Below are 72,089 nucleotides of genomic sequence, written 5' to 3' on the forward strand. Positions count from 1 at the left end.
AATATGGCCGTTAACATATCAAAACTACATACATACGAAAACTGGCCAGTGCAGTGAAATGCTTAATATCTAACATATTGCTTTAAGTAAAAATATATCCGATATTGACTAAACTTTCTGTGCAGTTCGTTGAACAAATCTAAGTTCTGACAGAGCTGTTTCAAAAAACAAAATTAATGCAAATCAGTGCCTACGTTCTGTAACTCTCGCATCGAGAAATTTCTCGCACGAAACACGCAAATCGGAACAAAAATAATGTGAATCGACACAAAAATCATTTTCTCACATTCGTTTGTTTCTATAAACAAATTTTTCTCGCCTTGAAACATTTCTGAATCAAAATGCTTGACAGACTGGAAAAATGTGAACAAAACTGTGTCTGTAAGAAAATTATCGAGATAATTTCTCGATTGAACTGCCAAAATTACTCACAAGCAAAAAGGATGCGAGAAAGTAAGATATTTGAAAAAAATTTGATAATCTTGCATTAAATGTGAGATGTGTTAAAAGTAAAAGTGTTCACGGTAATTTATTTTTGTATCACTTAAATTTTTAAAATAAAAAAAAAGAATATTAGAGAAAAAAAAAGATAAAATTACATGCCCTAACTGTGACTTGAACTTGGTACCCCCACTCGCTGACCGACTGCTCTACCTTCGGACTACCGAGCCTTGAGGTATTTATTGTAAAACTATGTCTATATGACCTTTAATGGCCAAAGGTACAAATATTTTCCCTTTTTTTGACAGTTTCCAATAATTCCAATGGAATAAAAAATTTACAGGGTTGCTTCTCACATCAAGATACAGACACAGGATATTTTCCCAAATAGAGAAACGTATGGAATTTTTGTTTTAAAATTTTTCGATGCGAGAAGTTCTCGACTAAGTTACAGAACGTAGGCACAGCATTAAAAGAATTTGATTGGCAATATAATGAAGAAAAAATTATAATAAATAACAATTTGACTTTAACTACTGGTTTTGTAGCTAATTTTTTTTTTTTTGTTTAACCAAAATATAACAAAAACAAACGACAAACGCTAGCAAAAGTTCAAATATTTGGACTTTTGCTTCGAGCTCGCGTACAGACTATTGAACTCCGAAACGTAACGTGAAGGGCAAAGCGTAAATGCCCGACAGACAATTTTGGTTATATAAGGCTTTACGGATGCAATTGTTGCTTCTGTAAGGCATTATAGAAGCAAAATTGTTAGTAGGGTGGCCGGGTTCAACGTACCATCTGAACTTAAGTTCAGATTTTTTTTTTGACGTTGAACGCAAAAAATCATCTGAATTTCAGGTGACATTAAAAGCAACACACCCTTCAAGCAAACAGGTCCGACCTCGGTCCGAATCAGAAACTGGTCCGAAGGCGGCTCAAATTAGTATGGAAATTATAATCACCGCGAAGTCGATTGCATATGTATTGGTGTGGTGAAAATCTCCATTCCGAGAAAACGGAGCCGAAGGCGGACCTGAGCCGGAGCAGCGAAAACCTACCAGAAAGAGGAATAAGAAAGGGATGACATTTCGCATTTGCGACCAAAAAAAGAACAAGATTTATTTTTTTTTTTCACTGAAACTGTTTTATTTTTTATTTTATTTTGGCAAACGAAATTTTCACAATAAATACAATATAAAATACAATACATTTTTTTTCATTTTATTTCATTTGATGCTGCAGCTGTTGTTGGTGTTTTTTTAGATACCCAATCGCATGTTTCACCTTCTAGATTTTTCTTCATCATTAGAGATTACATCTACAACACAAGAAGAAACAACATTTTAACCCAAACACTTTGAGCGATATATAAAACATACCTTTTTTGTTTTCCATATTGTTTATAATTTAATAAAATTGTTTATAATTAATAAACTAACATTCTTTGTTGAACTCAGTTTTCTTGCTTGAAGGGCAATCACGCTTTGCCAGACGCGTCATCGCGTTACGTTCAGAAATCCTCAAAGCGCGCTTCTGTCACTTTGACTCTGAACAGCTGATTGAAACATAAAATCTGCTGTCAAATAAAAAAAAACACAGTCACTAACAAACTTACTGGGCCAAGTTTTTATCTTGATTTAAATGTGGGAAAATGAATAAAGATATTATTGTTTTGTTTAAAAATACATAGAAATTTGTTTATTCCTTAATCCTAAAGTTATAAAAGCAAAACCAATCAAAATATATCCTTTTTTAAAGAGAACTAATACCTAATAAAATTCAGTCTATCACATCATTAAAATATTGTTGTTTTTAATACGTAAATTGTTTTGATTTAAAATATCTTGATGTCGTTTTTTTGTGCAAAATCTATATAGAGAAACAAAAAAACACACCTAGTTTTGTAATAATTTATTTTTTTTATTCACATTTGGCCCAATAATTATGTGGGTGACTGTAACTATGTCTGATAAATGTCAGAAAGCGAGCAAAAGTTGAGTCTGGTTAAACTTTTGCTCGCTTTCTTACGTTTCCTTACGTTTGTCAAAAAAAGCGTACGTAGAAAAAGCGTCATTGTGAGAGGTTACACAGATTTCGTATGGTTGAACTTTTGGTAGTTGTCAAAATCGACGGCATTTACCAACTAGGCCAAACAAAAACACACCCATCTGAATTTTCAGATAAAAATTTCCACCTGAAAATCGTAACTAAATGTCAAAAAACGTAACTAAATGCCACTTAACTTTTTATGACATCAGTGCCTACACGGAGAAAACATAACGCCAGGGATAACTTTACTTCTAGTATATTTAATCAGAATAAAGTTGAATATACCAGAAATAAAGTTAAATATACCAGAAGCATAGTCATCCCTGCCTTATTTTTTCTCTGTGTACGTTCTGTAACTCTCGCATCGAGAAATTTCTCGCATGAAACACGCAAATCGGAACAAAAATAATGTGAATCGACACAAAAATCATTTTCTCACATTCGTTTGTTTCTATAAACAAAATTTTCTCGCCTTGAAACATTTCTGAATCAAAATGCTTGACAGACTGGAAAAATGTGAATAAAATTGTGTCTGTAAAGGCTTGGCCACACCGGAGGGTATGCGGTAGAGGTACGGGTAGCGGTAACGATATTTGTATGAACAAAATTCCACATCTGAACGTTGATATGTCAGTTTGGAATTTTTTTCATACAAGTACCGTTACCTCTACCCGTACCGCTACCGCATACCCTCCGGTGTGGCCAAGCCTTAAGAAAATTATTGAGATAATTTCTCGATTGAACTGCCAAAATTACTCACAAGCAAAAAGGATGCGAGAAAGTAAGATATTTGAAAAAAAAAATGATAATCATGCATTAAATGTGAGATTTTACTTCTGAAAAAGTGATCACGGTAATTAAATTTTGTATCACTTAAATTTTTAAAATAAAAAAAAAAAAGAATATTAAAGAAAAAAAAAAGAAAAATTTACATGCCACAACTGTGACTTGAACTCGGTATAGGTCGTTTCAAATCAAAAGTCCCATGGAAAATTGAGCAAAAATAAAAAAAACTCATTCGCTTACTGGAAGGAAGCATTTATGAGGCAGCTGAACTTTTTCTAAAATTAAGATAAAATAATGAAGAACAGTTCTTGATATCCCTATTTTAATTAATTGATCCGTCTGTGAGATTCACTGGGTAAGCCTCAGAAAGCTGATGCAAGTCTCCCGGGCTTGCATCACTCCATATCAGCGGGCAATACAAAAAAACATACAATTATTTAATTATTTATCATTTGAAGGGAGTTGGGATAACTTTGCCGAAGATATTATTATAGGACTAGGTGAAGATGGACCAGAAATGTCCAGTTTATATGATAGCAATTCATAACTTAAAATTCTATTCACATCATTTCATTTGTATAATTGGGCAGTAAATATCTTATTTTTATTTTTCAATTATTTTGGAGTCGTCACCATAGAAATCATTAATAAACAAATTCAGATTTTTCGTTTCCTTATTTTTTTCTCTAGCATTTCTTTCATTCAAACAAGCATGATTTGTTGTTATTTTTGAGTTGATTTGTAGCAATGAGCCAATAAAATTGTGTTTTTTGTTTATTTGTTCTCAATTTTATTGGAAGGGAGAAAATAAACTCTGAGTCAGGACTTTTAATTTGAAACGACCTATACCTTCCACTCTCTGACCGACTGCTCTACCTTCGGACTACCGAGCCTTGGGATATTTATTGTAAAACTATATGTCTATATGACCTTTGATGGCCAAAGGTACAAATATTGAATTGAATTGAATTGAATTTTATTGAGTCTTCAAAGTTAGGTTACATTTTATATCTTATTCTAACAATAGCTTTTATTGTACTAAAGTGGCTATAAAGTATTGCCTTCTTTTTCGAGTATTTTTTTTGTAAAGCCTCGTGGCTGTCAGTATTTATATAAAACTAAATATATGGTTGGACTGCTTTTGCTCATAAGCATTTAGTTGAATTTGTTTGTGACGGTAGTCACGAATACATATATACAATAAACTTAACCTATCTTAAAACTACATATATACGAAAACTGGCCAGTGCAGTGATATGCTTAATATCTAACATATTGCTTGAGATTTTTATTTTTTTTTCGTTTCTTTTCTTTTTTGTTTTTTGAGTTTATGAAGCGAGAGCGCCATATATACATTAAACATACAAGTAAAATCACATTGTAGCAAACAATAAAACATTCAATTTAGATGAAATTAAATCAATTAACTGGCGAATATGTTTTAAAGTATTTTAGATGTACTAGGGAATATGCTTTCAGTTTTAGCATCAGGTGTTTCGATGCGCCGTTATGATTCGTACCGCTTACTTGTATGGATATAGCGTGCGATGAAATGCCGCTATTTACTGTTGTGGTGTGTTATGTTGTACTGTTAGCACAGTTTAACTTTTTGTACATACTAGTTTCCCTGTTTTATGGCGATGTAATTATCCATCCTAGTCACTTTTTGTGTTATTATTAGCTGTGGCTAATTGTCTGTTGCTGTTGATGATTTATGTCGACTTCAAAGTCGCACGTTCTTTGCAGGACACACGAACGGGTTGGGGCATCCCGCAGACCCGTAAGTGACTCGTCCGGATCTCCATCACTATTTGAATTAATTAGCTGTGGCTAATTATCTATTGCTGGTGTTGACTTATAAGTCACACGTGTTTGTTGGACATACGAATGGGTTGGGGCAATCCCACAGACCCATTAGTAACTCGTCCAGATAATATAACTTTACGTTAAACTTTTACTAGCTCCAAGAGCTGCCACTGCCTTCGGCCACGACTGCCTTCGGCCACGGTTACTTCCAAACTCAAAGGTACAAATATTTTCCCTTTTTTTTGACAGTTTCCAATAATTCCAATGGAATAAAAAATGTACAGGGTTGCTTCTCACATCGAGATACAGACACAGGTTATTTTTCCAAATAGAGAAACGTATGGAATTTTTGTTTCAAAATTTTTCGATGCGAGAAGTTCTCGACTAAGTTACAGAACATAGGCACTGACCAATCAAAGCCTCTGAAAATTCAGATCTTAAGTTCAGGTGGCCTGCGTTGAACGCGGGGACTGTGATTCATTCTGCACATTTTCCTATGTTTGAACTTTTGCTTTAACAAAGAGGTCTGTCAAAGCAAAGCACGAAGCGACATTGTGAAGCGGCCATAGTTCATTGGCATTTTTTAAATAAAAATTTCAATTATAGCAAAATTGTAAAGTAAAAAAATGGGAAAAAAGCTGTGTTTCTGATTGTTACTATCTGTGAGGATAATTAAAACGCGGCTCTTAGGGATTAGTATTTATGTAACTGTAGGAAATCCGGTTAAAGATTCGTTAATATTAGGTGTGTTTTTTTTTCGACCGGGCTTAACTGGACAAAAAAACGCTGTTGTGGCTAATATGTTAAATGTAACAACACTTTAGCCCCTCGGGCTAAGCCGACAAGCTAAGGTGTTGTTGTATTCAACAATTAAATTGCTTAGCTCCGACTGCGTTTTTTGTAGCGTTTAACCTGGTCTTAATAAAAACGGGAGCGGGTCAAAATTCTGATTTACAAAATTCTGCTTTTTTTTATTCTATCTTTCAAAATTCTACTTTTCAAAATTCTGCCAGCATTTTTTTTTTACAAAAAAAATCCACTAATTCTGCTTTTTTTCATGGCATACGTTTACTATACCAAAATACACCTCATTAATGTTTTTTTAGGTTGGTATTTTCTTAACTTGCTGTTTAACAGCGCGCGCTTTTTAACGTTTTCCAAACCCTTTTTTTAATTTTTGGCAGAATTTTGTAAAACAGAATTATGAAAAGTAGAATTTTGAAAAGCAGAATTTTGAAAAAGCAGAATTTTGAAAGCAGAATTTTGACAAAAGAATTTTGACCCCGGCAGAATTTTGAAAAGAATTTGGGAAAAGTGAAACTGAAATTTTCCGGGTGGAATCATTTTCACGTGAAATTCAAGATAGGGCTGAATGTCAAATCCAACGTTTTTGTTGTTGTTTTTTTTTTACTTTTCCATCGAGTGCTGTTGCAAGTGCTGTTCCCCTCCGTTTCGTTCGGCATTTTTAAAACTGAGAACATTTTGATTTTATAATCGTTTCCGAAATGATACCAACTCGGAATTGGTTGGCAATGTGAATAAATAATTGGTCTAATACTTCAGAATAAGATTATCACTCTGTTTTTTTCGGTTCAGACTTGGTAGAAAATAATGTTCTCTTTCATTGTCATTGGGAAAATTCTAGCTTCCAATATTCAACAGAATTTAGTTTTTTAGAAAAAAGACTTCTGATTTTTCTAACGATCGCTGATTCGGGAAATTGTTTAAAATTCTTTCTCCGCCGATCTTCAATTTGTATTTAACCATTTCCACAGTTTATATTAAGCAAAACTAGGCATGTGACTAATTGTGTGCTACTGTGGCGTATATTTTGTTTTCTTGTGTCGAGATTTTATAACATTTTTTTAATTTATTGTAATAAATGTTTTGTTTAATTCCAAATTAATCATTAAAAGCATTTTTTTTAAACTAGGTTTTTTCGTTTAAATCTCTCCATGTATAAAATTTTGTGAAAATTATTTATCTTCTATAAAATACTTTCAAAACCCGTTCCGATATGAGTAAATAGAATATTTCAAATTTAGATCTAAGGCAAATATGTGAGGAGTTCAGAATACTAAAGGAATAAGTCCATTTGAAATTATTTGTGCATTATATCGACGACAAAACGCCAAAACCGTGATTCTGCATTTTTGGGCATTTTCACTTTTATGCGTCATTTTACTTGTTTTGTTATCGGTCCCTCTATTCACTGCTTCAATCCCAGCCCTCCGTCTGTTGCCTAGAAGCCTAAACTATCAATTCCCATAAGATTGCATGAGTTTCCAAATCTTTGAAGCCGTTTTTGCCTAAACTACAATTTAGCAGATTCGTGGTTTTGGCTTTGTGCCAAAGATATGTTCAAGAAGCACTTTTTAAAACAACTTAAGTATTAAAAAAAAATCCAACTTGTAGAGAAGTGGACTCACTATTATTCTGAACGCCTCATGTATCAGTTTTCCTCAGCTGAAGTTATTTTTTATTTTCCAAATCGAATGTCTACAGTTTTGACAAACCAACTTAAACATTCTGATAATCGTTCGATATTCGATTGATAGTTGTAAATCGCAATAAGGCTGATGGTTACTTAGTCATTTCAATAACTTTAGAAAAGAACAGTTTCCATTGACCGTTTAGATTTTTTAACTAAAAAATATTCCACATACGCCACAGTGACCCTTTAAGAAGGCAGTAAAAGACAAATTTAATCCCTGACTAAACTATGAAAAAAACTAGATTTTGGTTGACAAATCAATACCCAAAATTAAGTTTAAGTTTGGCTTTGTGCCAAAGATATGTTCAAGAAGCACTTTTTTAAACAACTTAAGTATTACAAAAAAATTCCAACTTGTAGAGAAGTGGACTCACTATTATTCTGAACGCCTCATGTATCAGTTTTCCTCAGCTGAAGTTATTTTTTATTTTCCAAATCCAATGTCTACAGTTTTGACAAACCAACTTAAACATTCTGATAATCGTTCGATTGATAGTTGTAAATCGCAATAAGGCTGATGGTTACTTAGTCATTTCAATAACTTTAGAAAAGAACAGTTTCCATTGACCGTTAAGATTTTGTAACTAAAAAATATTCCACATACGCCACAGTGACCCTTTAAGAAGGCAGTAAAAGACAAATTTAATCCCTGACTAAACTATGAAAAAAACTAGATTTTGGTTGAAAAATCAATACCCAAAATTGATGATGCTAAACTTTTGACTTAAACTTAAAGTTACACATTGACATAGCTGAACTATTCTGTGCAATTAATTAATTTTTATTTTTTTTTTTTGTCATCAGGAGTGCATTTCAAAATTACCAATCACTTATTATTTGTGTGTCTACTATTAACGATGTTTACAGCGTATCTCCTTTTAGTTATTGAGAAAATATCCCTTCCATTCACTCAACAACGATAATGTACAACGTACAAGTCGCTTTTTCAAAGACAAAAAATCTATACATACGAGCTAGCTCGTATGATTAAAGAATCCGATCATTTTTAAATAAAAGATTTTTTTTTCTGTTTTGCTTTCCATCTCCAAATATTTTATTTTCACATTTTTTTTTTTTTCTCACTGTGTAGATATTTTTTCAAACATTATTTTACTTCCGTTTTTTTTTTTTTTTTTTTATTTGGTTTCAATCATTTATTTTTACCTTTAAACTTTCCACCTTTATAATATATTTTCTTTAATTTTAATTCATTATATTTAAACTTATAACATAGTTTTCTTAATCCTGTTTTCTTTTTTGCATTTGTAAATTTTAGTTTAGGTTCACAGTTTAAATAATATTTATTTTATTTTTTTTTTTTTGTTTTACATTAATTTTTATGTTTTTTTAGCTACACGTTTTTCCGGGTTTCCAGCGATTTTTCCTTTATCTAACATACTTTTTTTTCAAAAAAAAACTTTTATCTATAGATACAATTATGATTTTCATTTTATGTTTTATTTAATTTATCTTATTCTTCATTTTTTTTTGTTACCTTAACACATTATTTACTTTTTTAACTTAATTCTATATAACCACCATTTGCCATTTAGATGTTTTTGTTTAGTTAAAGAATTTTTTAAAATTAAATTTAAGGATGTATAATAATGTAATAATTCAATTGTTTATGTTAAAAAGAAAAAAGAAATGTACCTACATACAATTGAAATTAAAAAATGAAAAAAATTGAGTTAATTAAAAGAAAAACCACAAACAAGTTACATGACATAAATTACACATTAAATGCTACATAATTAATTTACAATAATCATAATACATAATTTTATTTATTTAGTTTTTTAATTTTATATTTTTTTTTTGTTTCTGTTTAATTTAGTAAACTAATTCTAAATTACTAAACGCTACGAATTCATTTATTTCAGTCTACTGCCCCTAAATTTATTTCTTTTCTATTTCTATTTCTGTTTTTTTTTTTTATTTTCTTTTAATTTATTGTTAAATAATAATAAAATATAAATTTAGCGAATTAATAAGTCGCCCATAATTGTTTTATTTAAATAAACAATTTGTTTGTAATTTTCTTTTATTTTTTTTTTCTTCTTTGTTACTGAACACAATACGTCAAAAGCGCTGGGTACATTATTGTTTAATTAATAAATTTTTGTTGCTGTGAGTAAATATACAAATTTTGTTTATTTACTTCACTATTTATAAAATTATAAAAAAAAAATTGTAAGAGATATTCCAATTCCAATTTATGAGTTTATAGAAATCATAAAAGCTAACATTTTGATAGACTACATAAAAAAAAACTTTTGCCTAATTAATTTAAGTAAAAAGCTTATCGCAATTGGATTTTGTTTCAGTTTCTTTGGGGGAACAATGAGAGATGACATAGGCCTTAAACTCCATCATCGAAATTAAAATACCAATAGACTTTAAAACGTGTTGTACGAAAAATTCCACTCCCAATTTCGATTGCATTCCATATCCATAAACTGCGAACTCCATGTAACTTGATACAATCGCTAGTTTAATTCATTACAATCGATTAATGGGTAACATCTTATTTGGTCGAGTTAAACTATTTTAATGACGGTAGATTGCTTTTAGATCAAATTGAGATAACCCTTTAAACAATAAACCTACTTCACACTTGCCTTCGGTCGCCATAATTTTTAATCCAAAAGCTGACTCAAACAAGGTTTATGGATTTTTTATAAGATCTTATCGGTCAAAATGTTGTGGTGTAAATGGCTAATTTCATTAAATTCAAATAGTTGTGCATTGATACCTTCTCGGATGACGATATTTAATTCAGTTCATGATGCTGATACGAGTAGGTACCTAAAATGCAGTTATTGCAGTAACAAATAATACTTGTGACCCACTTATAACTTTGAACATGATGCCGATTTAATGCGTTTGAAATGTGATAAATGCATCCCTTTTTTGAAATTTAACAACAAGACTGAGGTTCAAATATTTCCCTCGGAGTTAAATCAGTGAATTCAAAATGAATCGTTTCACAATTATGGATTTTCTTTGATTCGCTCATTTAATCCATCATATATATATTTAGCATCAGGAATTGAATTACTACCAGTTTAGTATCACCTCAAGAAATCGGCTCTGATGCCGACAGATGGGGAGTATTTATCAGCGGCTAGATGACATGTTCAACTTTTGATGCCAAGCAGCGACTCTCAACTAACAGAGTTAAAATTTTTTTTACTTTTTTGCAGCAATTAAATTGCCATATCGTGAAACATTCGCAAAGAAATTTTGTTTACGAAAGCCATCTATAACTGGCTTTGATTAAAGCAAGGTAGCTTCAGAATAAAATGAAAATCCAATCTTCCAACTATTTACTGTTCCACTTACTTTCCAAATTACGACAACCCCCAAGAATAAAACTAAAACGAAAAAAAAGTACCAAACAAAATAGAAAAACTGCAACAAAACGAATCCACAAACTAAAATCAAAGAAGAAACTGAAATCAAATCAAAACTAAAAAAAGAGAAGAGAAATTATAAAAAGAAATAAAAAAGTTTTTTTTTTAAGAATCAATAAATTTTGTATTTGTTTTTGTTTTATTTCAATCATTTTTTGTATTTTTTTAATTTTTTTAAATTAATATATTTTGGCAATTGGTTAATTGCTTTTTGCTTTCGATTTTTTTTTCTATTTTTTTTAATGTTTTTAATAAATTTTTCTTTCAACGTATACTTATATTGTAAATCGTATAGTATTTTCTTTTTTTTATAATTTTTTTTTGCATTAATTTAATAATTCAATGACAATATTCATTTTTATTTTAATAATAATATAATAATAATAATAGAAAATAAAAAAAATAAACTAAAATTATAAACAAAAGAGGACAAACTAGAAAACAAAAAAATAATAATAATATTAATTAATATAATTATATAGTAGTTATGTTTAAATATACAATGAATTTTTTTGTTTTTCTTTTTTTTTTGTATTGAAATAATAATAAATTGTAATATAAATAATAATTTTATATGATATAAGGAAAAAAATAAACTATTTTTTTTAAATATTAATTATATTATATTAGTTTTTTTATTTATGTTTTTTTTCTTTTGTTTTGTTGTTTTTCTTTGTATCATTTAGGATATGTATATATGTACAGCATATAAGAACCAAATTAAATAAATTTAGTATTAATTTTAAGAACAACAAAAAACAATTCTCTTATATTCGTAGTTTAGTTTAATATTTTGTTTGTTTTTATTATTTTTGAAGATAATACACTGCAGAGAGCTAATCTTAAACGCAGAATATAAAGACACAGTGTGTTTTTTTTTTTTTTTTGAAAAATTGGCATGAAATTGAACAATAAATTGATTTTTATTTTTAGTTTGCTTTGAGAAAATCATAAAATTTATATATTTTTTGTTTTATTTTTTATTATTTTAATTTAATGAAGAAAAAAAAATAATAAGCGAGGTTTCAATTGGAATATGAAGTAATTCTATGATAATGCATCAAATTTTTTTCTATTTCTCTCTTAAAAGTTCGAATTCTTTTCTGAATATTATAGGCCATTCACACTCTCTTTAATTTATTCCACGTAACAGAGAGACTCTCATAATATGATAAAGATACATTAAATAAAGTCTAAGATTTAAAGGAGAAATTATTAATGAGAAACAAACAGAAAAAAATAATTATTATAAATAATTTAAACAAAAAAGAATTCGTCTAAAACATACACAACTATAAATATTTTTTTCTTTTAGAAAATAATAATAATAACTAAACAAATAAAAAAATACAACAAACATGAACAAAAAAGGAGTTTTTTTTATGTATAGGAAAACGAATTATATTTATAAATAACATTTTTTTTTTTTGAGAAATGCCTCTGTTTTTCATGTAGGTTCAATTCTTCGAGTTTGGTATTAATTTATTAATTATTTTATTTTTTTGTAAGAACTAAATTCTTTTTCTTTTTTCTATTTTTTTTTTTTTGCTATGCATTTTATTTATCTCTTTTCAGTGCTAAATCACTAATTTTCTCCTCAAATTTTAATTTATTTAATTTACTTTTTATTTAGAAATGTTTTTTTATTTTTTATTTTCATTTTTTGCTAATTTAGCTATAACCAATTTTAATCACTTAGAAACATTTATGCGCTCTCTTAATTAATTTTGTTTAAATACATTCACTCTCGTTTTCTTTACACTAGCCAAACAAAATTTTCACACCACCTAACAGTTGAACACATTTTATGATTTGTTTTTTTTTTTGTTTTAATTTTTATGTATTTTTTATTTTTTTGCTAAAATCTTACTCTCTCTCTATTTTAATTTAAATTTTTTGTTTAATCTTCAATCAAAAAGAGATTGAGACTTAAATCATTTTTGTTTTTAACTATTTTATCTATTTAAATTAAGTGTTATCTTTTTTGATCAGTGTTTTTTTTTTATTTAATTTAATTTAATGAGATATAAACAAAGAAAAAGAGAATGAGATGCTTGTTGTTTAAATTATTTTTTAAGGACAAAAAAAAAAAACAAGTGAAATTTAACTAAAAAATTGATTTTAAGTTTTCTTTTTTTTTAATTAAAATTACTTAAGAACTATTTTTTTGTTTTCATTTAAATTTACTTTAACTTTTCTTTACTTTTTTTAATTAAAATTAAATATTTTGTTTAAAGTCTTATTTGTTTCTATGTAGGGCAAACTTGTTTTTTTGTTTATAATTAAATTACTATTTTATCTGGTTTATTTTTTTGCTTTAAATTAATATTATGTACATGTAGATGCATTTTTTTTAATTTTTTTTTTTATAGTGATTTAGTGTATTTTTTCATTTCTAGATTTAATTTATGTTTAATTTTATTTACAAATTGAGGATAAAATGTAAGATTTTATTTGTTTTTTGTTTTCAGGGGATAAAGGGGAGTAGGAAAAAATATGGTTTATGAACAAGAATTTGGGGGTATGGAAAATGTAGGAGTTTGTTTTTTTTTTTTAAGGAGAAAAGGTAAATATAATTTATTAAATTGTGACTACCTACAAATATAATAATAATATATAACCTAAATAATTTATTTAGTATATTTTGTTTAAACTTCAAATAGCAGATGTTTAGATTTTATTTTGTTGTTTGTTGTTGTTGATGCTTTTTTTTATTTTTTTGTTTTTAAATTTTCTTTTTCTCTCTCATATTGTTGGTTGATGTGGATTGGCAATGATCAGAAATTTCACATATAAGCAAGCACAATAGTGTTCGATGTATGTGTGTCTGTGTGTAATTCAACAATGCCAAAGGTTTTCTTTCTTTTTTTTCTTAATTCAATTGTTGTTGTTTTAATTGATGTTGTTGTTGTTTAAAGAAGAACGTCTTTGATGTAACTATTTTATTTTATTTATTTTGATGTTGTTTTTTATTTTTATTTGTTGTTGATGATTTTTATATAAGTTACGACGATGATTTTTTATTTGAATCTTGCTGCTGAACGTTATAAGTTAAATTACTAACATTTTCAATGGCATTCACCCATTGAAGTGAAAAACCTTCGGGGTCGTCAAGATAGTATGTTCGATCAGGCTAAAATGAGAAAGAAAAAAAAAACAAATTTATTAGTTTAATTTATTTAAAGAAAATAGAAGTCATTATGCGTTATGGAATTTTTAGATTCGATACATGTCCCAAGAATAAAGAAGGGAGAGCTCAGAAAAAGTAGAATACATACAAGTAAATGCCTCAGGGAGGATATTAATTCTGTACAAATCGACCTCAATCGAAAGTGAGAAAAAAGTTCATACATAAAATAAACAACTTTCTAAGCTGACAACATACAAAACTGTATTTCTATTTTCATAACTAGTCTAAACTGAATTGTACAAGATGTAACACCTTATCTTATTCGCAGTATATTATTTCACAATCACAGACAGTCGGAGAGAGAGAGAAAGAAGAGTTATAAACTAATAAAACATAATTTTTTTATGTTAAGCTGAGGAACTAAGTAAACAGATAGAACTTTTCTTCAAGGAAATTAAGTAAAATTGTGAAATCCAAGTAAGCAACTGCAAAAAGGTAATAAACCCAAAGTAAAGTTGATTCCATGACCTGACTGCCTTATGACCTAAAAAAGGTAAAACACAAACAAAACTATGTTTTTTTTTACAAAACAAATAAACTATCAAAATATTATATACACGTGAGTGGTTTATTAGTTCATTCAACCTTCGCAATAACATTGTTGATTATTATTATTATTTTTTTCCCACACATGCTTATAGTTTTTGTGGCATAATTTCCATTTTACCCTCTCGCAACTCGTCGTATCCGTAACCACTTGGAATAGTTTTTTTTTTTGCTTTGTTTTCTTTTTATTATTATTTTGTTTTACGACACTAGCGCGTGTACTGGCTTTGCATTTTTCTTTCCAAGTTTTTTTTTAATAGTTTTTCCTTGTTTTATTTTTGATTTTTGCATTCAATTTGATGGCAATGAAGGAAAAGAGAGGGTTTGTAGTGCAATATAATAAACAATTGTGGTTGTCACTTCTATATCTCATTAAAATCAGAACATGCTGATTTTCTTTAATCACCATCATCATCATGATGATCATCATCAAAAAGACTCATCATTGTCGACGACGACGAGACAAGGTGAAACTTAATACAACCACGAGGCTAAAAATTGTTCTTGCAGATTTTGTAATTTTTGTTTTGTTTTATTTATAGAAAATACTTGTTCTTAAGCAGATGGTTAGTTGATTTGTTTTAAAGTATTTGTTGGTGACAATGTTTGATTTTTGTTTAAATTCAATCAACAAGGTTGTTATTGGAAAGTGTAAGCTTTTGCTCATTGACAATCGTTTCTTTAAAACCAGTTTCCTCAGAAACTACTGATATTTTGCAACATAAAGAAAGATACATCTCATTGGTCAGTCAGTAGGTATAGTTGTCAAAAGACAAGTTAGATGAAAATTTATTCCATTTATAGAGATTTTATTGACAGCTGACTGAATCAGCAGATAGCCAAGTAAATTAATTAAAATTTTTCTACTGTATTATACAAAAAAAAGAGTAACAAATGACATTTCTCAAAGTTTTTTTTTTGTTGCATATCATTTTGGCTTACAACCAACAGACGAGAGGGAGAGTAAAATAATGCATTCCTCAACACTTTTATCTTTCTATTTTCTGCCGCCGCCAACCATATGATCTTGCAATTATCAGGTTGAATTCTATTCTAGTAGTCACAACGTCAAGTCAAGTCGAGTTGAGTTGAGTCGACAACAACGACCAATATTTTATGCACTCCCAGTGTCTACAACTTTGTGTTGTCGTCGTCAACGTTGTTGGTTGTCGGGTCGGTTATAGAGAAAAAGAGATGTAGATTTAAATATAAAATCACAACAAATCAACTAACTAAAAAAAAATCGAACAATACACCTTTTAGTCGCGACAAATAGTTACTGCATTGCTGCCATGTAATAATATATGTAGTGTCGCCGCAATAGTTGTAGTCTCTCTTACGTTGTCGTCGTCGTGCCGTCAGGTTATTTTTAAATACAATTTTTTTCTATTCGTTTTATTTTATTTATTATTATTTCTATTTTTTGTTTTATTATAGATTTTTTTTGCTTCTACTCATGAGATATAGATATGTTTCTATGTCTGATTGCAGCGCGTGCAATTTGTTTCGTTTGCATGCATTCACACACAGACTCGAGACGGGAGAGTGCAAAAAAGCAGAGATTATTATTAGGTAATAGTTCTTGAGTCTTTCTCTAGCCGCTACACACTCTTTCTCTCATGACATAAACATATATCCCACTGACTTGCTAGCTATTGCTGCCACCCATCATCTCCCACAAACCCACTGCTGGTTCGTTTCAGTTTGGTGTTATATAGCCTAGTTCAATGTCAACATGGCTACACGTGCCACACTCACTGTCGCCATTGTTGAGCTGGTTAAGTGCTTTTTCTGTCTATGTACACGCCATGCCACACTGAGGATAGATACGACAGATAGATATGAGTGGTATGGTGATGGATATAGATAAATTGTATGTTAGTGCGCGCCCCCCAAGAGAGGGGGTTGTTGAAGGTGGATGGATATATGTACATATGGATAAATAAGGCAAACTGAATGTCGTCATATACAAACATAAAGCACACACGAAAAGTTTGTTCCGGTATTAAAACAAAGATATATATTCTATTTTCTGTAGGTTTTTTTTTTTTGTTTTGCAGATTTTATGAAACAAAAACCACAAAAAAAAAAAAAAGAAAAAAACTAAAACATGAGAAAATTTGACACCATTTTTCGTGTGGTAAATATCCTGAGCAGCAGTATAGTAATTTTTGTTGGAAATGATGACTATGGAAATAGTTTTTATCTACAAATGTCAGGAGATCAAGATTTCAGTTCATTGAACTTATAAACGGAAGTGAAAGCATGTAATGTGCTTTTTCTATTCTTTAATTAAATTTCACACCTTAAAGTCTTTAGGTCTCTCAAGAATTAACTAAAATTGATCATCAATGAATAAGAATATTATTTTGCCTCAGAAGTAGCTTGAATTTGAATATGATCTCGAATTCTAAAAAAACAATGACGGGGCTTGTTAAATTGAGGAATTTCAAAGAAAAAAAGCCATTTAAACCACTCAAAACACATTTTTTTTTATTGCATCTGTCACCTAGCTTTGTAGTGCAAATTCGCATTCCAAAAGCTAGTTGAAACTCGACTACGTAGCACCTAGGTTTGTGAATGCGCCCAAATTATTTTGTTATAAAAATACTGTTGTTTAAATGGCTATCCAATGGCTTGCGAAACATACATGCACATTGCGTGGGTCAGCTAAAAAAAAAGTGAAATGTGGATTTGCTGGTTTTGTTTAAACCAATTCTGAATGGAATTTTCTAAAGATACAAATATTTTAATTGAACTAAACAAACCAATTTAAAATTCCAAAAAAAAATAAAGCAAAAAAAAAATGCAATAAAATTCGGCCTTTAAACTTGATTTTCTAGGTGGGCTATAATAATAATTGTTATTATGAGGCGAGAAATTTCTATTTTTTTAAGAAATTTTTTCGTATTTTAGTTAATTTTTTTATTAACCTTCAAGGACGTCTGATTTAAACCTTCAACTTTTTTTTTGTATCGAATCTAAACATATTCAGACAATTTAAGAAATTAATAGAAACTTACCGTATGCACAAAGAAGATTTTAAAATTCTTAGGTTCAACTCTCAATTCTGAACTCCATGGAATTTCACCCTTTTCAATCATTTGCACTGGATCAATATAAATTAATCGAGGTCCAGTTGTAAGCAATAACATACGACGTCTAGCAAAGAGTCCTTTTCGCTTATTAACGAAACCTTTCTTTAGGATAACTTCACCTTTGGCAAATGGATGCCATTTGTCAGACTTTTGTTGTTCGAGGCGTTTTTGTTTTTCCGCATCGGACAGATCAAATATATCTAGAAATTAAAAAAAAAAATACATAAATATGTGCTCTTTAGAGATAAAAATGTATAAAACCTACTTTTTCTAACAGTCTTTCGCTCTATAGCTTCATAACCATCCAATGATGTACCCAATTCCATACCCAACAATCGTGTTAATTGCCTATCACCTAAACCTGGTTCCAAATCATCTGGTACACGATATTGACTACGAAATAATTCTTCATCCTTTGATACACCTGGCAAATATGGGCATATCGTGGGTGGTGTTTGTTCACGAATTGTATCAAAATTAACACCATCAAAGAATGGATGTGATCGAATGCTCTCATAAAATCCACATTTATCATGAGCGCCAAGTCTTTCATTTGGATTAAGCTTTAGCAATTTTCTGACTAGATCTTCGGCATTTTTATCAAAACCCTCTGGGAATTCCAAATTACAATTGAGAATTTCTTTGAATATCATAAATTCATTGCTGCCACGGAATGGTGGCAAACCAGATATCATTTGATAAATAATACAACCCAATGCCCATAAATCGGCTGTTCGATGAATGGGTTGACTATGGAGCACTTCAGGTGATACATATTGGGCGGTACCGACAAAACTATTTTTTCTTCGACGAAAATTACCAGGTTGTTGGTTATTGTCGATCGATGATGATCGTGATGCAGGTGATGAAGGTGTTGATGATGTTTGTTGTTGTGTAGATGTTGTTGTTGATGATGTAACTCCTCCTGTTGTATTGGTTGATGATGATGTCATTGATTCATTATCTAATATCTTCGCTGAACCAAAATCTGCAATCAATGTATGCATATTCTCATCGAGTAGAATATTTTCAGGTTTTAAATCACGATGCACAATATTACGTTTGTGCATATTCTCACAGGCTAATACTAATTCGGCAGCATAATGACGTGTACAGTCCAAATCGAAGGAACCAACTTTATTTATATACGGCAGGAGATCACCATTTTTGGCAATGGTCATTACAAAGTAAAGTGAACGATTATCTTGGAACGTACATGAGAGATTCACAAAACCGGGCACATTGGTCATAACATTCATGACTTCACGTTCGCGTCTAATGTATTCTTGTTTGCGTTCACGAATTATGTGTTGTTTTTCACAGACTTTAACTAGAAAGAAAAGAAGAAAGAAATATTTGTTAGTTAGGAATTTTTATTGTAAATTAATCATTAAAAAAAAAACAATTTTGAAAGCTTTTTAAAGAAAATTTGGAGTTTTTGAAAAAGGGTCATAGTGTTAGATATGATGGTAGAAATGGCTCTGGTTAGCACCGTTTTTAAGCCATAAACTATTGAGTTCCTAATATATTGTGGAATGTTTAAGTTTGACTCTGGCGGGAAAGTCAGTGGCATGTCCCAGTTATCGCTTGTTTGTGCCTTAATATGTATGAAAAAAAAAACTGTCACAAGCGAATTCTAATTATCTGGGTATTTCCCAACTAAAAATAAATGTATTTCAACATTGATTAGTTTGTTTTGATTACAAAATTTTCCCAAACTTGTTTTAATCAGAGTTATGTCATCTAAAAGAGTTCTACATATTCTATGCCCTCAAAAGCTATGTAAGATTTTCAATTGTTGATACTAACACAAGTACCCAACTTGTTGTTATTTCTCAAATTGAATTATCTTTTTTTTTTTTTTTAATTGAAGTTGTTTTTTGTTATTAATAAAACTGACAAACATAAATCTTTTTTGGAAACGTCAGAGCTCTCACTGCCGAGGAGTGGTTGTGGTGATAAGAAAAATGCGGGGCTCTATAATGTACGTATATATTTCTATATCAGTCTGTTGTTGTGATTATTTGGCGCCATTCAAAATGCATAATACCTATACAAAATTTAACCTTGCAATTCACATTTTGAGATAAAGTTTTTTTTTCTTTTTTGAAAAAATATATAAAATAAATATAATTCTGTGTTTTTTTAATTAATCGGATAATTTAAAATACACGCCGTATTTATTTTTGTGTTTCTATCTCTTGTTGCCACAATCTATACCTTTTTTTTTACTTATTACAGGCGATAGAAAACACAAAACAAAACCTGCAACAGAGGCCGGTCGAAACATTGTATTCGAAAAAAAATGCTACTTTAAACAACAAAATGAGAACGAAAATCGAAAAAAAATAATTGTTTTTATTTTCTTTCGCTCTCTATCTCACCTACATTACGACATACCACGACTTTGCTGTTGCTGTGGACACTTTTGGCAATCAAATTATAATAAAATAAAAAAAAATAAAGAAAAAAGGAATAGGGCCCAAAAACCCCAACCCAAACCAACAGCCAGTCACTGTGGTGTATACGTAATCATTTCGGTCTTTTCTGCTCATTATTTTAAGACTCTTAGAAAACTCTCATAGTTTGGTTGAAATACGAGGTTGAAAAATATGCCATGAATTACAATTGATATGGCTGATTACCTTTAAGAAATGTGACAAATATTTGGAGCAACATTGTTCTATCATTCAACAAAATAATATTTGAAAAAACAAAAACTTTTGAGTAGGTAGGAAATTTTTCGTTAGTTATAGTGTCAAAGAGAATTTCATAATAATTAATTTCGTTTTTTATTACCTTCTTGATAAAAACAAGAAAATGTTTATTTTTTATTTTATTTATTGCAAAATAAAATGTTTTTTTTTTTTTTGTTTAGTTTGAGGGTTTTGGTTTGAAAATAATAAACAAAATAAAATATAACAACAATTCTACCTTGTTAATGACTTTATTTTTTTTTGTTTAATTTTTATTTAAAATTTATTTTTAAATCATTTTTTTTTTTTATATATTATGGCCAAAATGAGGAGGTTAATAGTGGTAAAGACAGTCAACTTGTTTATACAATTGTGTTGTTTTAAATGCTTAACGGTATAGCAAACAAACAAATAATAACAACAACAAAAAAGATAGAAAGATATTTTCATGTTGCAATAAAAATTTCAATTTAATACGGTTAATCTGAAGGTGGAAGCCAAGCCTTTCATAGAAAAGAATAAGAAACAAAAAAAGAGAGTGTATAGAGAGAAAGAAATAATGAAAACAAAAAAAAAATATTATTAAAAAACACAAAAACAGGCCTCACAAAGTAAACAACTTCAGTGAGTGGTGTTTTTGTCTCAAAGTCAGAGAGCCAGTCTCGCAGCTAGTATCAAATCAAGAACCATAACAAGCCAATTTTAAATTCTTTAAACCACTTGGCGCACAGCAACAACCTTCCTATACTCTCAACTCTTCGATATGATGATGATGATGTTAATGGGTGGAGAGTGGAGAGTATTATTGAGAATTAAAAACAACACACACCTAATGAGAACAACTATTCAAAACAACAACAACAAACAAGTAGTAGCACTATAAAATAGCTAAAAAATGTTATGTAGAGGAATGTTTTGATGCGAGTCTTCGGTTCGTAAGGATTGGTGGTGTAGACTTGTAGAATATATAGAGAGAAAAAAAAATAAAATGTAGAATTCCAGCTAAATGCTGTTATATGAGTGTAAACTGATTAGGTTGATAGGTATATATAATAATATTATTGGTTTGTACTAGCCTTGAACTTAATGCTGTCAGTGAACGAAACGATCAGAGTATTCAATTTCAATTTATACTTTATTTTTTTTATTTTGATTTTTGAAAGTAATTTATTGTAAACAACTTGTAGGCAGGTAAGATAGGTATTATACTGATAAATGAACTTTAAATGTTTGCATACTGCCAGACAAGTTATTAACATTCTTTATTTTTGGACAAAAAGAAGCTTAGTACCTATTCGTTGATGTAGATTCATTCATAAATTTTTATTTATTAGAATAAATATGTTAATTTTGATATTTAACGATTCGATTGAAAAGGAGAAGAAGTATCCATTATTTAGTGTGATATTTGCTTACTTTGTTTTGGAAAGTTGTATAAATTTTAATGACACAATTAATTCATTGAAGCTATTTCTTAGAAATGTCAATCAACTAGTGTTTTCGAAATGAAGGGAAAAATTTAATAAAATATGAAATCAATTTTCTAAAATAAAGCTTTTTATGAGCTTTAAGATTTATTAAATCTGCAGTAATTTGTGTGATCGAAAGAGCTTTTTATTAGTTATTTTTTTTTTTTTTTTTGAGAAATATGAAAGCTTTATCTACCTTACATGACAATGGTCAATTTTAACTGATTGACTTTTTAAGAGAAACATGTAAAGAAAAAGCTTTTACTGAGCTTAACATCAAAAGCTCATCAAAAGCTTTATTTGCAGAGTTAAAATCTCCTTTTTTCTATATTTAAGACGGTTTTGAGAGAAAAGGCTTCTTTTTAAAATTTGTAATCTTATCAAAAGCTTTTTGCATTATTTCACCATAGGTCATTGATCGTATATCCCTACATCTCATATATTTTATTTTTTTCTTCCGCAAACCATTTAATTTAAAATAAAAATTAAAGTGGAATCACTGTGTGTTATCCAGTTAACGAACGAATACGGTGGGAAGAATATACAACAAAAATATACCTACAACAGCTACCAATATGATGGAAAAAAACACAAAGTGCTTTCTACTTTACCATTCCTACTTGTGTGTCTCTTCTTTTTTGCTACCGCAAGGAAAGATACTGCTGCCGTTGCTATATACCCGTCACAAAAACAATAACAAAAAAATATAAAAACAACAATTCAACGAACGAAACCAACCACATTATTATAAAACGAAGAAATAACAACAACAACAAATTTTTCTACTTCAGAGCTTAAAAAGAACGGCCTTGGGTGTGTGTTTTGTGCGAAATCTTACGCAAACCAGCCGCAGTTTTATAGAATGGAAATAAATATTATAACGTTGAGATGTTTATTTGTATGTATGGGTTTGCGTTAGTGTGTGTATTCCGTATATGTACATACAATTGAATAGAGAAATGTGTGGCTTTTTTGCGTTCACAGCTGATTAAAATAAAATAAACCCCCTCAATTCCCCGGCTCTTAGACAAAAAAAAAATCTTATTGTGGACTTAATATTTTCGACATACTGACGCCTCACGCAGGCTACATTGTAGATTGCTGCTAAATAGATTTTCTAATTCGGTACTATTTTTTGTTTTTGGTGTGATGATTTGGTTAAATGTAAATGAACAAAATTTAACGACCTATTTTTTGGTGTCGTGTCTCTCTTTTAATTTTTGACGACGACAACAACGTTGTGTATATTTTTACTTTTTTCAGTTATTGTTGTAATTATAATTTTAAAACACTATACACACGAATAAATAACGACGAGGTATTGAAAGAAGGATGATTAAAGTCCAATTTTTTTTGTTAAAAAAAAACATTCGCTAAAACTTATATTATGGAGATGAAGTAACAGTAAAATCTGAGAAGGTGAAAGCAAAACAAAAACAATTTTTTTTTGCTTGGGCTTGGGAAGAAGAAATAACATTCAAAAATATATGTATTATGTCTTTCTTTTTTGAATGAATTAGTCTGAATTTTTGCTGCCAGAGCAATTCCATGTTAGCATGTTGCGTTGCATTTGAATTAAAATGCGGTTAAGCACAACAAAAATTCCAGAAAAAATTCCAAACAAGTTGTTGTTCTCTGTTTTTCTATACTCTTGTGTGTGTCAGAGAGTTTGTGGAATGTGGACATACAAAATTGCATTTTGCGCGAAGAGCCTGTTTCTTTTTTTTTTGTATAAAAGATAACCTCATCTTCCCCCCTTTGGACCCCCTTTTTTTTGCAGGTTTGACAAAACAAAAAAAACTTATTTTGAAGGAAAGAAGATGGCAAAAAAAAAACAAAAAAGACAACAAGCAGACAGACAGACACATACACAACAGAAAAATAGGGGATAAGCAGCAACAACCAGCAGAGTGCATAAGAAGACGAAGAAGAAAAATGTCTTATTAGGCACAAGGCCTCTTGTGTGACTGTTGCGCTGTTGCTGTTACTTCTGCTGCTGCTGCTTCTGGCCTCTTATGGAGCTGCTTCATAAGCTCCAAGTTGTGTTGTGGAATGTTATAGTGCTGTGTGCGACGACGAGTACCTACATTTGATATGCGTTGTCGTCGTCCAAGTAATCGTAGTCGTCGTTATTGTCGTCTCGCAACAAATATAATAGACTTTGGTCTGTGACCTTAGTTAGCTCTGTGCATTTTTTTCTGTTTTTGTATTTTATTTTGATTCTGAGACTCTCTGTTTGTTGCGCTAGCTGCTGCTTTGTTTGTTGTTTAGAGCTCTCCTCTATGTTGTTCGAAGGTATCTCTACTCTAGTATCTGTTTTAGTTGATTCTCTGACCCTCTTCTTTGGATTGTTGTTGGATTGTTTTTTTTTTATTTTTATTTTTATTCATTTTCATTGAAAAGGTTTATGTGAATTCCACTACACAACAACACCACTCTATAAGAGTGGGAAAAACAGGAAAAGTCTATTTTTAGCAATAAGCAAGCCAGTCTGGTATAATTGCATTCCAAAGAAGTGAATCTAACCGATGAGTTTAGGTGTGTATTTGACCTGTGTGAGATTTTGTTTTGATTTTGGAATGGAATGCGATTGATTTTGCAATATAAGTTTCTTGAAGCTAGTTAAATTGAATTTTTTTCTCTATGAAAGGAAATACCAATAAAATGTTAAATTTTGTACGTGGGTAATACCTATTTTGGATTTAGATCAATTAAAGATATCGTTAATTTTTAAGTTGTAGTGAAAAACAATTAATGTGGAACCTATTTTGGATTTAAATCATTGAAAAATAGTCAACTATGTATTATTTCTCAAAAGCGACTGATGTGGAACCTATTTGGGGTCTGAATCAATAAAAGAAATCTTTAAAATTGATGTCTTTCTTAAAAGGGATTGACGTGGAACCTATTTAGGACTTGGATCAGCAATTGAAATCATTGTTTTCAAAGCTGAACTCAAAATAATGTGATGTGGAACCTATTTTGAATATAGATCACTAAAAAAGTCGTTAATTTCAAAATTTTCTACAAAAAATACTGTGTGTGGAACGTATTTAAAATACATTCTTGATTTTGAAACTCACAATCCACATAATTCTTCATCTTCTAACTGTAATTCTTCTTTTTCTCGTGTGTTGGTACATACCTCAAAAAATCTATTGGCGAATCTTGTTAAGTCACATTCCAAACCAAATAACCTTAGACTTCTTCCCCCTTTTTTTTCAAAGACAAACAATAATTCTTGCATTAGAGAGAAAAAAGTTGGTCTTACAGATTCGCTTGCTTGCTATGCTAGCTAGAACTAAATTCTTGTTCATAAATCCCGAATGATTACATTCCTTACCATGATCAAAAACCAAGAAGAAGATGAACCTTAGAGAAGACTAAAAATACAACAAAAACGTAGAACGGAAGAGACACGAGAAATAAACGCGCGCGTTACAACCGAACCGATACAACAACAAACAACAACGACGATGCATAAAATCAGGTTCCATATTGTGTATAGAAGAAGAGTATGTAGTTTGTCTTTTATGAAGAAAAAGGTTCTTGAACTATTCTTTCTTCTCTGATACAGACACACAAGTTGTTTAGATTTATTTAAACACAAGAAACTACAACAACAGGAACAAAAATACAACAACAACAAAAAAAATATTAAGTCAGAAAGAAATATTTTTCCCGCCAAATGCTTGAGTAAATCAAGAAATAAAAAAAAAAAATATAAAACATAACAAAAAGGAGAGAAACCATAGAAAAATGCTGGGAATAAAAAAATGAAAGAAGAAGAATGTTGCATTTAATGAGTTTGGAAAAGAGAGATCACAACAAACACAACAACCAAGCAGCAAGTTGGAGAGTGTATAGATATCTTTGAGAAGTGTTTTTTCTTAGTTTAAAAGGATGAAGAAGTTAACAAGATAGATCAATGGAAGTAAAAAATGCTTGTAAACTTTCGATGATGTTATAAATTTCTCCGGATATAATCTTTATGTTGTCAATTACACGAAGTTTTAATCATTATTTATCAGTCAAAGTATGAGAAATCGTTTGTGGATCGTATTGTTCTTCATTTGTGGAACAAACTTCTAAGGATTTGAATAAATATCTGACTTTTATAGATTGTGGATCGTATTTCAAATAAATAAACACCCTTGACAATTTTATTGAAATAAATTGTCACAAAATCGATATAAGCAAAAATAAATACATACCACAACGACACATGAGCAAAAATAAAAAAAAGAAAAAAAATAATATAAGAGTAATAATAACGAACGCCATTGCAAACTTTTTTAATAAATCTTACAAGTATAGGCGTAGGAAGTAAAATAATGCAAATAAATATCCCACTTGTTTCTGTGGCCTGTGTAATGAAACCAACAACGATGCCAAAACAGCCTCTGTATGAGAAAAAAAAATATATAAAATAAACAGAATGTACATTATACTGTGTGTGGGTTATATTGATAAATGTCCAGACACCCTTATAGTTCTTCCTTTATTTTTTTTTTCTGACACCAAAAAATTAAATTTATTCCCCACACACTCTGTTTAGCCAAAAACATAAATTTTATATGAGAAAGAATGAAAAACCTACACACGCGACGAAAGGAAGGTCAATGTTCTTCGACGGCGTCCAATATACGTCCCTTGAAAAAAAAATAATCTTTGAATAATGTTCCTTTCTCTACACACAACAATCGAACGAAAAAATTAAATTAAATAATGAAAAAGGATGTATACAACAGCACTTTGAAGAGTTATTAAGAAGTTTATCCATGACTCATCGATGAGTGGAGTTTATTGCCCTTTCCAAAATAATACACAAAAACGAAGCCAAGACTAAACAATAAAAAAAAAAAAAAAATGTCCAACCATGACCATATGCCGCGCTTGAATTTTATTTGAAGATGAAGAGGACCCGATGAAGATTCAACAACGAAAATAAGGACGAACTTTTTGATTAGAAAAATTAAAAACATCTGCTTAACATTATGGGCAGGTGGATTGTTCTTCTTCTCAAGACAGACGACGACGATGACTTTCAGTTTATTGTGTACAAGTCCAGGTGGTTAAAGTTAAGCGTGCCTCCGTTTATTGTCCTTATTTCGCGCCAATTTTTTTTTTCTTTTATTTTCATCGTCTTCAAGCCCTCCTCCTTTGTTTTGTTGTGTCTGGCCAAATTTATAGAGGTTATTGACACATTGCAATTTTTTTTTAATATATTATGCAGTCCTTTGTCCTTCAGGATAAAATTTTTCTTTTTGACGAATTTCGTCTCCTCGAATCGAATTACATACACATTCGGCAAACCCTCTAAAAGGAAGGTGATTGGTTCGATTTAGGTTTGTTTGGTAAATAACAAGTTTTTTTTTTTTTCAAAGAAATACGCATAAGGACGACGACAGATGTCTTTAATTCTTATAATTGTGGGTAAAAAGTAGTGTACATACTCCACAATATTTATGTAAGAAGACATTGGCCTGACTTTTGAGTTTTGAAGTTAAAAACAAAACATTGCATCTGCCTTCTTCTTAAATGCATTTTTAAGGACTATAACCATCACCTGGCAATTTTTGTGTGTGTGTAGTATATATTTGGGGTATCCTTAAAGTAGGTAGCCATTGACATCATTACGATGACGATTCAAGAAAACGAAAAAAAAACTGTCTGCCAGGAGATGTGCTCTGGTTTATATGATGGGAAGAAAAGAGGATCAGTGATTGTAAAAATCAAGAAAACGACAAAATTTGTAAAGATCATTGATCCCTTATTGTCTTTGTGATCCTTGGGTGTCGTGGGATTTTTCCTGTTCAATAATTTTTTCTTCTTCCGTGAGAGAAAAATTTTCAAATCGATGGGATTTTTGATAAATTAACAGCTATGGCTTCTATGAGATTTTAAGGTACAGTCAGACAGTCCAAAAAAAACTGTGGATCGTTTTTGTGAAAAGCTTTAACTTTACTATTTTTAAGTGTTGTCACCCATTAAAAAAGCTGATTCATCAAAATGTGATCATATCGAATCTAAATATTTATTCTAAAAGCTTTTTCTGAAGCTCAGAATCAAATCCCCCAAAAAAAAACTAACAAACTGATCTTAATTTTTTTTTTCTTTGCTTATTTCATTTCAATCAAAATAAAAAAAAAAAAAACTATTCAATAAGATGGACAGCAACATGTTCAATCTTGTCTAATTTTATATCTAATGATCTGTTAATTTATTTTTATGTTGTGTGTGGTGGTTTACTCAACAGTTTATGAAGTGAATAAAAAAAAAACAAGATCATTGATCGTCCGACCATGAACTCTTATTATTTTTTTTTAAATACCCTTCAGCTGTTTTGCTTTCCTTTATAGAATTTAATGATTTTTTTTATTTATAACCTTACACAATGGTCGAAAATCTAACATGATGGCTCTTACAATAAAAATAGTTTAATGCCCATTCTACTTCTATTTATTGCTTTCCTATTCTCATCATAATACACAAGGTAATATAGCGCAGATGTCTTATGCTTAAGGTAGGAAAAGGATAAGGGATATTTCATAAAGATTCCATTAAAAAAGGAGCACGTGCTCTTTTTTTTTGATATTGTCTAGACGAATAGGGAACTGGCATCAGGTAAAGCAAGATCTTCAGGTTAAAGTACAAAAGACATCTGCCAAAAAGGAAACAATTTAAAGATATACCTCGTGTGTGGTATGGGACTACATAAAAACGACATTTTATGGAAAAAGGATACAAATATGACAGTTTAAGAAGGTTTACAAGATAGTTTAAGGATAAAATGTCATAAAATCATTTAAAAATTCGTTGGAATATAACGGTATAGAATTCTCGCATTCAAAAAACAAATTCAGGCTCTGAATGGTTTTACTCTCATAAAAACAAAGATGGTTTCTATCATTTATGACATCTGCTGTCATAAATCAAAAATGGCTTCTATCATTTTATGACAGCTGACCAATCAGAGCCATTCTAAACATCAGTTCAGGTGCTTTGTGTTGAACATTTTGAATTGACACATGTCAAAATGAACGCATTCAGCCAAGTGATTTACATAATTTTAGAATTTTATTAAAAAAATAAAACACCTTTATCTAAGGAATTTTATCTTTTTTTTATCACGACTTCTAAAAATGTTAAAGACTCACTCCAAAAATACAAGCGACCCTGCTAAAAAATGTATTCCAACTTTTGTTTAACACACCATCAATGTGTATCAACAATAACAGGCGGGAAAATCTGCTCTGTCATTGTGATAATTACATAAATATTTACTCTTATTTCGTTATTATTATTGTTGTTGTTGTTCTAAAAAAAACCTCCAACTTGCCATGTTCGTTCATTCGACTTTAACACTATAGTATAAGTATACGCTTCAATTAGCAAATGCTTACGCGTGTGTTTGAATAACCAACTAAACGATTTTTCTTGAGAATCATCACGTATAGAAACCATAAAACAATAATTATTCAACAACACAAGTTTCATCATATTTAAACCCTTGGCTGGGCTGTCTCTGTTGTTGTTGTTGTCTACTACCTTATCAGTCCAGTAGTAGAGTAATTATTATTTCAGTTCCGTAACATACATACATAACTCTACAGAGTGCGGCGAGGTGGTGAAATTTCTTTGACTTGACGAAAAAAACCCATAAGTTATAAAGAAAGAGAACCAACAACAAAAAAGAATTGATGAATGAATGAAAGATTTATGTTTTTTGTATTTTTTGTTTGTCTATTTTAACAGAAAATTTTATAATTTCCCACATTCTTAAGCGTGTTGAGTGATTTTGTTGTTGTATTTTTTTTTTCTTATTTATTATTATTATCTTTTTCTAAATGTCTGAAGGCGTTCATTTAATTTGAAAAGCAAGTTAAATTCTTTGCGCAATGTTTTATCATGCCCACGCGCGCGTGTAGACAACTTAAATTCATATTTTTTGTTGTTAGAGAAAAGAGAACCATAAGTCGTCTCTGATATGAGGAATTGGTATAAACTCCACTCAATGGAAGAGAAAAAAATGTAAAGAATAAAGTTTCTAGTAATATTATAACTTTATGATCCCTCACACGTGTCGATGATTAAGAAATGAAACTTTATAAGTAGTGGATCAAGTGACATTTGGTTAAACAAAATAAAAAAACAAATACAATCCACATTCAAGAAAGCGCTAAGCAAGGTACAGTTTGTCTTGAATGCCTCGATTTAATAGACAAACAAGAATGAGAATAGAAGAATTTGTATTTCTATTCTACTTTTAACCATCATCGTTTAGTAATTTACATTCCAATGATGGTAATAATCTGTTTGTGGAGAGTTCCCATTTCTCTTCTCTCTATGTGGACTATATGACTATTTGAGCAATCATAGCAGCATATTATTATTGATCACTAGAAATTCCAGCAGAAACAAAAAAAAACCCACACAGACAAACAAAGAGAGATTTCTAACTTTAAGCGTGTGACAGATAAATAAGCTTGAGTTTTTATTAATAGCTCGATCATTAAGTATTTTTTGTATTTTTTATTCTCAATAGAATCCACACTCTCCACTCGACACTAAACTGACTGACCATCAAAAATTATTTGTTTTTGTTTTTTTGTTTTTCTATAAATAATTGATAAACAATGAAATAAAGAAGAAAAAAAGGTATATTCTGCTTCGCAAAACTAACCACAGAAATAAATAAACAAGATTTTAAAAATAATAAAATAAAATATATACGCATTTGGGGTGGTTGTTGTTGATTTTATTACTTGCAGCTAGCAGAGAAGCGGTAGCTCTAGCTAGACTATCATGAGGTGTGATCGTGTTTTTTTAATTTTTTATTCTACGCATAAAATTCTTATTATGATCAGCTGGTCTGTGCTATCTCAGAAATACATGTCTGTCTGTCTGTCCGTCTACTAGATTATGTTATTTTTTTTTCTGTTGTTGTCGTCTTTGTTGTTTTTAAAATAACCTTGTTTTGTTATTTAAAACAAAAACGAAGAAAAAGACAAACAAACAAAAAATCTACTTTGCATTGAATATATAGATCGAATGTCATGGATTCATCCTTCCATTTGATCGATCCCCAACACAAACAATCAATTTCAAAATAGAGAAGAGAAGTGTTGTTATAAATGAATTAAAAAGCTACATTTGTTTAACCGGATTTTGTCTACTTTCAAAATTGTTTTATAACAAATTTTTTATGTTTATTTATTATTTTTTTAATGAAAGATACTTACTTGCATATTCACGTTTTGTGTGAACATCCATTGCCAAAAAGACTGTGCTAAAACTTCCCTCGCCAATAACTTTGCCAAATACAAAGTCATTGGGGGATTTCTTTGGTGGTGTTGTTCCTGCTGTTGGTGGAGTTGTTGATGATGATGATGCTGGCGACGTAGATGTATTTGTTGTTTTTATTGGTGATGATGATGATGATGAACATGATGATAATTTATTGGAGTCTGTTGTTGTGAGATTTGTTTTTCCATTTAGCTGCTGTTGTTGTTGCTGATGATTATTATGTTGATGATGGTAATGATGTTGATGATGTTGAAGTTGTTTGCTTCTCGAACAAGTCATTGTAGCTGTTGTTGTGTTGAGTGTTGTTGAACATGGCGTTGTTCCTGGAAGAAGAAAAAAAAAAAGAAATTTATTTTTTTCATCTTACAAGTTGAGTTGTTTACTTGATCGAAATCATATGAGACAGAAAGTTAAGGCGAAGTGCAATATTTTTCCTTATCAACTTATTAAGTTGAAAAGAAATAAACAAACAAATAAATAAGAAAGTAAAATTTTTGCACTAATAAATCAAAACAGGAATTTTCCTATACAAAAACACATTGGAATTGCATTTTAAATAACAAATTATTGTTTTCAACTAGCATCTTAGTAATTTGTTAATAGCGAGATTAATTTATATTTGAACTTATCTTTAATAAATTTCCATAAAGTAAAAACTTTGTTTAAATATTATTAAGAGAAAAAATCGTTGAATACAGCCATTTTGTTATTCAATCATCAAAATGGTTGCATTCAGACATAATACTTTTATAATATTCTATTCAATTAAAATCTTATTAACACAAACCAAGACAAAAAGTCGCTGAAAGCAGCCATTTTTGTTTGTATTAAATAGTAATTGTCATTCATTCATCAAAATGGTTGCATTCAGAGATATGACTGTAGCCTTCAGGTATAAATTGACAGTTGTTAATACAAAAATGACTGCGTTCAGCGTGATTTTATTGAAATACAACATTTCTTATTGAAAATTAATGCGTTCAGTAAAATTTTTATTATTTTTTTTTAACAAAAGAAATTTAAAATCATTGATAATATATTTTTTTTTTTTATTTTAACTTACCATTTGTAGCTGTCACTGTTGAATTAGCTGTCAACACTGTTGGTATCCGACTTATTGTATCAATTGGTGCCGATATAGCACCACATCCACAAACACTATTTCTGTGATGTGATTGTTGCTGCTGTTGTTGTTGATGATGATGGTCACCACCATTGCCGTATCTATTACTATTTGTTGAATTTGATGTTGGTACATTTGATTGAGTTGATGTAGCCATCATCAATTGTTCTTTCATTTTTTCTAATTCTGAGAAATTACTCTCACTCAACGATACGGGTGTAGATTTTTCTTTTGGCATAGCTGGCATTGTGTTACTTAGAACTTGTTGTTGACCGTTTATCTGTAAAAAAAAAAAAAAAACAAATAAAGAAAAATGTTATAAAAAAAATTGACAACAAAAATTAAGAAAATTCCCCAAAAATGTATACAAAAAAAAAACTCTCATGAACTCTGAATGTAGAGTTCAAGGATGTTATTGAAACCCCTCATTCCTCTTAATTCTTTTTTAAAAAAACAAAACACAAAAAACTATTAGCTTGATACACAGAGCACCAGTTTAAGTAACTCGGCCTCCAACTGAGAGTGCGAGAAATATAATAGGTAGTGGGTCATTAACTCCTTAACAAACACAGTTTATTGCTTACATATGTGTCTCAGCAGTGAGATGCTGTGAGCTCTCTGTTGTGTTGAATCGAATACACCACAGAGTGGTAATAATAGTGTAATAGGTAAGTAGAGAGGTATGTACGTTGTATTTCAATTTTCTGCTGATGGGATTGTTTTATTTTTGTTTTTTTTTTTTTTTCATTTTGTTTAAACAAAAAACACTTCACAGCATAATAGGTACATGTAAAATCAAACCATTCCTAATGATTTAATGGATATAAAATGTATTTTTATTGATCAAATGGAGCCTATCTAATTTGAAATCAAACTCAAAACTAGCAAAGATGAATGGGAGAGTGGGGTATCCCCCTTTTGTGTGTGATTAAACTCATTAGAGAGATCGATAAAGAATAATCACACACATCACAAAGAGTAGAGTGATCGATTTTCAATAATTGTTTTGTGTGTGGTTTTACGTTTTCAAAAAAAAAAAAGATTGTTTTATTTTTTGTTATTTTTTGTTTGGATAAGGTTCAATAAACGTTTTCTCTTCTACGCCACACGGCTTTAATTGTTAATAATTAACAACTTTTTCAAGTATATCAAGTTTTTTTTTTTTATTTTGTTTATTTTATTGTTTTTGAAAAATATACCTACTTTAGGTATTTATCTAGGTGTGAAATTTTGTGTTTTTTCTAGTTTTAATCAGTTAAAGAGGAAGACAAAACAAAAAATTAGATAGATTAATTTGTTGATAAATAGATAAATTAATATCACGAGGAATATCAGAAAGTTTATAGCCGAGGTGACAAAAAACAATCATTTGATTTGATTTGGTGTGAGAAATAACGAGACGAAAGTGGTTTGTTTTAGATATAATAAAAAATTAGAAAGAAAAACAAATAATCGTTTGATTTAGTTATTTAAATAATTGATAAATAAATTTACTAGTTTTTTTGTTTAATTTTTAAATAAAAAAAAATCTTTGAACACATCCCATTCAAAACATAGTGTAATCAAAGTTCAAAAAGACAGTTCAATCTGTTTGCACCTTAACTCTAAAATGACAAAGTATGGGAATTGAAATGAAAGGATTCAGCTTAAAAGCATATGAACTTTAAATTTAATGAATGAATTCAGCTTAAAATGAGTGAAATGAACGGATTTCACTGAAAAGTTAGTGAATTAAAAGTAAAATGAACATATTCAGCTTAAAAGTACCTGTAAATCTAAAATAAAATGAATGGATTCAGCTAAAAAATATGAAAATCTGAAATCAAATGAATGAATTCAGCTTAAAAGGTTAACTATTTGAAATAAACTTAATTGAGAATTAATAAATGAACGAATTCAACCAAATTCTTTTTAAAAAACAAACGAGTTCAGTTTAAAAATTTGATAGTTTTAAATAAAATGATGACATTCGTTACAGGATGTTTTTATCGGTAATAATTCTATACATAAATCATCAAAAGAAATTCCACTTTGTGTAGAAATTAAATCTAAAGCAAATAAAGATAAAAATCTTTTTCATTTTTAACTGCATCACATAAATTTAATAAAAAATTACCCAAAAGTTCAAGTCATGGAAAAATACCCAAAAAACATACATACCTACCTACAAAAAATCAAAAAAGATTGCTAATTCAAAACAGAAATTAAACATTAAAAAAAAAGCTAATAAATTAACAATGTAATGATAACGATTTTAACCTGTGGTAGGTAGAAGCTCTATCTTTTGTGAGTGAAGTATTGTATTGTATTTATGAACGTTCTAATTTTTTATTATACACTTTTGCTGACAAAATCATTAAATAATCTAATAAATAATTTCTACATTTTTCCTTTTGATTTGATTGTCTGTAGTAATATTATAAAAAAATAAGAGGGGTGATAGACTTTGAACATAACACAATTCACTCAACAAAATTCAAATAAATATATAATTAAAAATAGACGAAAAAAGAATAAAGAACAAGCAATGTCTAGACGACAATTTTTTTTTTTTTTTTGTGTTTTATTATGTCGGTATATTTTGAAATATAAATAAACAAAAAAAAAAAAATAATATACATTTTCTTTCTATTGGCCAACGCCCCCCTTTTTGGTTGGAGGTCGCCGTCAAAACCAATAATTTACTGTCACTTTTATGTAAGAAATTTAAGATTTTTTATAGCCCCCACACACCAAGAATGTGTCAAAAGATGAGTAGGTTGGTATACCTACTTCCTTCAAGTCCAGACAGACAAAAATTTTTTTTTTAGTTTTGTTTATTTACTTTTTTTTTAAGTGTACCTATTCTTATCTGAACGCTGCCTATATCTGTTACACATGTCATGTATTAAATGTCATTTAAAACAAAAAATATAACGGTATAAATTATTTTAAGGTATTACCACAATTTTTACGTACATTTTTATTAATGACAACAATTTAATTTGACGTTTCGATGATTTTGATTCATAATTTTTCTAACTCAACTTGAACACAAAATTGTGATTAAATTAGCTATTTTTATTATATTCTTTTTTTTTATTAAACCACTTTTATTACAAAGTTGCGCGGTAAAATCCACAAGTGTAGGAGTAGTACACAAGCTACCTTCTTTAATTTTTTTTTTTCTCTTGAACACAATTATACTCTACATGAGTATACTATATGTATGTAGGTACACAATATGAGATAGTTGTATTGTAAAAGAACGATTTAAATCCCGGCAGTATGAACGAGACAGATAACGAAACGAGAATAGGGATATATTTTTTATTTTAATTTTTTTCTTCTCTTCACTTTGACTCTTATAAAATATGTAATTTAACTAAGAAAGAAAAAAAAAATTTGGTTTAAAATAAAAAGAATTGAACTAAATTTTCTTTCGAATTTGCTTTTTTTTGGCTATACAATAATCATGTCCTTGCGAAAGGACTTGAATTAAAAATTTTTCGCACTTTTCTCCCCCTTTTTTTTTGGATAAGCTTTTTTTTTTTAATTTACACTTTTCACTTTGCATAAATATTATTTAATTTTTTCTCAAACAAGGGTTTTTATTTTGTATTCAATAAGAGACTACATGTGTTTCAAAAGGGGGGAACTCGACTAAATTCATTTTGTATTTTTATTTTCCAACCATCCACTATACTAGCCCGAAAAAAAGATTTTTATTATATTATAACTTTATCTCTATTTTTCTCATCCATGTGGATCGTGTGAATACCTACATAATATGAGAAAAAAAAATGAACTTAGCGAAAAAAGCCCCCCCAAAAACAACAAAATATAAACTAAATATCAAAAAAAATATACAAAAAGAGGGGACATTTTTGAGCTTTTTCATTCATTCATTTTGTGTTGTGGTGGAGTTAAGTGGACTTTCCAGTGTTGTGAGAGATTTGTGAGAGAATGAATTTATTGTAGATAGTATTGATTACATACATTCCAATTCACATTCCACACGATTAAAATAGAGCGCGAGACATAATTTTTCTGGTGTTCTGTGTTGTTTGTCACAATTGGAATTGAAACACAAGAAAAAGCAAAAAAAAAAAAAAAACAAGTAAAGTAGAAAAAAAATCAACATAAACATAACAGAATATAGTAATCGAAAGAGATTTCGAGAGGAGGAAATAAAAAATTTGAAAGAAAATATAGAAGAAAAACAAAACAGATAGATGGAATTTTTCTTTTCTTTCTCGATACAAAAATATACAAAAAAAAAAAAAATGGTAAAATAAAAATTTCCGAAGAATGAAGAGACAACAAGAAAAAAAAAAAACAATAATAATTCAAAACATTGCAAGTGAAAGGTATTTGACTGGAGTTTTTTTTTTACTGTTGTATTATTTTGCCTTTATTAGAGTTTGAGTAAATAAATAACATTTAAGGCAAATTGGAGACTTGAAGATTATCAATACACAAACTATTGATTGCTTTAGGCGGTTGAGACAAATAATGTTAAATTTATTGCAAAAATCTGAGATAAATGAATCAAATGCACTTAAATTTTTCTTAAAAAATACATAGAATAATCTTACACTGTTAAATTTATTGCAAGAAAATTAACCAGCGAAACACACCCATTTCTTTTAACAAATCTGTTTAAGTTATGCCATATTTTCCACCCACCTTTGATCGAAGATTATTTTCAATCGATGGCTATTATTTTTTAAATATGAACATTTTATAATTTTAGTTTAGCGCTGGACGCACTCATTTAATTAAATTAAACAAAAATGATTAGTTAGTTGTATGACTAGACGAACTCGTTTAATTAAATTAAACAACTAGGATTAGTTAGTATTAGTGCTGGACGCACTCATTTAATTTTTATGTTTTATATGTCTTAAGTCTAAGATATCTAATAATAAGAATTTTATTAAGTTGAATGATGCCATTTTTTTAAGCTCCAAACAGAATAATTTTTTGTTTTCTATTTTCAAAAAATCTAAATACCTTTTTTTAAATGCTAACGGGCAACTTCGCTCATTTTTATTTTGAAACTTAATATGTACCTACTTGTTTCAAAAATCCGAACATTTTTAAGCTCTAAGAAAATGATTTCTTTTTAGTTTAAGAAATGCATGAAATTGATTTTTTGCCATTTTTCGTTTCAGGAATTCAATAATTTTAATTAATGGAAACACTCTCATTTTGTAAATTTTAAATAGATTCATTTGTTCTAAGCCTCTAAAATCCAATTAATTGATTTTTTTAAGACAGGTGAATGATACCATTTTTAAGCTCCATACAGAATAAATTTGTTTTAAATTTCAAAAATGCAATCTTTTTTTTTCGCGGAACTCTGCCATTTTTTAAAGTTTCAAACTGAATATTTTTTTAAAGTGCGAAAATGTTTAAGCCTTAAACAAAATGATTTTTTTTAGTTTCGAAAATGAATTAAATTCAATTTTTTTAAGTTTTAAGAATCCCAAAAAATTAAAACTATACATTAAAAACCCTTCCATTTTTTAAGCTTTAAACAGAATACATAATTTGTTAAAAGTCTTAATAAACAGTAAATTGATTATTTTACAACGATGAATGATGCAATTTTTAGGCTCCACACAGAATATTTTATTTAAATAGTGCAAACAACAATTTTTAACGGGGAACTCTGCCATTATTTAATCTTCAAACAGAATTTGATTTTTTTTGCAATGGGAAATCTACCAATTCTTAAGTTGCATACACAATAATTTTTTAAGTAGTTTTAAAAATTATGCAACGTGGAACTAAACCATTTTTTTAAAGGTTCATACAGAATATTTAAGTTTAAGCTTTAAAAATCGAATAAATTGATTTTTTTAAGGTGCACACACAATTTTAAAAAAAAAAAATATTTAATATAATTTTTATCCATATTATTAGTAATGAAATTAGAAAAAAGGGTTAAGTACAGTTTTGCGTTCAAAAAGGGTTGAAGCAAAATATTTGTACGATGAGTTTTATATTTTTTTTTTTACAAATTATTTGCTTAACTGCAAATAGATATGAAAGATAAAAAGCATTGATTTGATTAAGCAAATCCTAACAAATAAATATTTTTCAGCAATTTTTTTTTAAATAAGCGATTTTTCAGTTTTTGCGCCATAATAATTTTTTGTATCCCCCAAGTCCCTATTAATTTTTTATTTCATCGGTAATTCAGTGGAAGAATACTCATTTTTTATTAAAATTAATTATTCCTGACCTTGTTAAAAATTTAAACTAATCTCCACACCCAAAAAAAAATATTATTTTCCTTACCTTTATCGATTTCACTTTACGGACAACAAAATTGTTGAATTCATTCAACCAACTTTTACATTTCATTAGGAGGCTTTAAATTAACTCCAATTTTCACAAGAAAAAATAAATAATAAATTAAATAAATAAATAATAACAGTTTTGTATTATTTTTCTTTTTGAATTTTTCGCGCACTCTTCGAGTGGTCTCTGGAATAATCCACAAAACGCTCTCCAAACTTTTTTTTTTTTTTCTCAGATTTTAAAAAATCACTTTGTTGTTTTTTCTTCTATTTCTTTTATTTTGATGAATTTATCATAACTGCACTTGTTTTTTTTTTTATAAATTTTTCAAAACACTTTTTTCCAATTATTTATTTTTTTGTGTTTTGTTTTGAAATAAATGGGGGGCACTTGAGTGTATAACTGTTGTTTTTATCTTCTTTTGCTTTTTTCAATCATTTAGGATGCATAAACTCAATTATACAATTTTTTGCACACAAAAACAAACAGAACTTATTTATATTTCCACAGAAAAAATATAAAAAACAGAAATAAAAAATATATTTTTGTTTTTTTTTTGATGTGGGAAAAAAACTTGTAATATTTTTGTATTTATTTTTCAAAAAACTAAAGAAAAGTGCATCCGCTGATTATGACCGCGACGATCAAAGCCTACGAACAAACTGTAAGGAATTGAAATTTGAATTCGCGTATATTTTACTATTTTGAAAAACTCCCCAACATTTTGCCATCAGTTTTTGTCTGTTTGTTCGTTCCTCTTTTCATTCGCTGTGTATATTTTGTATGTCCCGTTTTCGATGGATTTTTTGTTTTGTGTATGTATTTAGTGGAACGAAGAATTCATCCAATTTTGCTTCTCTCTTTTTCTTTAACATTCTCTCAAACTCTTTCCCGTTTTTATGTTCATTTTCAATTTATGTGGAACGCTTTGGAATATGATAATTCTCCATCTCCCTCTCTTCAATATAATCTTTGGTATGTTTTTGTTTTTAAATACAAATCTTCTTCACTTCTTTTTTTTTTTTTGAATTTTGAACACACACTCATTCCCGCCTCACCAAGAGAGTAGTTCATTGTTTTTTATCAATGAATTTTGTGTGTAACTTTTTTATCAGCAACTACAGAAAAAAAAAAAACGAAAACAAACAAGCCTATCTGTGATGATTAAAATAATACAAAAAATGCTTAATCATTTTGTGGAACGTATGACGAATTACAGTTAAAATGAATGCATTTAGGTCTTTAAAAGAGGGGCTTCCTGCCTGCTGACATTGTTGTTGGCTTTGAATGGAATATACAAGCGCGTAACTTTTTTTTTTTAATACAAAAATTATGTATATCATAAAATCTGTGTCACTGGATGAAAACACGCTTATTGGAAATAAATGCGTACAGTATTCTAGGCTAGGTTAATATACAATCCAATCCATACTTCATTTTTGTGGGAATTTGTTTTGTTGTGTATTGTGTTGTTGTAAAAGAGCGAAAAAAATTGTTGGAATTTGAAGGATTTCTCCTTTTTTTTTGTAAAAGGCCATTGATTGAAATGTTGTTAAATTAATTAAGATCCATAATTCATTCAAAAGTTGAAGCATAAAATATCCCCACCTAACAAATAAATCCACTATCCACATTGGCCTCGTCGTCATCGTCTTTGCCATCATCAAAATATTCAACACAGATAACACACAAGAGGGACAGGGTGAAAAACAATGACCACGAAAATGAAATGAAAACAAAAAACAATTACAAAACCCAAACAACAACAAAAAAAAAATGAAAGAAACGAAAACCCAAGAAAAAGAGAAAGACAGAAAGTGAGAGGGAAGAGAAGAAGAAGCTGATGATGATGAGAACGAGAAGTCGATGCTGAAGCAGAGAATAAATATGTAGCAAGCAAATGAACGAAGAAAAACCCGAACAAAACAAAATAAATAATCTTTGGACTTTGCATTTTGCTTTATGCTGTTGTATAGTCGTTCTCGTTGTTGTTGTTGTTTTTAGTTGAATTGTTGGCTGCTGCATGGTTGGCTTCATTTTTGTAGTTGTTTTAATTTTTTTTCCATGTTGGATTGGATGAGGGACGTTGGTTGTTGTTATTATTGTTTTTGTTGTTAGTATGTTTCTTCCACTTTTTCTTTTGTTTTAAAATTTTTTCCTATCTATTTTTTGTTTGAAAATGCAAACAGTCTAACGGGGCAGAGGAGAAGAAAGGGAAGTAAAGAATTTGAGTGAAATACCGTTGGTTACTTGCGCGCGCTTTGCGCTTGGTGATGTTGATGATGATGATGGTAGGGTAAATGGTAAAATTGGTGTGGCGGATGGTTCGTTGTGTTGCCTTGTTGGTGATAAAGATAATCCAATCCACCAGTGTTCTCTCCTCTTTTTAACCAAGTCCAGTTCGACAGTGTGTTTTGTTTGTTTGTTCCTTAAAAATATAGTTTGCCATTTTGTATTGTTTACTTCTGTTTTGTTGTTGTTTATGTTATGTTGTTATTTCTTTTGCAGATTGAGGTCGGTTAGGTGCTGTTGGTTTTGGTTGTTGGTGCCTGGCTCTCACTGTTGAATCTCTTGAATGGTGCTTAAATTGGGTGGGGGATATAGGTGGCGCTGGTGGCGGAGATTGGGGGCTCTTTGGGAGTTGCACTGTTGAGTGTAGTGGAAGTGGATTGTTTGTTTGGAATTTTTGAAATTATATAATTTTGTTGTTTCTCTGTTGCTTTTATCTATTTATGTTTTGGTTGAGTGATGGGAGAGAGAGAGTAGGTAAGGTATGTAAGTATACCTACCATTCAAATCTAGGTAGAGGAAGGTAGGTAAACCTAGTTGGTTCCATATTCCATAAAAACTTACTAACAACAATGTTATGGGAAGTGAAAGGAGAAACCAGGTAGGTCTGTAGATATGTCGGTTTTACTGTTATCTACAGTGAGTGGTATTTGCAGACAACAGTACACAGTATTGTGAGACCACCTCCTTCGACAAATGTTGTTTTATAACCTAAGTAGGTACCTACCTAAAACCTTACTGATTTTGGTTTCCGACTTCCGTGACGTTCGAGACGTTTACGGGTTTTTATTGCAGGAATCATTCAATTGGTTTTAAAAGAAGATAAAACTGGGGAGTGCTATTATAAAAGAGGGGGGAAATTGAAGATAGGGGTGCAAAAGCCCCCTTTTTGGTTTTTTTTCAATAAAGCTGAAATGGGAAAATTTAACCGTGAAATTTTTTTGATGGTACTGTAGAGGGAGTCATTAGGAGCTTAAAAACATTTTTTTCGGGAAAATCGAGCTTGAGCCAAAGCCGCCATCTTGGATTAAAGGAAAAACAGTTTTAAATGAATAACTCGGCCATTTTTGATTTTTGATATAAATTATATAGATAAAACTTGTAGTAAATTTTATTTTCTATAACTTTTAACTTAATAAATTTTTCTATATGACCCATATTTTTCGAGTTAATTTAAAAAAAAACTATTACCTTACTCAGCTTAAACGTTATACCGGTTACCGGGTTTGAGTATAGATTTTAAGATCAACGCAATATGAGAGTGTTTTTATATGATTTTGTGGATGATAAATCTAGCTGCAATGTTAGTTTTTGCAAATTCCTGAAATTTTCTAAACAGAAGGAACTATCTCAAAATCGTTAAGTGTCATTTTAAACGAAATGAGTTAATATTATAATAATTGATGTCTACCAAGAGTCTTTGAATTTTTTTAAATCGGTTCATTAATGCCTGAGATATGACCAATAAATTGTTTACGGAGTCAAAAACCGGGTTCAGGTGAAAAATGTATGGAAAGAAAACTAGGCACTGATAAAAAACAGAAAGATATGAATTTGATTTGAATGTATATACCTAAGATATAAAATTCTTGGAGACCCTGGACGTCATTATCTAAAAGCTTTTTAAAATGCGTCCCCAGTCCAGGACTGCCTCTTAAATTAATAAGAAATACCTACTTCATACTTTAAAAAATTCTTCTTTTTCCAAAATTCAATGTTTTTATACCTACCTACAGTGAAAATGTGAAAATTTTAGAAAAAGTTTTAATGGCTCTAATTTTTGAGAAGACTACTCGACAAACAATAACTATTCTATAAAGCTTTACAGGTGCAATTGTTGCTTCTGTAAAGCATTATAGAAGCAAAATTGCTAGTAGGGTAGAGCCAGTTTGACTTGTAAAATTTCAAATAATGACTTGAAGTTGCTAACATTTCGTAGGGTAGAGTTGCCTAATTTCGGCCGTCTCCAGTTTCTGGCTACAGGAAAATCGTAAAAGAAGTGAATTCGTAGGGCTTATTCAAAATTTTCGCTCTTATGGTGTTTTAACATATAAGAGAAGAACAAAAATTTGGAACAAACCCTACGAAATCAGTACTTATAACGATTTTCCGAAAAATGACCGGAAACGGGAGACGGTCGCAATTAGGCAACTCTAGAAGAAGATATTCAACAAAAACAGTCATCAAAAAATGATCCGATATGTCTGCAATCTACATGATAAGAGCTGGGACAAAAATCTCATGTAACTCATCACAATAAGATTTAACAGATTTTACATAACACTTGTAAAACACTACAGTGTTTGAATTCGAAACCTCAAAGTACCTGCCCACCTGTTGCTACCTCTATTTTTTTTTTTTATAATTTCCTTATTATCATTCCTCATCGCCTAGGTAGGTACGATGATACCCATCAAAAAAATGATTAGCGTATTAATTGTAAATTAAAAATTGTTTGTCAAATAACAAAAATAAAAAGGTGAAATGTTGTTGTGGATATTTAACACAATAATTTATTGGTGATAAAAATGTAATAAATTTTTGAACCCACAACATTGTTTGAAGTTTGTTTACAGAAGTATAAATCCTGTAAACACACATCAACCTTTCAAAATAACAATTAACCAATTTATAAGCAGGTGTGGTTTTGTTATAGGTACGCTGGGAGGTTTACGATCGCTTTGAAGAGGTATAGACGTTGCCGAAAAGGGACAAAACACGACTTCAACTACATTATTTATCATTCGTAAAGTTTATTTTTCGGTTTAAAGTAGTAAGTTGTAGGTGGGCTTAAAATTTATTATCGAATAGGTGGAATAACTAATAAAAATGTTAGTTTTTTTCCTGTTGGGAGTTATTTATTAAAAAGAAAATTGAACATTTAAGAAGGAGAAGATACAACATTACAATTGGTACCCAGTGGCGTACGTTGAATCGTCGGGGCCCCGGGGCAAGACTAAATTTTGGGGCCCCTTTGATACAAAAAAAGTACGTATACGCCATACATTTTTTTTGTATGGCTTATACATTTTTAGGTTTATTTTAATGTTTTAATATGTTCGTAATGCACTTTGCCTAAAATGATATATTTAGAGACCCCTATAATAATTTTTTTTAGCTTAGAATTGATAGTTCTTGGGGCCTCTGTTCTGAAGTAATATGTACATTAGGGCGTTCGTTATTTAGGTTTTTTTTTGGGAATCAAGTTCCTAAGTGGAAAAACTGTTTCTAAATAATAAAAAAAAATCCTCTAATTTTTTCAGATTTTTATTTTGACACTAGATGGCGCCCCAAGAGGGTTAAAGTTTTTTAACATTTGAAATAGGTATGGTATAGGTATTTTTTTAGATATAGACTTCAATCAAAATTTTTTGATGAGGTCCTTGTCTACGTTAAACAACGTTTTCAAAAAGGTATAGATCATTTTTCTAGGACCAGGGGTTTAGTCAGGGCATGCATGGCTTTTTTGTATGTTTTATGTTTTATTTAAACAAGCAAATGAGTAGCATGAAAAATAAAATAAAATCCAACAAAGCCATGCATGCCCTGACTAAACCCCTGGTCCTAGAAAAATGATCTATACCTTTTTGTTTAACGTAGACAATCAAAAAATTTTGATTGAAGTCTATATCTAAAAAAATAGCTATACAATACCTATTTCAAATGTTAAAAAACTTTAACCCTCTTGGGGCGCCATCTAGTGTCAAAATAAAAATCTGAAAAAATTAGAGGATTTTTTTTTATTATTTAGAAACAGTTTTTCCACTTAGGAACATGATTCAAAAATAACGAACGCCCTAATGTACATGTACATATTTGATTTTCCATCATCAAACATAATTTTTTTTTATTGTTGGACCCCTGAAAAATTCATTTTGGGGCCCTCAAAATTAAATATTTAGCGGCCCCTAAAATAAAAATTTTTGAAGCTTAGAATTGATAGTTCTTGGGGCCTCTGTTCTGAAGTAATAAATACATATTTGAGTTTCCATCATCAGACATATTTTTTTTTATTTTGGGGCCCCTGAAAAACTAAAATTAAATATTAAGAGACCCCTAAAATAAATTTTTTTTAGCTTAGAATTGATAGTTCTTGGGATCTCTGTTCTAAAGTAATGTGTACACATTTGATTTTCCATCATCAAACATAGTTTATTTCTTTTGGGGCCCCTGAAAAATAATTTTTGGGGCCTCAAAATTATCAAAATTAAGTGCTTAGAAGCCCCTAAAATATAATATAATTTTTTTGGAGCCATGAATTAATAGGTATTGAAGCCTCTAATTTGATGTAATATTCGGTGGCATTCCGTTTGTGCATTTAGTTTTGTGCCCTGATGTATTTATGTTGGGGCAAAAAAGAACAATTTTTTTTAACTTAAAGGCATTTGGGGTCCCTGCAGGGCCCTGGCTTGAAGTTGTTTTTTGTTTTTTTGGGGCCCCTAATGTATTATTTGGGTTGCAAAGATTTTTCAAGTAATATTTTGTGGAGCCCTAAGATAAAATTATAATTTTTCTTTTAAAAAAGCAGTTTATTTCCTTTTGGAGCCCATGGGGTAACCTTTTTATCAAATCAATATGTATTATGTGGCTACATTATACATTACACTGAATGACATAATTTGTCTCCCTTGTATCCGAAGTGATTCAAACTCATTTTAATTTACTTCGTAACTCAATTTATGCTAACAGTTTCCTTCTCTGCATTGTCTTCAGTGGGGGCCCTGAGGTCGGTCGGGGCCCCGGGGCGTCGCCCCGCTTGCCCCAAGGGAGTGTACGCCCCTGGGTACCTATAACTTGATTAGGCGTGTTCATTTTTAAACTCGATCTTAAAGAAAATATTTCAAATAAAATATCTAGAAAAATGTTGAGTGCTTTTGTGAAAAAAAAAGAAACATTATTTTTTCTAAAATTACATCACCATAACGATGCTTGATAGTCAGAATTGTAAACTAATAAACGTAAAGAACGTCTTACATTTAAAATAATCTTTCCCAGGGTATTATTACGAAAAATAGAAACAAAAATAATTCTTGGAAAGTTTGCAAATACTCATAACTTCAACTCTGACGTAAAATGTTCAAAATTTCAAGCTTAAAATTCCAATTCACAGGAATTGGAAATGCATCAATTTTAAAATAATCAAAGCAAACTGAATTATGCTGTTGAAAAGAAAATACGTAAATTTTTGATGTTTTATGATTTCGTAAATTAATTTTTCTATAGTAGGTAGTACAGGTAAAATAGGCATTTAAAAAAAAAAATGTTACACTCATGAAACTTGGCAAAAAGTTTGCTTTTGGCATAAGAACCAAGGACAAAAGAGTCTATAAAAAAAGTTGGGTGGAAGGGTGTTTTTTCGCAGACAAGAGGGAGGGGGTGAAGGTCAAAAATATACTGAAAAAAATTGTTTGTCAAATATTATCATAAGACACATGTTTTCAAGGTATTTTTTGATGCTGAATCTAATGACATAAAAATAAAAACAAGCACCCTTGTTTTTAATCGGCAATAACTTTTCTTAGAGCAATCGTATTGACTTTATTTGTATGTCATTAGATTCAGCATCAAAAAATACCTTGAAAACATGTGTCATATGATGATATTCGACAAACAATTTTTTTCAGTATATTTTTGACCTTCACCCCCTCCCTCTTGTCCGCGAAAAAACACCCTTCCTCCCAACTTTTTTTGCAAAGACTTTTTTTGTCCTTATCCCAAAAGCAAACTTTTTGCCAAGTTTCATGAGTGTAACATTTTTTTTTTATTTCTTGATTTCATGTACTATTTTACCTGTACTATAGCAACTTATTTAATAACTTTAAAACTTTAATAAGGAAACTCATTTGCATTTACCTACCTAAATAATTTTACCCAAAATATTTAAAACAAATTCAATATTTTTGAAGTGAAAACTTCTTTAGTATCGTAGTGATTTGAAACAAGATGAAACGAAAACGCGACACGACTTCAACTTGTTATAACTTTTTTGTTTTAATAGATAGATGAATGAAATTTATACAGTAGATAGGTAATTAAATAAATTATAATTGTACAAAATTTCAATTAATTTCATATTCAAAATTCGGAGATAACGGTAAAAAGATGTTCTTTTCCAACACACGTTATATCTTTTGATCTAGTGCACATACCAATTTGATTTAACTTTAATATGCATGCTGATAACATAACCTGTTATTTGATATATCACACATAACTATACGTGCTCTACAAGTTACACAATCTTAAATTGAAAAATTTAAAAATACCTCAAAACACCTGTGGAGATCTGTTGGCGATGACCAGCTACCAATGTAGGAAGTACCGTAATCTCAGTGTGGAAATTCGACATGGTTGACTTTAAAAAATTCTAACTTCTCTTGTAGACATCTTTGAAATAAGATTTATGCATCATTATACAAGGTGAAACAATAAGCTTTCACATAGTATAAAATTTTGTATAGGTTGTCAAACAAAAAAATTGATTTAATAGCATGAGAACATAAAAATATTTTTTTTTTTTGCTTTTTTTATGAAATTTCATCGAGTTTAAAAAATTCTAGCTCTTTTTGTAGATGTCTCATAGGTCTGATCGATATATATATTTTGAGCTTAGACAATAAGCTTTTAGATGGTATTAAATTTTGTATAGGTTGTTAGGGAAAAAATGCATTTAATAGCGTGAGAAGATAAAAATACGTGTTTTCTCGTTTTTTTTTTATGGAAACTGATCGAATTCAAAAAATTCTAGCTCTTTCTGTAGATATCTCATAGACCTGATCGATATATATATTTTAAGCTAAGACAAAAAGCTTTCAGATAATATAGGTTTATATAGGTTGTCATATAAAAAACATGGATTTGAAGGTGATAGAATAAAAATAGGTAGATTTTTTCTATTTTTTCAAGAAAAATGATTTTTTAAGGTTTCACTTCTACCACGTGTGAATTGCACACATGATTTTTTTTTTTTTTTTTATTTCTGATTTTTTATATCCAGTTGGTTGCATCAACAAATATTTAGTAGAAAATAATAAGTAGTTTTTGTTTATTGCAAACACACGTGTATAATTTATTTGAAAATATGTAAATGCATACCATTTAATGAACACTTAAAACATGTTCATGTTCATTAGCAAAAAATAGGTAACATCATTATTATAGCGATTTTCTAACTACCTCTACCTAATTTAATGACACTGTTTCTCTCTTTTATTGTTTTCAATATTATTAGGTGCAAACTTAAAATTTAACGATCGAAAATATCTTTTATGGAACAACAAAAAAAGATGTTATATAAAATTTGATCATGCCAAAGTATTAATATGTTTTTGTTTTGTTTTACTCAAAGGTTAGGGTTAAATATATATAAAAATTAAAAAGTAATTAAATTTTTTTTTACTTTAAGTGGCACGTGGCTGAGTATTTTTATTTTTTAATTTTGTTTTGCGTAAATCATTTTGCATATATTTAGTTAAAATTCTTCCTCATCTTCAAACTCAAAATTTATTGTTTTAAATAAGGTAATCTATACCACATGTCAAAATTAAATTTCTAATATTAAACTTTTTGATGATCATTAATTCATATTAAGCTTGAAATTATTTTAAACTATACTTTAGGCAATTCAATAAAAGGTTAATAGAAGTTTCTTGTGGTTTTTCTTTTAATTCCGCTTAACTATTATAATGAAAACCACAAAATTTTAAAGGGGTTATTTGGTTTCTTTTAATGACGTCAAAATATGTTCAAAAGATGAAATGTTGTGTGGTCGTAAACCAAAAAAAAAATGATATTGACATACATACATTTTGACACTTCGCACTTTGATGGTGGTTTTGGTGACGTCAAAGAGTCAACCAAATTTTTACAGTCTAATCGTAGCTTTAAGCTTAAAAGAAATCTATTTAAAAGAGCGTTATAGTTATTCACCACTTTCAAATAAATTAATCGTGGTTTTTCTTTGTGGTCACTTTAGGTATAATAGGTTGAAACCTGGTTCAAAACAGGTTTTTATTGTTTTCAGTGCTCAATGGTTATGCGTTCTCATCCTGCCTGGAAATGTTGTTGAACTTCTTGGTATTTCGCTTCGAGGTCTCAATAAAATTCAGCATAGGTGAAAGGTTTTTGTACACTTTTTCTGAAAAATACCTACCATATGAAGAGTGATCCACATAGGTTTCAAAACTGTAGTTGCATGTGCTTAATTTTTCTCCAGTTGGTAAAGTTTTTGACAACTGGGGTCGAACTACGGCATACGTTCGTTAACGTATGGTTGCTATGTGTCAATATCTCTTTCTACTGATTAAATAGAGAGAGCAATGGTCAAAACGTTAACGTATGATCGTAATCGTGTGCCGTGATACGACCCCTGGATTTAAATTCCTAAGATTATTCAATCCTTTTCTTTAATGTCAGGTGTCATCGAAGCTTGATAAGTAGCCCAATAAACAATATCCCTTCTATAAAGCTTTACAGGAGCTACATTCCCACCTGTAAAGCAAATTTGTTAGTCGGGAGGTACCATTTTTTTTGTGAATAATAATTTTTAAGCGCCATTTCAGGAAGTATCTAGTTTAACAGCAAGTAGTTTTAAGACAGAAACATCATAAATGTAAAGTTTTTCTTGCATTTTATATTTTCCGTGAGAATTCTTGTGGCGCTTAGAAACGTCAGTAGTCTGAAATCAGCAGTTAGTAGTGGGGCTCATACTACTTGAGATCAGAAAACACTAGTGAGCCCTCTGGTGGCACTTAAGTTCAACAGATACAAATGAGACCCATTTGTATCATTTGAGGACGCTAAGCAATTTATGATTCGAACAATGAAGTCAGTACCCTACTAACAATTTTGCTTCTATAATGCTTTATAGAAGCAACAATTGCATCTGTAAGGCTTTATAGAACCAAAATTGTTTGTCAGGTAGTCTGACAGAGTTACCGCACACTTGTAGGGTTGCCTACTGCATAGAAAACTTTCATGGTAACTCTACCTCCAAAACATCGCTGATGATGTTCCTCAAATTTTTGAAAGTTTTGACAGTTCAATACATATCTGTCAAAAAAAACATCAAGAATGCAATAGCAAAACCAATACATTACATTATGTCACCAAAAACTGCATATCTTAATCTGAAATTGTAGGTATAGATATTATTTTTATGTTTGGCATTTTGCATTCACAAAAAGAAAAATGAAAAAGAGAAATGTCAAATTGAAATTTGTTGTTTAAAAAAAAATTATTTCTGACAACTAGCGCCCACCCATGAAAGAAAATGCCAAACAAGAGAGTACATACATATGACATTATAAACATGCGAAAATTTAAAAACACCGGCAAACAGGTTTTCCCGGATAAGCAATTATAAAAATTTACGGATGGAATTTTGAAAGTGATACATTTCAACAGAGCGAACGAAAAATGAACGACAATATAACTAGTTACACCAACAACAATAACAACACAAAGACGACGACGACGTTACCGACATGTTCGGCGGCATTTTCTCAGTTTAGTACACAGTACACACACAATACATTATAACCCGAGTAGGTCGTCAAACTTGCCACGATTCTGTGTGTCGCTTACGTCAATGAAAAACATTCAAAAACCAACAATAACCGGTCCATTAGCATTTTTAAATTTTTAATTTAAGTTAAGTTTTTTTGTTGTTGTTGTATTTGTTGTAAGTAGTGTTGTTCGTAATGACCTCGAATTCCAGTGGCCAAGCTTGAAAAAGAGTATTTTCCATCTATGCTCGTGGTGGACTGTTGGTCTAGCATAGTCAAACCATATCGGTGGGTCACATTTGAAAGCAAAGTGCCTAGATAACCCGCAGGGAATGCTGGTAGACATGTTGTGTGATAAGCTTGACCACCATACCATCAGCAGGCTTGAAATTCCATAAAAGTCCACTTAATGGATATCGTCTTCTATATTCCCAAACTATAAACAACAACAAAAAAAAAAAAACCACAATGGATAAGACTTCTTTATACAAGCTTTAACTAAACTTAATTTAATATATGTATTTTATACCCAACACACAAAAAAGGGGGGCATTGTAGTCAGTCTGTCTGCGGATACCGCACCACAACTTGCTTTGGATTTTATAATTTTTTCGTTCGTTCGTTCAATGAAAGCTTAACCTGGCATCGAGCATCAGGTAGATGGAAATGGGATATCGAGGAATGGGCCAATAAAGATGATAATGAGCCAATCCATATCCAACAGAAGAAAAGAGAGAAGCCGCATTTACACTTTAAACCAGTTAAGTGGGACTAAACGACTTGGATGTCGATGTTGTGTGTGATATTTGATTTCGTGCCGCACAGATCTTTTGCGTCAATATTAGTTTTCTTTTCAATATAATTTCATGCATAAATTAATAAAATGCGAGTTCTGAGAATTCTAGAGGCGTTGGCTATGTCGCTGCTGCCGCGGGAACGGAAACTAGTAAAAAAAAAAAAATAAAGAACATACCAAACCATAACCATTGTGCCATAAGCTACAGATAGATAGAGGTTTTATAAAAAAAGTGAGCTTGAATGAATTGAGAGAATTCGCACGTGTGGCCGGGTTCTGTTTTGTGTGCTGCTTTCAAACAACCTTGTTTAATATTTGAATATGTCTGTCTGTCTGTCTGACTTTGGTTTGAATGTTTTCGTTTTTTTTTTTTTTTTTTTCTAAAGCAAAGTTTGAATCTGAATGCTACTATAGACAAGACACGAGTAAAATATAACGAATTCATAAAACTAGCAGCTGGTTATATATTTTTTTTAATGCAATTTTTAAAACACAAGCAGAGATTTTGGATTATGATTATGTGATCATTTTTCGATAAAAATTAACAACAACAACAACATAATTCAGTTCAACAATATGAATAGTCGGCGCGTGTTAATATTGATCCATAAAATTTTTTATAATAAAGGTTAAATTATTAAGTTTCATGACATGGATAGAGCGTATGGGGGTTATTTTTAAACTAATATGGTTGGCTTGTGGTTGGAATTGGTTCGTAAATTATAATTTTTTGTTTAGACTTGATGGCAACATTGTCTAAAGAAGTCATTTGTTTCTTAGAGACTTAAAGCTTGTAGCTGAATCCACTTTCTCATGGCTTTAATGTTAAATGGATAGAAGTATTGAAGACGAAGTTGGACACTGGCGCCCAACGCGGAGCTGTGTTCAATCATTAATGCTATTAAAACGAGTTTTTTTATGAATAAAATATTGAAAAGAGTCTACCGCAGATTAAGATTTGGCTTTTTTAACCCCGATATTGACCAAAAGGTTAACGGTTCAAAAGTTCAGTTCAAATAAAAGTTTTCGGTTCAATCTTCAAATACCTTCTAAAACTTTTTAAATAGTTTTATAAAAATGGAAACTTATTGAATTTTGATTCTTAACTGGGGCCCAACGAGATGTTGGGCTGGCTAGAGATAGAGCTGGCTGGAGAAGCAAGTTGGTTGAGAGCTTTAATTTGTTTGTAAAATTGTCAACTTTGCTGTCAATATAATTTAATGCATTGCTATCAGAAATTTACGACATATAACCAAAGCCAAGGCTAAACCAAAGCTATGTTGTCACAAAAGAACTGTCAAAATAATTCTATAATATTAAACAACAAAAAATTCAGTACAACTATATGAGTAGTCGACGCGTGTTAATATTGATCCATAAAATTTTTATAATAAAGGTTAAATTATTAAGTTTCATGACGTGATAGAGCGTATGGGATTAATTTTAAACTAATATGGTTGGCTTGTGGTTGAATTAGTTCATAAATTATTTTTGTTTAGACGTCACGGCAACATTGTCTAAAGAAGTCATTTATTTCTTATAGATTTGAAGCTTATAACTGAATCACATTCACGTGGCTTTATTGTTAAATTAATACAAATATTGTGGACTTTAAACTGGCGCCCAATGCGGGTTTTTTTTTTCTTTTAAAATATGATTGAAACAAATGGAATTTTGGTTATAAATAAAATATGAAAATACATATTTAAAAGAGTTAACCTCAAATTAAGATACACAAAAATAGTTAAAGCTTTTTCCCTACAATATTGACCCAAATTTAACGGCTTATAGCAAAAGTTCAGTTAAAATGAAAGTTTTCGGATCAATTTTCATAACGATGGATCAACTAATATTAAGCAAACTTTCGAACTAAGTTTCTTTAATTAATTATGTTTAGTTTTATGTTAAATGCAAACTTATTAAATTTTGTATGTTTTTTTTTTAATGGCGCCCAACGATTGGTTTTTTTTTTATGAGAATTGAGATGAAGGAGTTAAAAGGTTGTTGTTTAACAACTTCTGTCCTTTTGTTCTGGCGTTGAAAAATTAAGCGTATAAATTTGATATTGTGTTGTTTTTTTTGCGTATATAAATATAAATGCACAAAAAATTTTAACATAACCGGATTTTTTTTCTCCGGCTGATCCATTGTTATCAATTATGTAGCTAATTAACTATTTTTGATGTTTTTTTTTCAAACTCAAAGCTCTTTTAGTTTGTTTGTAAGACTGTCAAATTTCACCTAACCCAAGCTTTACATATATGGCAGTTGACCTTCTGTTGTCACAAAATAACTGTCAAAATAAAAAAGAAAATAATTCGCTTATGGAATCAAATTTATAAGAATTTTGACAAGTTTCAATAATTGTACAACTTTTTCCGATCTTCTTTCATCTGGATCAAAAAATGTCTTCTTTAACCTAAACTAACTGTTCTTTACTATAAAACTTTAAATTTATTTCATTATAATTATATCTATTAGTGTCTCTAATAAACAAAACAAACAATTCAAGTTCAATAACCGAAATCAAAAGTTCAAGTGCAAAAATTCGAAACAAATGAAAAAAAAATGTCATTATTTTTTATCACCTATACCACTTTAAGTCATAACTTAACCCGAACATTATCATTTAAGGCTAAATTTTTAAGATATATGACTACGATAATGTTTTCTTTTTCAAGCTGGTTAAACAAGTCAGATCAATTAATGTCATATTAAAGTTTGTTTGGTTTTAATTTTTTGTTGTATTTTTTGTGTATTTGACTAACTAAGTTAAAAGTGTCAATTTAATTTCGGTTAATTGAGAAAAAAATTAATGAAACTAACATGGATAATATGCTAATGGTATGTGATTTAGTTAAGATTATAAGAATTTATTGACTGTCTGTCTGCGCAGCTCGATGGTGGTCAATTTGAATATAATAATCTTCTCTGTTGACAAATAGATGTAGTTATGAGTATATGGAAAGTTAATATTAATGGAAACCTGAAATATTACTCCACTAATCACTTAATCGTGATTGCAATACTTTTTTAATCCCATATTTAGACTAATCACATGTTAATCCTCTTACAAAACATAATTTTTCAAGTCAAATTCCTAATTTGTGCTGGATGCATTCATTTGAAATGTCATTTTTATGTTGATATTTTTGACAGTTGACAGGAAGGAATTTGAGTCAAATCATATAAGACTTTTGTCACACAATCCGGTAAGTGACACTATGAGTGTTCAATATTGAAAATTTCTGTTAAAATAAAATGCACGACTGGGTCGAACATAGGTACTTGCTCGTGGAATTTAAAATGCTAAAATTTTTGAGAATTATTTATTCAAATTTGGTAAATTTATATGAAAATAAAAAAAAAACATAAAATTCGTTCTTCAAATAAAAAAAAAACTTTTTACCTAAATAAAATCGAGCTCCAAAAAAAGTATGCAGTTTAATATAAGGATGCATTTTAAGAATTCAAATTCAAAATCGTTCGAGCCGTGTTTTTAAATAAACTAATTTTTTATAAATAATTTCTTGAAAAAAATGTTTTAAAATAAAGTTGGTATCCCATTTAGTATTAATTAACACCTTAAACCAAAATTTCAAAAAAAAATCAATGTCTCGTTTTCGAAAATTCGATTTTTCAAAAAAAATTAAATTTTTTTTTTTAAATCCAGAAATTATTTTTTTTCTAAATTTAATTTTTGATTTCTCCTTCTCCATTATCGACGACAGTCATGATCTCGAATGGGATCACAGCTATAATTTTTGATTTATATAAAAATTATAAAACTGCTTTCGTTAAAAATAACGATTTTTGAAAAAAAAATTTTTTTTTTACCTTTTTGAATTTTTTTTATCAGAATCGTAGGAGTCTTTTTTGAGAAAATTAAACTTTTCCAAAATTTGTATATGACAGGCACCGTTATTTTTGGTAAAAAAAAATCCAAAAACCCCTCTGTACAGGATTCAAAAACTGCTACATACCAAGTTTGAAGTAGATCGACACAGACCGACGACAAACATCTTGAATAACTGACAGACCCACTTTATTCGCATTCCCTATCATCGTAATATCATGGAAAATTGTTATCTCATTTTTTTTTACCAATGCATAAATTGATATGTAGTAACTATATCGCAATTCGCAAGTAAAATGTATACAATGTTGCACCAAGAGTCTAAGATTGTTTGTTTTTTTTTTTGCTTTGAAAAAACATGTTTTGTTGAAAAAAATACAAAAAAGTAGAAATTTTTCGAAATTTCACAGGAATTCAATTGAAAATTTTAAGGATTCGGGATGAACAAGTTCGCCAAATTCTGAGAGCTCTTAAGCTGGTCAGCATATTCCTTTTTTTTTTTCATTACTTTTGGGACACCCTGTAAAAAATTCAATGTCAATTAAAATATTTCAGAACATAAGTCTAACTATTTTTGATATAAAAAATCATCAACATTTTTTAGCTTAATTGGTTTTCGAATAATACGAATTTTCCATTTATGTACTCCAGACCATAAAATTTTAAGCCCCTCTCTGCTAACAAGTTTATAAAGTTAAATATATGCAACAATGCACAATCTAAGATTATTAAAAATCTCCTTGAATCTCTATAAAACACACAAAAAAAAATGAGACTCTTTTAAATTTCTCAAAACAATAGCGCAACAAAACAAAATATCCTTTCTTTCTTTTCCCAAAATCAACGAAGCACAGTTTACCATAGACTTAATAATAATAAAAAATAATCTCTAGACTGAAATGATTAAAAATTTTCCATCTCCCCATTTTTAATATTAATAACACAATAGAGCTTGTAATATCTTAAAGAAGCAGCTTTAATTTTTCTTTTTTTTTCAAATAATTACTTACAAGTGGCATTGACCCACAGTAAGTAATAAACCACATCTATACATCTCTCTTTCTTTTCATGATTTTTTTGATATTATCACGACGCAATATCTTTAAGACAAGAAACAACCAAATAAAAAATAAAATAAAACAAATTTTAGGTCATCATTCATTTTTAAGATAAAAAAAAAACAAAGTAAAGGCGTCATCTTCACACAACACCATAATGACATAAAAAAAAATAAAAACAAATATATTAAATCAATAAATCAACTCTCTTCTTGCATACAAAAATAAATGCGCATTTTTATTTTTATAGTATTCTCCTCTAAAAAAATCTTTTTTATATTCTTCTTTTTGGAATCTTATAACATTTAATAACAGACCTAACCTTGCTTAACAATAATAGAAACAAAACAAAAAGTCGCAATAGTGAGATAACTTCCACCAGAGTTAATTTATAAATTAACCTTGTTGTCAGATACAACAACAAAAATACAAAAAAAAAAAAAAAAAAACACCGGATAATGATTTGTATACATCTGAGTAAATTTTCATAGCACAACCATCACTTTAGTACAAATTTAGAGAGAGATACAAAGTAAAAAAAAAAAACAACTTGTTAGTTTGTTATAGGCTAGCGACAGCTTTTTTATAGGCTTACATGAGACGCATATGTAATGCTCTACTTATTATTACAAGAGTCAATCTCAATATCAATTGATTTTGTATTTGTCTTCCTTTTCAATGAAACCAATGTCAAAATTAAAAAAAAAAAAAACAAAAAAAATATAATGCCAATTGTTCCACATTTTCCAATCGCAAAAACTAGGCCTAAAGAGAAAACTACTACGTAATTACAAAAAAAAAGAAGGTTACTACACACTACACTAGCGCCACCAACACCACCATTTACATAGTAAAGCATACTCAAATAATAATAACAAACCGAACAGCTGTCCTTGCTCGTATTGATTTTTGCTGCTTATTTTTTTTATTTCATCGCCTTCTTCTTTTTCTTATATTTATATCTATCTGTCTATCTGTTCAAATGAAACATGAATAAATACAAAAAAAAAAAACAATAACAAAAAACTTAAAAAAACTATTTTTAGATTGTAATCCAAATGCACCTCGATTGTCATTGTTAGGGCGACAGGTGTGAGTTTACAATTGCAAATAAAATGCAACAAAACAAACAAAACCTTTCTCAATCGATTTCGATTTCGAAAATGAAAGGTCACCAACAACGTTGAGATAATAGAAAATGACCTCCCCCCACACACGTTAAGTAAACATACCACACACAAAACACACATGAGAAATCAATCATCAACCTGCTTACCATTCTGATAAAACGGCTAAGCTTTTTCTTCATAAAGGACTCCACTGTTATCCTGTTAAGATTTCACTTCTTGTAATAATGTAGGTTGTATTAGTAGGTATTCTTTTTTCTTATATATTTTACACCAATTGGGAACGCAGCAGTGTGTTATAATAAACACACATCACAGAATGGACCCGACCGTGTAGAATCCGTGCCTTTTTACTACGCGTTTTGCCGTGTAAATACACTCAGATTATAAACAATAACAATATGCACACGTAACATGGCGGAAAAATCAGTTAATGTGAAGCGCACACACACGATTCATGAATAATTAATTATTTAACAACAAAAAGAATGAAAAAAAAAATTCATAAAAAAAAATAACACGCATACGCCCGAGTGTACGATTTTTTTTAAAATTTTTTTTTTTAATTTTTACAAAAAAAAAAATTGTCCCACGATATGTTGTTTTTATTTGATTTGTTTATTATTGTAAAAAAAACTACAATTTATAAATTCAAGTTCAAGAGCACCAAAAGAGGACCGTTCCCTCGACGTATACTATTATTTAGAGAGCTAAATATTGCTGTGCAACACAGAGAGTAGATTGAGTGTAGTGTGTCTCGATGTCGTAGCAAGCTAGCTGTAGGTTGTAGTGTGAAGCTTTTTCCCATAGAACAACAATTTAAATATGAAATTGCACATTTTCCGTTCCACAAACTAGTAGCACACAAACCAACCCTTCTTCGGTGTAGTATAACAGAAGAGGGACGAGTTGGGGAATATTGTATGGTGCGAACTATATTTTGCTGCTAGTCACACGAAACTATAGGTTTTTTTTTTACTCATACCAATGCAGTTTTTGTGCATTTTGTCGAATAGAATAAAACTAAAACCAAACAGAGCTAGCGGAAGGGTAGTAGTAGAGAAGATATAATGATGAACGGGAATATGGATAGTTTGAAGAATATAGTACGGTGGAAATAGTGGAAAATTTTTTGAGTAAGAGTATGGGTGGGTAAATATGGAACGTAGTAGAGTATACGGTTGTGATGACGTAGGAAATTGCATGATGATGGAGACGACTGCTGGCTGGAGAAGGGTGCAATTTTTTGTGTATTGCGCGCTTGTGTATGATGGTTGTTGCATTTTAGAATTGGGGTAGGTAGGGGAGGATGGCTCAGATGGTTGGTTGTTGGGAGTAGAAATTGAGAACAATCGGAAATTAAAAGAAGAGGAGAAGACAGAGGAAAGTTCATCGGTATAATAGAGGCAAAAGATGGTATTGTTTGTGCAGTATTGCCAAGTAGTAGTTATACTGACGTGAATAATTTGTAATAGTGTATTAAATACGTCATATTTTTCAAGATGAATAATATAGTAGGAAATATTCAAATTAGGAAGCATTTGTTAAATTAAAAAATGTTTTAAATATACATTAGTTACGTTATTGTGTTCAAATAACCTATGTAATGACTATAAGCTATGCATAGAAATTAAGAAGATTGTTTTTTGAGATATACTGATGAGTCTTGGAAGGCGATTTTTAAATGAAATTTGTATATAAGGAAATGAAGTTTTAGTGACAATTTTAAGAAGCAAATAAATTTTTATATTCGTGTAAAAAGACTTATTTATCTGATTTGATTAAATGGATAAGACTAGGGTGGTGCAAATTTGTTTGTTTTTTTTTTTTTTTCAATTTTGTTCGGGCCACCTGCTATTTTGTTCCTATTATAAAGTCACAAGGCAAGAGGGTGCTTGATTTGTTTTCAGATTTCTTTGGAGACTCTTTTGTCCTGCGAAAAAGTATGTAATTATTTATGAGGGAAAAAACAACCTAAAATCAACGAAAACCACGTTGATTCAACTACTTTTCGGAATGATTTTGCGTTGAAGACGAAAATTTTAAAATCGAAGTAGAACATCGTTAGTTTTAAGTGGTTTACCGTTATAAAACATCTTTAAATCAAAGTTGTTTCAACTTTAAAAAAAGCATCAATTTATTAAAAAAAAAAGAAAAAATGGACAGCCGCTGGTGATCGAACCTACAACTCTTGGGTTACTAGGCGAATGCTTTACCAACGTTCTATCTCACTGTTGAAAATAAGAGTGATAAAATGCAATAAAAGCTGAAGTCCGACAAAAATAAACAAAATTTCTTACGTTGTTTCAATTTTATTTTGAAGAAGTTTCATGTTAATTTTTTCAACATTAAATCAACGTTGAACATTTTACATTTTACGTTGCGTTTTTTCCCTCAGTGTGGGTAGGTACTTCGACTGTCTTTTTTTTTTTTCGAAACGAGTACAAAAACAACAACTTTCAAGAAGTTTTGCTAATATTACTTACAAAATCAACAAACTTTACATTAAATATCATAATTTCAAGACCGTACTTCCATAGGCTAAACCTATATCATAAAGCAAGTTTTCGTAAATGCCAGGATGCATTGTAAAATATCGTTTCAACTTACGTTACGTTACGTACGTTATAAAGATAAGTTTTTTATTGATGTTTGGAAATATGATTAAGGGCCAATTTTTCAATACTCAGATAAACCTCAGTTAGAGCTTATTCATAGGAATAAAAGTTTTTTTATATTGACATTTGGCAGTTTTTATTCTTCTGATAGTCTAACTGACGATTGAAAAATCAGGGCTAAATATAATTACTCTTTAAAGTTTTTGCTCCTTCACTAGTCTTTTCGAGACTTATCTATGATATTGTTTGAGAATTTTGTTAATTTTTTAAATTGAAGTATTTGATAGTGTGTTTCATTTTCAAAGATACCCACAACTGTTTTCCATTATATTATGGTTTTGAAATTTGGTGTACCTCAAGATTTTGTGTTGGGTCCTCTTTTGTTGACGAATTTTGTAGTGATTTTGGCATAGCGTATAAGTCAATGTGGTCTTTGAATCTGATAACCAAACTAAGCAAAGAGATCCATTAAATAAGGTTATGTTTTGTTGCTAATTTAAATTATTCTTGTTTTCGTGACCTTTTCTTTAAGTTATATTCTTCGTTGGTTCTGAGTCTAAGTTTGAAAATTATTATTATTTTTTTCGTCAACGTATTATTTTAAATTATATTAATATTTTTTTTAGAATTATTTTAAATGTTTAAATTTGAAAAGCATATATCCATAGGTGAAACTTCGTCGACGAAAAAATAATAATTTTCAAACATAGACGAAAAACCAACGAAGAAGATAAGCAGAACTAAATTAATATATTTATCTAAGGGTTTGTCCTAATAACGAATCTGTACTTCGTAGCCATGTATTTTAACAGAACTGAGGAGCAGCGGAGGACAGTAAATAGAATAAAGAATTGCTTGAACCTTTAAGTTATTTCGTGCATGCTATTATTTTCAGGTTGTTTTAGCTTAAAAAAGATAAAGATTTTGAAAAAACTAGTTTTGCTTGCCTGAGGTTGGGAGCGTCTTCCCAAATTTTGTTGCTTATATTTGGACATGTTTTCTATTACACCGCAGTATAGGGTAGACTCCTTTGCTAAGGACTCTATTGCGCTTATAGTATCAGTATAGTGTAGGCTTTCCAGTCGTCCCGATTTAATTATTACAATCGCGACCTGCTACCTCAGTCTTGATGTTTTTCCCGACTTGTCATGACGTATTCAAATTTCAAACTCTTTTAATTTGATAACTTCTTCTGTCTCACTTGAGGAATAAGAAACGCATTTTAGACTACAGGTCATAAAAACTTTTTAAATTGAATACCACATGAGGAAGTTTGCAGGAACTATTCATTTTTTAACTCGAACTTCTATAGGCGGTTATTAAAATGTCAGCGGCCAAGCAAAGACAGCTAATTTCTAGGAATGTAAGCGTTTAAATAAATTCATCCATTACAAGTCAAAATGAAGCCCTTCAAGCAATACCAGAACAATTTCGCCTTCAGTACAAATTACATCACTTCAGATCCTCGTTAATTTGAAATAGAGCCTTGCATATAAAGCTGGCAATACTGTTGGTGACCTCCTTTAAATCCGTACACGTGCCACCAACCGTTTGTTGAGGAAGAGGCAAAGAACAGAAGAGCAAAAATATGGAACCTACGAGATTGTACTACAAACCTACTAACGGCAATCTACCTGCCCAGCCCCTCTAGTTATACCAGCACATGCAAAAAAAAAAAAAACCTCTACTGGTGCTGTCTTTTTGTCAGTTGTGTGCTTTCATTCTGTCATTTTTGCATTTATATTTTTTCTTCCTATATTTTGGCAGGACACCGACAACGACACAGAGAGACGACGTCAAATAGAATATACACAGAGAAAAACCACCAGGACATCAGGTGGAAAGTAGTAGTGTAGTGTACGTTTAAATGGCTGCTAAGTAAAGAAAAAATAAAAGAAATTTCTGCTAGGTGGTTATATGTAGATAGAGAGATACAAATTCTAGAAATAACATGCGCGCATGTCATGAGTTACGTACGAGTATAACATTTTTCAGTGACGTCATTGTTTCGTAGTTAAAAGTAGAACGAATTTTGGTACACGAGTCGTCGTAGGTATATATAATACATACGTCGACAAAATTTTAGCTGGGTGGTTTATTACGTCACTAATTGCAATTTTACATGTCTGGATTAGTAACGGTAACGCTTGGTTGTGTGTTATTATACGAGATTGAGTGTTTGTAATTGAAAGTTAACAACTAACAAACGCAGACGATGACAACAAACCTCCTCCGTTCCTCTCCGATAGGTAGGCTATGCGACTGTGGTTATGATGATGGCGATGACCATCGTACGTCATTCGTAATTAAGTCGTATCAAGACGCAATTTGCTATCGAAAGATGAGGAGGGGGCGGGTTGGCTTTTTTAAGGGTGCTCTCGTTGTTTTATGGCACACAAGCTTTTCTCTCAAAGCGAAGCCTTTCAGTTTGATAAACCATATGTTTTTTTTACGCCTCCTTAGAGAAATGGGTGCGTTGCAAGTATTTTCTTGTGCGTCGTCGTTTGATGTTGGGATAAAAGTGCTGGTGCAACACAAAACTACCTACTCACTAAGCATTAATGTAAGTGCGTGGGTGCACATTATATATTTAATTAACTTATAGAGCGGAATAAATACTGTTATGTATATGTAACGCTATAGAGTACTTTTATAGTACGTAACTACCACCTCGACCCTTTAGAAAAAAAAGAGGGTGTAGGTTTAATGGTTTATTGTGTGTTTTTTTATTCTTCTTGTTTGTAATTTTGTCGATGCGAAATTGAAAAGTGAGATTTCCTTGAAACCTTTTGTTCGAGAAAAAAAAATAAGGACGGGGTTTTGTTTAGAGACTTGTTGACGCAGTCATGATATCAAGGATTTTTTTTTTATTTAAACCCTTAAGATGGAGATGAGAGTTTTATTTTTTTCAAGTATGCTAAAATTGCTGACGTTATTGTGAGAATCTTTTCAAAATATCAAATTGCGAATTTGACAGAAGTAAATAGATGAGTCAGTCAGTGCTGAGAAAGTAAGGAACTTTTTTTTGTTTGTTGTTTTTGTGAAACCATTTGATGATGAATGTTTGTTTTTGGCTTATTATTTTTGTTTTTTTTTCAAAATCCAAAGAAATCCAAATTAAATTGCATCGAAAATAAGATGAATCATACTGAATTTCTCTGGGGAATAAAGATGATTTGTTTAAATATTTTGGCAGTTTGTGTGAATTTTTTGGATGATGCTATTTGAAGTAAACAAAATATGGTAATGTACGTCATCGAAACAGATTTGTTTTTGGTGAGAAATGGCAATGAGGTGTTTGATTCAGACAATGATTGACAATATTTTTTATTTATCATTATGGAAAACAGTCTGGAATTGTTAAATTCGGGAATTTTAGATGCTTATTGAGTTATGACTCAGTTTTTAAATGTTTTCGTACCACAAAATGACAAAAAACAGTTCTTTTTCAATGGAACTATCAATGGAATTTCGTTTGAAGCCTTTAAACTAACGATCTGGTACATTTATCAATGTAATCATAAAAAACCGACTTCATATATATAAAATATCATTAACCACTGCATAGTGTTTTAAATCATACTCTAAGATCATCTGGTTTCTTTATTTGCTTACTAACAAACGTTCGTTAAAAAGGTTACACATACACCACAGTGACCGTTTAAATTTAAGAAATTTTAAGAAAAAACTCCGTACATATTTCATAGATTGTCGAATGCTTACAAGAATTGATTTTAAAGATTTTCACTTGCTGAAAAAATAGCCCTATTGTTTTCTAATGTCATTGTTTTCAATGTCATGTGGATTGATGTCTAATTAGAATTACACTATAGGAAATATTTTCTAGTTGCATTAGGAACTTAAACATTTTTTATATTATCTCTATATTATTTCATATAAAATTTAACGAGATGGTTGAGCTATAGTCCGATATAATATATCACTTTATGTTGTTCCGAACAAAAAACTAGAATTTAAATTGGAAGATGCCATACAATTTTTTTTAAACTAGGTGAAAAAGTTTCCTTTATCATAAGGACTTATGAGTTTTTTTTTTTTTGCAAAGCTATCTGAAGTAGGATTTCCCAAATATCAACACGTAACAAAATGTTGTGTGCACACACCAAGAGAAAGGAATACGTTATCTTCCCAGCTAACAATGTTAGTGGTATAAAGCTTTACAGAAGCAACAGTTACATCTGTAAAGCTTTTTGAAGCAAAACTGTTAGTCTGGTTATACACTTCGTCAAAATCCTATCCGCAGCTTTGTTAAGCTTCTATTCTTATCGGCAGCTGCGAGTTGTTTTTGTAATGCATGTAAATGCCAACTGCGGATAAAGATAGAAATGCAAAAAAAACACAGCTAATATTATATTGATTGAAAGGGTGTTTAAATTTATATTTTGTACAAATAAAACTGTGACAAAAGTTATATATACCCCAATGAAGATCCGTAAGAATGTTTCGTATTCTAAGCAGTCAATGTAGGTATGATAAAATTTTAGGTGAGAAGGTGTTTTTTTTTTTAGAAGTGATGAAAAAATTCGTGGTAAGTCCCAAAAAAAGCAATGGCATAATGATATCTTTGCCCTGATGTAGTCAAATTTTTAGGTTTACCAAAATTGAGGTCACAACACCAAAATTTTCTTATGATGTTCAGTTTCTATATTGTGTCAAAACTTCAATAGTATCTCTTCTCCAGTCTTCAAATGGGGGAACTTTGAATCTCATAGAAAAATAAATATTTAAATAATGTCAGTTTTGTGGTTCACATGCCATATTTTTTCTATCAATTAAATTTTAATATTTTGAGTATTTTCCTCCGTTTTAAAATTTAATTAATATAATTCTCTCAATGGTTGAGATTTTTACAAAATAAATGGAAAAGGTCAACCTTTAACCGTTTTCGCTTAAAATAAATCAAAAATGGTCAATTCAAATTAAAATGTCGAATATGTCAAGAATGTCTTTATATTGCAAAAATAAATATGAAAAGGATGTTTTTTCTAAGTTTATGTATTAAATAATGTATGAACTAAATAGACTCTCAAAGTTCTTTGGACCCAAGATTATATCTCTTTTCGTTTAAAGTAAAATCTAAAGACGAAAATGTGTTTTCAACTGTGATTTGAGTTGGTGGGACGACAAGCACAGCCAATGCAATTTCGAATATTTCAGGAGACCGATGTTCTAATATCTAGGTCAAAGCGTTCAGTTTCCAGAAGCGTTTTCGCCCGCCCAACTTCAAACGGCTATATCTCAGAATTTTGAAAAAAAAAAAAAAAAAAATGAAAAAAATGTTTGATGCCAAAAGGTAGCGGGGACTCTAACCTACATTTGGGTACCACTCCCGTACCTGTAGGTGCACGCGTTCTCAAACCGGGAGAACTTAAAAAATCAAAAAAAAACTAGGCACGAAATTTTTTTTTTTAGGAAAATGTGGCGGACTAACTTGGAAGGAGATTTTTTTAAAATCTGACAATGTGCAAAGCGTAGGCCCATGATACAAGCTATCATTTGGCACCACTCCCAAAATTTTATCTCAAGCGGCTTAGCTTCCAGGAGTGTTCTTATGATGAGGGGATTTTTCGAAAAAAAATTGTACCCCAACATATGTATAAACACGATTTTCTCGGAATTTTGAAAAAAAATCGAAAAACCCGATCATACCACTATCGGGTAGCTGAGAATATAAGCTTTCATATGGCACCACTCCCATGTCTCTAGGAATTGATACATTTGCAGATGAGATTAATTTTTTTCTCTCAGCGATAAATCTCACTGGTTGACCGAAACATAAAAAAATACAAAATAAAGGTTTCTCTCAGACCTTGACCGAAATTTTTCTTTTTTTAAAATGAAGGTTATTTTATGACCTTAATTAAAAATGGCGACAGATAAGAGTTATTAATTAACCTTTCAAAAGGTTGAGATTTATTTCTGATCTCTGGTCAAGGGATAACCTAAAACAAGATGAGTGGATAAGATTCATCCCAGATTATTACCTACATCAAAGTTGGTAAAATCAATTCAAATCAAACTGTTTTAACAAATTGTGCTTTCTATTTGATTTGTCTTAGAAAAAAAAGTAAAAATGAGCTTCAAACAAGTGAGATCACCATCCAAAGTGATCATTTACTCAAATATTTCACCTTAACGTAAAAAATTTAAACAATTATAAAGTTTAAAAGAACACCTGGAAAAATTGAAATGTTGAGAATTTAAAATGTTTCACTGTCACTCTACTGATGCACAAACTGTTACGATCACTGTAACTAAAGCGAATGACTTCACGTCTACATCATAAATTTGATACATAAAATGCGGCATGTTTGACATAAATATCACCAACCAACAACAACAAAAAAAAGTCACACGGTTTTTTTTTCAAGTCATAGGGTATCTATCATTCATTGTAAGTCAATATCTTTACTATTTCTACCGAAATCATTAAACCGTAATTTAAATGCAATCGTTAAACCTACTCAAATTACGATCCACATATTTATGTGTGTGTTTCCCTCAAACGTCAAACAAAAATTCTAATACTAACTTTGACAGATAGTAGGTAGACGCATTCCTATGACGTTTCATTCTCATTCATAATTCAAAACTTGAATTAACCCATCAAATATATCGAATGACTTTACTGACGATGACATCTTGAAATGAGAATGGGACCGAAAAAAAAACGGACGCTTAAAAAAATAACTAATTAACGATCACTTTCCCACGATCAATCCATAAAAAAAGATACAAAAAAGAAAAAAAAAAAAAAAAAAAACAACACAAGAAAATACCGTTCTACATACCAAATTCCAGTAGTCACAATCACCCACCCATTTCATTCAACAGTAATAATCTACCTACCTACATTCTACTACATTTTTTATATGCCATTCCAAGTCGAACGTATAGTTTGGTTTTTGTTTTGTTTGTCCCGCATCACAGCCACCAGCAAGCGCAAACAGAGAGAACACAGATGTGACTCATTGCATACGAACTCATGCGTGCAACAGAGCTATGACTATGACTTAAAAACTGGATAGATGCAGAGCCTTATGTCATGTGGTTGCAATTAAAAGTCATTGACGCCATCAGTGGTCGTCGCCTGAACGCCAGCCGCGCCACACCGTCCAACTGTCAAAGTGACACTTGTGTATTTAGCAAACAGTTGAGAATATGGTTACAAAATCGGATGCTGCTGGAATGGATGTGATGTTGGTTGTAGGTGTTTTGTTCGAAAGTCAAAATTGCCTTTGACAGTTCAAAATGTCAGTTGTAGCGACGACCTCCGGTTCCTCTTTTCTCATCATCATCGTCATCATCATGATGACAGAAAGTGGATCCTGTTGTTGTTTGACTCTTATTATGGCTCCAAAAGGAAGACAGATGGACTATACTTTTCTATGGGACACACGGGAGTGGGTTTTGCGAGAGATATTGATGATGATGATGATGACGATGATGATGGTGTGAAATAATATCGTGGGTGCTTTTTAATGCTGCACTGCAGCAGCAGCAACGCTCGCTACAGATGGCTTCGCTTCCGGTGAATGGCAATCAGCTTGTTTTTGTTTTTGTTCAGAAAAGTTGCAACAACCTACGCGTGCAACAAGCATGCACGGAAATGAAATCTTCCGTTCGGATCGGTCGGTCGGTCGGTCGGATGGTTGGCCGGAGTCAGTCAAAACCACCCACAATCTATTATGGGTAGGGAGGAAATGATGGAGGACTGAATGCCCCTCGCAGATATCCTCTGCCATAAACATCAGTCATCTGGTGATACTACGTCTTTATCCATGTAGCACATGCAGCTAATCAATATTTTGAGGCGAAGGAAAGTCACTTTATAGAAGGCTTATAGAAGTGGTTGGAATAATATCGCAATGTTGTGAAATCTCATGCCTTCTTTAAAACTGCGTAGTTGGGATTTTAGGCCAAACTCTGATGATACTCTAGCTCTGGAAGGTACCTACACTTTTTTTCGGGTCGATATTGTTATACTATAAATTTGAGGAGGAGTGGGTTGGTGCGGCTGAACTTTGCGCAGTTGTTGCAACAACTTGCAACTTGCAAAAAAAAACCTAGCTAGTTATGTGTGTATGAATTTTGTGTGCTTGTGATTCATGGATAAGTGCACCACGCTCGCAAACTATACACACCACGAGGCATATAAAAGTCTCAACAGCTTCCAAGTTTTCTCGATTTTGTATGCAATTTTATTATAACGAACGAAGCACAAGTTCAAAAAATATATAAAAAAAAAAAAAATAGTGTGGTAGTGGCATAATAGTGTCTCTCTCGATATAGTTGAGGAGGTGGGATGTGGGATGGGTTTATGGGACAGATATGGCGGAAGGTTCCGGAAGCTTTATCATCGTAACTGACAGACTGTGTCCGGCACATAGTTGTGTTGTGTGTGAGAATGTCACGTGGCACGTGGCGTTTTTAATTGTTTGGAGAGAGATTCTCTTTTTTTTTTTGTTCGTTGTTATTGAATGGGTTAAGAGAGGGTTGAATTATGGGGGGTTCAGATGGACAACAGTGAGAGGTACGATTTGTGCAGTGTTGGAATGTTTTTGGGGGGGGGGGGGGGGGTTGATTTGTATCTATCCTTAGATATGTATATTGAATTGTACGTGTGTGTGTATACTTAATTTGAAGATGTCTCTTTTTTGAGGGGGTTTAAGGTAGAAGAGGAATATTATTATCACTGTGAGAGCTTTTTGTGCTACACGTGTCTTGACAGAAAAAAAAAATCAATGATTTAATAAGGAAGAGAGTTTTGTGGGTTACACTTTGTGTAATGTGATAAGAAGAGGAAAGAATTTAAAGGAGGTACGAGAATATGCGTCTTTTTTTTTTTTTGAAACTGTGTCGGCACGTGAATTTGGTGAATAAAGTATAAAAGTTTACGTGTACACGCGCGAATGTAGGAAACTTTCAAACTTCTTTGGTTTCACTTACCCGTGCTAGTGGTAAATCTGTTTTTTTTTTAATGCGTAGTTTTGAGGAAACAAAATTATATAGTTTATTGTGGGTTTTTTAAAATGTCAAGGGTTAACTTAAGAAGATGTTTTAAGGTGTTTTGCGTTTGATGCATTCTGTTGTGTTTTTGTTTAATTTATACTCATTTCTTCAGAAGAAAAAAGCATACTTACAACAAGTTTGGCAGTTTTGGAGATTTTATCTTACTTAGATGGACTTTCAAAAATTAAGACTTGTCTTTCTTGTTTGAGGGCTTCTATCAGTTGTCTTACTGCCTGAGTATTATCTATACATCTAAGAAGAACTTTTAGCCTCGGATTATGAGATGACCATCGCAGGAAAGAAAATAACCAAAAAAAAAAAATGAAAACTTAGTAGAGAGATTGATTTGATGGGATGGAATCTTTGGTAAGAAAGTTGGAAGACAAAGCTTTTAAAAATGAATTTAGACCGATCAACTTTACGGAGAACCAAACAAAGAACTCAACAACAATCACTTTTAACATACAAAAGAGGACTTAACGATTTACTGACCAAATAGCAACCCCAAGTCAAAAATGTTGCAATTGATACAAGACAATGTAGAATCACTGCTATGTGGTAGAAAAAGTTTAAAGCTGTAATTCTAGCTAGAAACTCTGGGTGTTCCATACTTGCAAGTATTGGTGGTCGTTGTCGATGGTTTTTCAAAATTAACTTGGATCTTTCCAGTAAGGTTTACAGGTGTTGAAGATGTATAGAAGAAACTGAAGATTCAGAGCGAAATGTTTGGCGATCTTAAGGAACTGACAAAAGACCTAATTATCGATAAATTCAAAGACGAAAGCAAGGATAGTTCAAGAAGAAAACCGAAAAGGCTGAAACCGGAAGAGAAAAGCAGCTACTCAATACAAGTTGGACGATCTAGTTGCGATTAAGAAAACTTATACTGGATCCTATGAATTCCTTAAAAACAAAAGAAACGATGTACAGGGTGTCCCAAAAGTAATGGATCAAACGAAATATGCTGATTGGAGAACTTAAGGGCTCTCAGAATTTAGTAACTTGTTCATCGATTTAATGCAATTCTTGTGAAATTTCGAAAAATCCCTACTTTGCAACAGTATTTTGCTTCCTGCGCCCATTATTGATTTTTGTTTTTTAAAATGCTTTTACAAAAACATTGCCAAATAATAAGGAATAATAAATTAATCAAAATATTTTTTATTCCATACGCCATTTCGCTGCAAATTAACTAACAGTTTTATAAAAAAATCAATTTTTAACTTTTATTTGAAAGCAACACCGCCAAAAAAAAATTGTACGGTGTTGGAGTGGTTTATTGCTTTAAAAAGTTGCCCTGTTATTGTGGTATTCAAAAAGTATAAAAGTTTCCTAAGTTGCAGTTAGATCGCAAAATATTACAATTTGAATTCAACAAAGCAGGGTTTTTCAGAAAAAAAAAAAATACAGACGAATTGAATGCCTCCTCCTTTTTGGAAGTCGGTAAAAAGATAACCAAATCTTAGATGACTATATAAAATATCTTGTAAAATCAACCTAAATTACATAAATCGGTTCCATTTTGACACAAAAATTCTTAGTTTTAATTTAAAGTAGAGCAAATTTTAAGTTTCAAAAGATTGAATAGACCGTCACTAGCCATTAGCCCTCAAATATCAATCTCTAAATAAAACTACCTCACATTTTGTGTCTCATTTTCCTCAAAAACATAACCCGCATATTTATAATTGCTTCAACTAATCTAACTAACGTAGTCATAACATTTACATAAATATTGTTGCTTTTAGCAATTAATAACTGTTTACATAAGTTTCCGTGTTTATAGTCGCGTTCCACTGTTAAAATTTCACTCTAAGCGCCCTAGTTTTAATTTGACCCCCAGGTTGTTTATGCATTTTAATTCCTTTGCCTAATGTCGGTCGTCGTCGCGTCGTCGGTTGGTTGAAGTGAAGAACTTACACCATTTATTGCTCTCCTTTCCTTTTACACTATCTCTTGATGGTCGTCTCTCTTGTTCAAACACACCCTTTAAACATTTCAAATTGGCTGACAACTTATTGCCACAATTTATACTTTGCTGAACATTTTCATTGCACACTTTAAGCTTCTATATTACACGTCCCCGTGCGTTGGTGTCGTCGGAGTTGAAGTCGGTCTCGGTGATGGTGGTAATGGCTCTACTGGCGGCATATATAACAACGACGCCACACCTCTCTTCAACGTGAAGAAATGGAAACCGATGACGCAATGTCATTACACCCTTTTTTAAATTTACATGTTAATCCACTAGAGAGAAGGAGAATTGCTCCTGAAGTCTATCCCAGAACACACAAAGAATTGCTTCAAGTTTACTGCATTTCCTACTTATTTTTTTTCCTCTAGCGCCATCTATATTGCTACCACCTTCTGCCATCATGATTTTTTTTTTTTATAAGTAAGTACACGCTCTTAAAAAGTGTGAAAAACGCATAATAATCGTGTCCTCTCCTCACTGGATGCTGCTATATAAATGCGTCCTACTTCATTGTGCCGCATTATTCTTTGCAATTATTCACAAAGTGTGAACGGAAAAAATGATGCAAGAAAAAAAAAAGTTTACCATCCGAGAAGGAAAGGAAAAAAATTTAATGAGATATTCCTTAGAGACATTTCCCGGAACCCGGGTACCCGGGTACCCGGAACATCATCATCGCCCATCGCCCGCCATCATCCATCGTTCATCCTTCATCCATCTTTTCAATTCTTGAAGCTTCGTTTATAATTTGAATGAGTTCAGGCTTTGCCTCATGAGACAGACAGACAGAACAGAGGTAGTATAGCAGGCCATCGACTACAATAATAAAATAATGGTGTGCGGCACCGCACAAACAATTGTGTGCGGCTCTAATTTGAATACAGTTATCAAGGGTTGGGAATGACGACGACGGCAGGCTCTTTTGCCAGTTCCTTATATTGAAGTTACCATATTTTCGTGTTTAAAATTATTTTTTTGTTAAAGAATATTAAGTGGATTGAAGTTGAAAGCGGAACGAAATTCAAAGAATATAATTAAAGAAATTTTCGGAAAGAGTGACGCAGTTCACTCGCTTTGCTCCCAAGTCACCATAATATTATCATCATCAGCATAT

The 72,089-nt window shown here is 30.6% G+C and overlaps 1 protein-coding gene across 2 annotated transcripts; it reads right to left on the bottom strand.

Moving 5' to 3' along the window:
* Nucleotides 1-12,806: 12,806 nt before the first annotated feature.
* LOC129912765 (3-phosphoinositide-dependent protein kinase 1) lies at nt 12,807-57,801 on the bottom strand. 2 transcript variants are annotated; one of them, XM_055991168.1, is made up of 6 exons: nt 57,499-57,801; nt 32,367-32,706; nt 31,240-31,626; nt 18,095-19,159; nt 17,755-18,029; nt 12,807-14,128 (listed from the first exon to the last, which is right to left on the bottom strand). In XM_055991168.1, exons 1-6 carry the CDS (start codon nt 57,529-57,531, stop codon nt 14,000-14,002), a joined length of 2,229 nt encoding a protein of 742 aa, XP_055847143.1. In that variant the 5' UTR covers nt 57,532-57,801; the 3' UTR covers nt 12,807-13,999. The 2 variants fall into 2 exon arrangements, with proteins under 2 accessions (XP_055847143.1, XP_055847142.1); XM_055991167.1 differs by lacking the exon at nt 57,499-57,801 and adding an exon at nt 38,715-39,701.
* Between the last annotated feature and the right edge of the window lie 14,288 nt (nt 57,802-72,089).

The sequence above is a fragment of the Episyrphus balteatus genome, chromosome 2 (genome assembly GCF_945859705.1).
Source record: "Episyrphus balteatus chromosome 2, idEpiBalt1.1, whole genome shotgun sequence".
Lineage (NCBI taxonomy): Eukaryota > Metazoa > Arthropoda > Insecta > Diptera > Syrphidae > Episyrphus > Episyrphus balteatus.

Bases quoted from the DNA above. Each gene is read 5' to 3' on its own strand.
- LOC129912765 (XM_055991167.1), bottom strand. From the start codon at position 38,780: ATGAAATGTAAAAGTTGGTTGAATGAATTCAACAATTTTGTTGTCCGT. The intron at 19,160-31,239 runs GTAAGTATCTTT...TTTTCTTTCTAG, and splicing joins CACAAAACGTGAATATGCAA to TTAAAGTCTGTGAAAAACAA. The intron at 18,030-18,094 runs GTAGGTTTTATA...TTTAATTTCTAG, and splicing joins GCGAAAGACTGTTAGAAAAA to ATATATTTGATCTGTCCGAT.